The following is a 72089-nucleotide window of genomic DNA, read 5'->3' as shown; positions in this document are numbered from 1 at the left end:
CAGCCCTTAGCTATGAAAGAAAAAAAAAAAAAAAGTGAAATTTCTTTGCCAGTCTCCTTCTCCCAGGAGAAATGGCAGCTCATTCCCAGTCTGTAGATTTAAGTAGCAAGTCTCTAAGCTGCAGATTTGTTTGACCCACAAAGCTACCCTGCTGCGTAGTGAAGCGCAGTCAAATGCAACAGCAAAATCAGGATCAGTCCAAAAGAACTGGACTCCAAGATATTTTCAGGCAGGTATTTGGTGTGACTCTTCCCTTTGAAAAATCAACAAATATTCATTGATTTGAATATTTAAGACTTGCCTTTTTATAACATCAGAATGACCAAAGCTACTGACATTTTTTGCAGCCCACTATTTTTTCCTTTAAACATACCAAAGCACTCATATTTCTCTACCAAGTAGAAATGGCATAATTCCCCAAATGGGTAAAAATTCTGCACAGTTATTGCTAAAATTTCTTACATAAAAATGAAATTATGTTTCCAAGTGCCTGGGGATTGAACACAATTTTCCAGAGTCATTCAGACAGTCCCACTTCCCTCACTTCCATGCTTCTGGAATCAGCCACACAGCATGCTACGCGACAGTATCCTGGATCCAATTATTTTCCCATTTATCAGAAGGTGTGAAACAAACCTACAATCTCTTTCATTGCTCTTACACTTCTAATTATATCTCCAGCTTGTTATCAAAAACACAATTAGGTGAGGTGCAGCAGGTCACGGAGCTGGGTGGGTAATTGCGGCAGGCTGGCGATCCACCCGCACTCTGCTCCCGCTCGGAGCAGTTTTGGGAAATCCACCCTACCCAGGGATGGCTGCTGCTTCCACAGCAGTCTATCTATCCTTTGTTTGCTTTACTCCACATAATTTACCACTCCCCTTTGGGAGAGAATTCAGCGGATTTCAGTACTAGTTACCCCTGCTGTAGCCTCCACAGTTTATTAACTAAGAAAAGACCCCAAATCTCACTTTCTAACACATGGGGAGCTTTAGCAAGTTTGGAGTTAGCTAGTTGGATGACTTCTCTCTCTGGAATAGAGAAGTGGGCACGGTGTTTGGGTGGAAATTCAGGCACTTTTTAATTAGTTTCAACTCATTAATCACCTGCATGTATTGTGTGTGTGTTTTCTGGCCATGGGAGGAATACCAAAAGGGAAGTTAGGGAGCCGGTCTTATTCTCTGCACGCACGCTCTGCAGCAGTACTCCTGCTCAACCCACTGGGATTTCTGCCTGAACACTGGGTTTCACACCTAGATTCCTTTCCAGTTCACTTTGCAGCTGGAGCTTACCAACTCATGTCAGAAATCACCTGGCCTTTCCTTGAATTTTCGCTTTGAACTGAACTCAAAGGTGCCTTCAACCACACGTATTTTGGCTAATTCCAAACTTTCCAGTTGAGGACTCATATTTCATTAGTAAATTCAAAGCAATACGTACCTTTGATCAGCTCATGAGAGTGAGTAGAACAGAGAACCTCAAATGCAAACTAATTCAAGAGAGTTTTAACCAACTTAATAGACATTTTCTCTTTTAATACTGAAACCGAGATTGCTGATGGTCAGGCCAGAATTTAGAGCTACCTAAATTCAGACCCTTACATGGAAAATCCCGTCTTTCTCACAGGTGACACGGTCCTAATATGTCTGAACATCTTTAAACCACAGTGCAAATCTGGATTCAGCTCTGGAGATAAACATTACAGGTAGAGAACAACTCCATTTTAGGAGTGAGAGGTATTTCTCAGACCACTCTGTTCCTCTGAGGAAGGTTAATTAGGTTTACATTCATTACACTGGATGTTTATGCAACCTCATCTTCAAGACACTGAGTGACAAAAACTACATTTCTCCCCAGAGATTTCAGTGCTTCCAAAAGCTTTTCTTACTCTCTGCTCTGACTCATTCTTTCTCTAGCTTCATCCAATTATTTCTTGCCAGAGTGAATCAAACTAAAATCCTGGGACCTTCTGATTTGGTACCATGTGTTCAGAAGTCATTAAGTACTGATGACACTGTTGCAACTTCTTCATGTATAATTATCTATTGGTAATTGTGTCCAATATTTTTCTAGGAACTAGCCCTACCACCACTAAATTGTCCTCTGAACTTTTCTGTGAGAATTTTGCATTCTTAAATTATTGTGTGTAAACATAAGTATTGCAATTATGCTAGCAAATGGAAGTCCCTAAGTATTGGACTCATTATTATCATCATCATCATTATTGTTATTGTTTTATTAAAAACTCTTTTGTTTCTGCATAAAGCTGTGGTTCTAATATTGATCAATGAATATCCAAATGATGCTTTGCTATATTTACTCAAAATTACAACTTTCACCATAAAACATTGTTTCTGATCCCCAATTGGATTGATAGAATTTACTCCAGTCTTCTATGCAGAAGTTCAAGTTATGCAAGGCTTTTTAATTATTCGAATCATCTGAGTATACTCATGAAAAATGAGATTCAGAGTGGACTTCTAATAGATAATGCCGCCAGTGTGAAGACATTGTTTGTAAATTGCATTTCTCATCACAATATTTTTTGCATAACCTCAGCTGAAAATAACCTTGCTTACCCAAACGTGAACAGACAAATGAGCCACGAGAAAACATATTTTTATACAGAATATCATTATCTAGGCCAAGCTGCAAATCCAGCTGAGATGTGTCAGCCTCTTCTGAGTGTAGCAGGAACCTGCTGAAGATCACCGTACATTCCATAAAAGATGTCATGCTGCTAGGAAATTGCTTTGAAATACGTCCGGAGAGGCAGGGAAATTGATAAAAGAAAGGAAAGTGAGACCCTCTAAAAGGGAAGTGCAGAGGAATAGCTGAGATTCCATCAGTCCCCAGAGAGGTGACCCATCAGATGGCACTGAAATCCCGACTGAGGTCTTGCTTTTCCGAGCTCACAGCAAACAGAAAGCCATGCAGGGGGAAGTGCCTCCAAAGGATTTTCTTCCCATGCAAAGATAATTGTCTATCCTCAGTGAAATGCATGTCCCCTGGACATTTCTCTTTACATAGGGACTTCAAACAGCTTTAGACAGGTCCTAAAGGACTGGCTTGGCTGAGGGACCTGCCTTTCAAGGGGATGAAGATCCAGGGGAACAAATATCATTCTCAATGACAGACTATAAGGATGAAATAGCTGTGAGACAGGATATCTATCTGTCTTATCTATCCAAAAATACATATCCCTCTAAGTAAAGGGATTTTATTTTTATTTTATTTTTTAATGTAAAAGGCGTATTGGAAGCAGAGACCAGATTCCAGCCTTTTTCTCCTCCAGATGTGTGTGTGACTTCAGCCTTTGTTGCCCCATCATCTGCCCCACTATTTTCTTCTACCTCCAAGCTGAAGAATAAAGAATGTTCCTCACCTCACACTCTAAGCTGTGTCTGAGTGACTATGGTGGATATCTACAAAACATAAACTAATATATTTAATGCAGAATGTCCAGTGAAAAGAAAACAGATTTGCCTCAGAAAGCAGAAGCAATGAGCTCCTTTAATAGGAAAGTTTTTCCTGTATCATAAATACAGCAAAGCATCCTCAGAGGACCTTGAGATGAAATGAAAGGTCCCAGGTGTCCTCAAGACTTTTGAGAACACTGAGAAACTTGAAAGATTTCACACTGTAGACCCAACAAAGGGACAAAACTGTCCCTTTCTGCTCTCTAGCATCTGCCCACAAACACACCTAAGGGGATGGAAGATCCCGATGATGGGATTATTTGTAATATAATACTGGATTCAATAACTCACATTGCCTTTTCCAGCTGCAGGCTATTTTATCATGTGGTCCTCTGAAGCTGGAAAGGAAATTGGGCTATGGAAATAAATTAACCTAAAAAAGAATATGCCTTCCACTAGCAAGTAAGAAAATTATAAGACGAAATTGCCAAATTTCCTAATTAAAGTGTCCCTTAAGATTTGTTTGACGACATATCATGAGTTAAATTTTAAGGCCTGTATTTTTTTTCTTCTGTGGGAAGTTTATCTGAAAACAAAACACTAATAAATGTGGTGGGAAGTTCCTGAACTTCCAGAGCTGCAGCAGGAAATATTTGACCTTAAGGGCCCCCTAACTGTGATGTTTTCATCAGGGAGAAATATCACTAAGCAGTGTCTACAGTAAAACTGTCTTACAACAGCAGTGTGGAATTTTAAACAAAATATGTCAGAAGTAATTAAAATCAGAAGAATGATCAAGTGTCTGTTAGCGTTGCTACATAAACAGCCACTACCAAAACAAGAAGCAAAAAACCCCCAAAGATTATAGAGACAGCAAGCATCTTGTTTAAGAAAATGTACAAGTTTGGAGGTTTTGTGTGAATACATCCATCATTTATTCCACTTAAATTCAAGCTTGCCATGTTTTTGGTATCTTTCATGAAGTTTAATTACAATACAGTAAACAGACAGAGAATGAGAGCATTTCTGCTGTGCAATAAAATTCAGTTACTGACAGTTTTAAGAGGGATACTTAGACCTGTGGCAAGTTTGAAAGGGAATTTCCTTACACATTTTGCCAAAGGCAAAGAGTACCTCCACTCAAGCCACGGCACCACACAGAGGCTTTTCTAGAGACTGGTGATAAATAAACAACTAACAATAAATAAAGTAATCTCTTCCATGTTGAACTGCCTCACACCTTTCAAGATCACAGAACACCTTTGCTATGGGTCAAGCCACTCTCTGGAAGAAAACAGAAAAGTCCAGAATCATTTTGAAGAGGCAAAAAAAAGAATGCATGGGACTGTCTTGGAGAAACTGTGTGGCACAAAAAAGGCTGGGAACACCCAATCCATGTTACAGGTGCAGTTTTTTGCCCTTCTTTCTGTGGCTCCCCACACACTTGGGGCTGATGAGCAGCTCAGTGGAAATTTGGTTTGTTTCTCAGGCTTTCCTCCTGGATAGGCCAGAGCAGACACACAGGAGAGAGCAAAAAGCCATAGCACAAGGAAAAACAGGTTGAAACTGGCTGGGGAACTGGTGGTATTTTGTGTTTGGATTGAAGACCTGATATTCCATAAATCCAGGCAAACTCCAGGTCCTGATGCACTCCCATTGTAATACTGAGAGGTCTTTCAGACTTAGAAGGGCAACACATCTGAAGCACACAGAATTTCTTTTCATTTCTTCTACTTGCACAACAAGGTTAAGGATTCACAGGTTAAGGATTCCAGATAGGATGGTTGAAGATATGACAAAATTAAATGTTATGTGGATAGCAGAGGAGTCCTACATGCTGACTGTGTAAGTTGCTGTCTCTGAATAGTTTTAATATGGCTTTGCTTATTCCATACACAATTTCAGCTCAAAGAGTACCATTACAGCTTATTTTCTGATGGTTTTATGAGGATCTCATGCCTGACTTCCTAAATTAGGGTAGCTTCTTAAAAAAGACCTTTTAAACAAGCTCGTATCAGAACAAAGTTCCCCTGATGTTCAAGGTGATAAATCCTACAGTCCAACCTTTCCACTTGAAACCCTACAGGTCTTCTAAGGGAATAGCCATTTGCCACTTGCTTCTTTGGCAAAAATTCCATTTTTTTTACTGGCATGAGGAAGAACCTTCTGGAATCCATACAGTGCATGAACTCTGAAGTTCCTTGTAGTGACTCTTTGCAACATGGAGTATGCTGAAGGCAAATTCAAACCACATAAAGACTAATGTTGACTAGTACATTATCAAATTGTTGTTGATATCATTACTTTTCTCACTCCAAAGCATCAAAGGAAAAGTTATGGCTTTGTTTATTATTTTTAAAGGCAAGACTGACTAATGAGAAAAATAATCACAGCATAGGAAATATTGGTTTTTGTGTTCTACGGGACAAAAGCCTCTTTAGATGTTTTTTTTTTTCACAAGGTCAGGTTAAAGGCTTTACTTTGTAGGAAAGGGAGAAATAGCAGCCCAAGTCGTGCAGTCTCTGGTGCTTGAATTAAATCAAGATTCCACTGGAGATCTTCCCATCTTCTATCTGGAAAACGTGTAGCTTTAAGATCCTTTTCATTCTGTGTGTGTTTTGTTTTCCTTTGACTTGTGTTTGCTAATGGAGAACATCTTATTGCCATAAATTGCTTTATGAAATAATGATCTACGGATGTCATGAACTGGTGAATCAAACCAAGAATTATTTAAAACCTTATGTAGGTATAATGCTTTGCTAGGTCTCCTAGAAAAGAAGCAGGATTCAGAGCTGAATGTCATCATTTGCTCATCTGAATAGACCATAAGACATGATAAAAGAATTTGAGAGAGAAAATATCTAGATTGTGGGTGCAGATGGTTGATTAGTACAAAGACAAATGCATGCAGAAAGTCTATGGCAAATTCTGTTTTCTTTCAAGATGTTCCTAACACGAAACACTATCAATGGGACATCATCAGGAACACTTTCTGAAAAGGAGCCACAAAGATTTATAAATTAAAATATTTTGTGGTTTTGAAAGCACGAGTATTAAAGCTGGATCTCATAAAATTTTGGGACGCTGTTTCTGTAAACAGAGGCTGAGTTCTTTCATGCAGGGGAGATGATTCAGTGTTGTACAGGGGTAAGAGAGGGTGCGTATGTGATCAAAAAGAGCTTTAGAGGCTGGGTTGCTGTGCTGCACACTCACTGCTGCAGCAGTCCTGCTGCTCAACACTCTGCATTTCTTGGGGTTTTACACTTGAGTGAAAGCACCCTTTTAACCCTCCTGGCAATGTTTGTCCCCTCTGAAGTGGAGAAATGAAGAGCAGTTTTGGATTCATTGGAGGGGATCCAGAGCAGACCCTGAAGGTGATGGGGCCTGCAGCACCTCCTGTGTGAGGACAGGCTGGGAGAGATGGCAATGTTCACCTGGACAGGAGAAGGCTTTGAGGTGACCTTAGGACACCTTCCCATACCTGAAGGGGCTACAAGAGAGCAGGAAAGGGACTTCTTACCAGGACATGGATTGATAGGACTAGAGGGAATGGCCTTAAGATGAAGAGGGTAAGGTTAGTTTAGAGATTAGGGAGAAATTCTTCCCTGTGAGGGTGGTGAGGGCCTGGCACAGAGAAGCTGTGGCTGCCCCATTCCTGGAAGAGTTCAAGGCCAGGTTGGATGGGACTCTAAGCAACCTGGTCTAGTGCAAGGTGTCCCTGCCCATGGCAGGGGTTTGGAATGAGACGGGCTTTAGGGTGCCTTCCAACCCAAACCATGATTCTATAATCATGTCACATGGACTAAAAGGCACACAGGGGATGCTCAGTACTTAAGACTTTGAAAGCTGCCCTATTGCTTGCTGTAAATGGTGAAGCAGGGTGACAAGTGATCATTTGTCACTGACCTGGATTTTCTAGTAAGTGGAATGTCAAAACTGTGTATTCCTGCCATAACACTTTCAGTCATGGCTTGGCTTGTCCCCTGTTCCTCAGGAGGTGAACCAGTGGACACCAATTTCATTTGCTTTCTAGTGCACCCATGCCTGTTGTAAATCATTGTGTTTCAATAGATAGTAAAACTAGATGAGAAAATATGTAATTAGTGTCTCCCTCTGCATCCATCAGGGAGAAGTATTTTGGTTGTGTGACTCTAGGAAGAAAAAGCTGCCAAAAGAGCTTGGACTAGAAAGCGCTGAGGTTTGAAACAGGCTTTAATTCTTCTGTAAATGAACTTCCCGCTCTTTGGAGTACCTTCCAAGAGGACTGCAGCTTGAGATCAATGCCTTCAGCTGGCTGCAGTTCTGTTGAAATCCAGCAGGAAGTGGGAGGAATAGCCCATATTACCTCATTCCTCACATGTTTTGGATAGAATGACTGCACTTTGCCTTTGCCACCAGTCCTTACCCTGGAAGATCTTCCCTCCTGCCTGGTATGCCAGAACGCTGCTTCCAATTTGAATCCAAGGAAAGCAAATCAAAGGAATCTGGAAGCACAGAGTACACAGGAGGTGACTCCTGTGATGCAGGCACAGTTATGGAGCCAGCTGTGCCTCCCACCAGCACCCAGGCACCCAAAAGCTGCCCCTGCACCCAAAAAAACACCAAAAAACGCTGCAGGAACATAGGGGAGACCAGGGGAAGGGGGGAAACTGGGAGAGCAAGAAACGAGTGCTGAAATGCTTGAACACGGAGGACCTGCCAAACCAGCCTGTCTTCAGCTGATGGCACGGCTTCCTGCTGGGAATATTCCTGTCAGGAAAGAGGGGACTCGATGCTTTCAGGGAAGGGCTGACTCTCCTTTGAGCAGGAGGAGCTGCAGCAGCCCAAGGGCTCCTTGTCCTTCCCAGGACCTGGCAGGGCACACCGGGGGTTTTAGGACCCTTCAACCTTCCAAAGAAGGCTTTTGAAAAATTACTGTGACAATTCTTCATGAGGCTTTTGGGGATTTGGTTTTGGTTTTTGTTTTGTTTTGTTTTGTTTTTTTGAGGTACGTGAGGAAATTTTTTTAAATCAAAAGGTAGTAATTTCAGTGAGGAATATTCCTTGTGTTCTGATGACAGTAACTTTGCTACAGAGCAAATATTTGCTTAAAAAGAGCCTAATCATTGATATTTCAGCCAGGCAGTTCTGAAAATGGAAGAGCACAAAGTATCTGTTGGAACTCACAGAAACACCAGACCAAGCAGGTAATTAAAAAGTAAAGGAAATTTTACCAGTTGTACTCCAGATTCAGTCACATCTTTTAAATTCTATTTAATGTTTAGAAAATGTTAGATAACGTGAAAAACCCAATTCTTTTGAAATAAGTCAGTAATATACCTGCATCTGGTTTATATCATGTACAGGATACAACTTCTATGGATTAACCCTTCTAACCCTTCTAGGGATTATTTGAAAATGGATTGGGATTGTGATTTGTCAGGCAGTTTCTCAACAGGATGCAAAAATGCAAACAATTTAGCTCTTTCTGGATTTTTTCTCTTTTTTTGGCATGTTTTTGTGGGTTTGGGGGGGGGGATTTTGGGTTTTGTTTTTTTTGTTTTTTTTCCCTTGTACTGTTGTTTAAAAAGAAACATTCAAGTATCTTCACTGCACTTTTGATGTGCTCCTGCAGATTACCACAGCACAGCTTGAAACACTGCGTTACTCTTAATTTATTATTGACACCAAAATTTCAACTTGTAAAATAAGAACTTCTTTAAAATTCTGAGTTTAGAAATATGAACATTTTGTTTGGCATATTAACTGAACAAATGTGAGAAGTATATTGTAACAGATGTTTAATTTGGTCCTTTCACGTGAGCCATCCACACTGGTACATCTGAATTTTTGTTATATTAATTATTATTATATATGTGTCAGTGAAAAAACCAAACTTTTTTATTATTTTTGTTTTTCTTGTGACCCTTCAAATTCTTGTATTTAATATCCTTTTTCTCCATTTACTCTTAAGTTTGAGGTAGGGATAAGGCCTAATGACTCATTCTTACAACTGACTATAAAATACTTACTGCACTTTAATGGAACCACCTGTAGAATATAATGCAATTTATTGCCAGAAAGATTATTAAAAATCAAACTTTAAGTGCCTTAGTCATGTTCCAGACTTGTTTTTGTAGATAGAGAAGGAAATCCATTCTCTGGGGGGTTTTTTGAATCCCAAAACACTTTCCCTGAATTACTTTTCCAGTGGGCCTTCTAGTATGCCACAGGAAGTTATAAAAGCAGTCCAATACTGAAAATATCTAATTCTTAAAGCATATATCAGTGTGCAATAATAATTAATTTCTTGCATGTTCATATGTATTCTCAGAGATGCTTTTGAAAAATGAAACTTTATCTTGTTGCAGGGACAGACAGGACAATTGGAAAGGAAGAAGGGAATTTTCCATTATTCTCTGGGGATTCCTTTCATCCTGGAAAAGGGATTTGTACCATATAATAGCATTAAATCACCTGTCCCTGCACGTTAACTCATAAAACCCAGGCTGTTAGAAATGAAGGTTGTAGACATTAAAATAAATGGAAAGAAAAGGCGTTTAAAATTATACAGTTAAATGTAACAAAATTTCTGCAAAATACTCTTTTGTCCCATGTTACTTGAGGGTAAAGGCAGACAGGTGTAATTGTTTCTATGAATTCCTACTCACTTAGGGTTTTTCCTTAGGAAGAAAGGAGCTTTTCCTTGGCAGAAATTAGTCTTTACCCATCCTTTACACCTTAAAAACTGCTGGTTATGACCACACCAGTAAAGCCTGACATATTTATGGCAGCTGACATAGTTAAAATGATTTAGCAAGCTCATCTCACCACTGCATTTCACATAATGACACACTTCTTAGAATTAAAGTTTTGCAATTTTATTTGAAAAAATAAACAAAAACTGCCATGTCTAAAGATGAGTTTAGAAATATAATAGTTATAAGAGAGGCTTAATTCACATGCTGCACCATAGCAAGGGGATTCAGTTCCTCTGGAGGAGAAAAGTAATCAGAAGATTTAAGTATGGTCTTCAGATCATGGAAAGGTCAAGATCTAAGGATATTTATCTTAGGAACCCCTGATAAGGCAGTAAGTCACATTAACACATTATTTCATAGTAGATGGGTTATCGTGCATTTTCATTTCCAAATGGAGAAAACTAAGCAATTCCTGAACTAATGCTCTTTTAAATATTTCTGTTGGTCTTCTATGGATGATGGTTTGATATTCCAGAATTCTGTGTCTTTAGTTTTAGCTTCAGTTACTTTATTTACAGTGAAACTGGGAAGTATGTTTTGCTTTTTATTTGCATTGGGACTGGAGACTGTCCATGTTTGCTACTTGTCTTGAAAAGAACTGTGTTTAGAAAAGTATTTAAACTCCACATTTGCTAAAGACAAGTAGGTCTGTGCTTCTTCAGAGCAACCAAACACATCCCAGCTACAGCTCAAAGCCAGAGGTGGTGTCTTTGCGTTCCAGCTCTGTTCCCTACAGTGAAAACAGGTTTGAAAGAGAATACTTCATCCAAGAGAATGGAAAATGTTTGTGGCAGAGAATATCTGTGCCATCAGATGAGTAGAAATGCAGACCTGGCAGATCTGTCATTGTAACTGAGATGTGATGTTATCTGGGGCTGTCCCCAGTCGTGGGGGATTCCTCAGCGTGGGCTCCTCTCACTGCTGGGACAGACCAAAGCAACTGGGACAAATTAAATGCACGGGGTTTTGATGACTGCAAGAGGGAAACTCATCCTGAGGTTTTGTTTTTCCCCCCTGCCTTCCATCCTGAACACACATTTTGCTTCAAAGCTGCAGGAATGTTGTCAGTGATTTGTTTCCAGATGTTTGACTCAAGGTCTTTTCCCTCAGTAAAAAGACTTTAGCGTGTCCTAGAAGTAGCTGACTGGTTTCCCAAATACTTTTTTCCTCCATTAAATGGGTTGTAGAATGCTTTGTTGGAAAATGTGGAGTCTTCCAAACCTAGATCTATGTCCAGTCAAATAATTCCTTCTTTCCAAAAATGAAATAAGCACATCAACACTGAGCAGCCAAGCAGACACACGAGTCACCAAAGGAATTGTGAGCAAATATTGCCATACAACTATCCCATGTCAGATGGTACATAGAAAACCCTAAATATAGAAGATACCTTCTTACCTATGGATAAAAAGGTAATTTTTCTCTTTTTTTTCTGGGACACAGCTACTTGCATGGGATGGGACTCATGTCAGTGAGAAACAAAAGGCTCATTTTACTACAAACAGATCAATTTTTTTAAGAATGTGTCTGAGCACTTTACGCGCTTAGAGTACTTCATGTTCACAAATTACCATAAATTTGCACAGAGCTGGCAAGATTTTAAATGGACACATTTTTGTAACCTTTCCTGACTGAAATGTGGGTGTAGATAAATAAGTTTTGTTCCTCTGATTTCCTCTGATCTGTTCAGAAAGCAGCAGTCAACTTTAATGCTAGAGGGACAGAGAGAACTGTCTGAGAGAACTCATGCTGCAAGTGTTCACAGGTGGAGCTGTTCCTTCACAAGACCTAGAAGGAGGTACAAAGATTGTGTTCCTGTCACAGTGGATTTGAAATCTTGCATGTTTTTGGCCTACTTCTGTTGGATTCACTGAAGGTCAGTGTCATTCTCATTTCTACAGCCTCTCACAAATCCTAAATCTAAGAGCTGTGTGGTTATCTCACAGGATCTGTCCAGTCTCCTGCTGTCATCAGCAGAACTATTTTGTCATGTCTCAGTCTCATCTGCCTCCCCACCCAAAGCCTGTTCCTGTCACGGTTGGTGTCCTCAAGTTCCAGGCCACTGGCTATGTCTGATTGTGGTGTTGTCACATTATGCTAGGACAAGGTTCACGCAAGCACTGACTGGAAATGTAACTCCAAAAGACAGGGAGATGCAAAAGCCTTGACTGGCAAGTAAAAAGCCTTCATGGTGCTCCCCTTCCCACCATTTAAATGACAGGCATTTACAGATGTCATGGCCGAGAACCTGCTGTCTCAGAGTTTAAAAATAAAAATAAATGCTTGCTGTCAGCTCGCTTGCAAAGCCCCGGTGCTGGTTGATCACCAGGAACTCTGCTCAGACATGATTCTTGCATAAGGATGGTGAGCAGGCTTTCTCATCCTCTGGCAGATTGGTGTTCCAGACCACTTCCTCTAAAGGCACTGGACTAAGATCCTCGCCTGAAGTCCAGGAAGCATGTTCCTGCTCAGGTTTATGGATGTTGGCATGGTTGAACGGTATCAAGAGCTGGACCAGTGTTTTAATTGTGGTTAAGTGCTGTGCAAGATGACCAAGAGAATCAGTCTTTGAGGAATTCAGAACGGTTTCCTTTCCATGAAAAGTGATGTCTTCAATTTTACCTGAATCAGACTTATCAGTCTGTTTTCTTTCCAATACCTCCAAACCTGGGGCAAAAATAAACTCCAAGCCTTACACATCAAGATTTCTTTTACACTTTCCTCAGATGCCATGAAGTAATTTTAATTTTTTTGTTGCCTTTGGGTTCAGCATAAGGAGAAGTAGTCCCACTCGGCATCTGTCAGAGCATTTTCCTCTGAGAAATCTGCAGGGCTGTTACCCAAAATTCTCTTCACACGTTTACACTGCTCTGCACTTGTCCTTACCTCCAAGAAATAATGATTGATTTAGAGGGCCAGCTCTGTGCTTTGTGTTTAATTAAAGCCTACACTGCCCTCCTTTTTGTTATACTGTCTTCCACCTCCTAGAACTCTACAGAGCGTACAGTTGGCATTGTAATTAAATTCTTCCATTCTGGGACTTGGTTTTTTACTACTAACCACTGGGTTTTCACCTTTAGAACAAAGTTTTCCTATTCTGCTCACGTCCCAGAGCATAGACTTCACCTTTCCCTATCAAGGCTTCCTAACTTTTCTCCCCTGACAATTTTCTGACTCTGAAGAGCCTCAATACATCTGTAGCCTTGGTACACTGCTCTCGGCTGGACATGTGTGACATGCTTGTGGTTTTATGGCCATAAACCCCATCTTTCCAGATGTTCCTGTGCCTCTGGGTCTCTGTAGCTCCTCAAAATGCTTCTCTAGACCCTCAACAGCAGTCACAGCATTTCTAGTCTCGTGTTTCTTGCAGAAGTCCTTGTTTTTAACGCTGCACTGCCGTGTCCTGCCTTGCTGCAGGGCATACCCATAGCATTTTCCACAGGTAAATGCATTTATCAGCACCTGTTTAACAAAGGTGTGCTGCTGAGTGCTGCTGCAGAAATGTTTCTCAGTTTCAAAAAGCTGATGTGGGTACATTGAGGGGTGCTCATTCTTATCCAAAGATTTGCTGGTTAGTAATCTTTTTTTCTTTACCAAGCAGTTTTTAAAGTTCGCCTATTTGTGTTATAAATAGACCATGACAAAACAAATTTGATATTAAGTGATGCTTTAAAGAGCTCTACATTTCAATGAAGACTTAAAGTGGGTTTTCCACATGAATATATTTATTATGTGTAAATCTGAATGGTTGCACGCACTGAATACCTAAAGGAAAGCAATTCAGCTTTAAGGATCAAATTTTTAATAGGTGTCCAAGTAATCCATGATATTCTTCCTTGAATAACTTGGATTCTCAGAGGCAGACAGACCCCTGTGGGGTAGATAAGCATGTGCTAAATGTCTGTATTTACATGCCTTCCTCTGGCACAAAGTTACATCTAAAATACATCAGTGGAAGTTTGAAACTTAGGTGAAGGTTACCTCAGGCTAATGCTGCTGTTCTTCCAAGCCACCTCCATAAAGAGGTCTGAAAAAAAACAATTTTAATATGAAACCTTTATTAAAAAATAGCATTTATGGCATTTATATATTACCAGGTTCCCTCACTGAGCACAATATGTGTAGTTTAATCCATTTTTCATCCACTTTTATCTTTGTCCTCTGTAATTGGCTCATTTCTTCAGTGTGGGGAAAAATACAGGGAGTCAGTCTGCTTCACCTTCTCCTCTAAATATAGAATCTGTTAAATGCAGCAAAAAGAGCAAAGCCAATAATGGATGCAAATATTGACACATTTGAAATGCATCAGAAATCCTTCCTCTCAAAGTATCCCATAATTTTGAAAAACTAACTCTAAAAAATTATACTATGTGGAAGACTATTTGGATTTTTCTCCCTTGACTTGCTAAATGGGACTTTTCCTAATTGCAATGAGCACAGTTCAAATAATCTGAGAAAAAACACTTGATTAAAACAAAAAATTGGTTTCATTTCACTAATTTAAATGAAATATTTGAAGTACCAAAAGCCTAAATAGGAGAACGCAGATTTAAATTAGCATAGATTCTATTAGTAATAGAATATAAATTTGCAAATCACTGACAATGAGGATCATGCCTAATTATTATCTCAGCAGGATTTAGTCCAAAGTTGAACAACATTATCTGATGTGTGTGCTCAACACACTGACAACTTCAAGGTGTGATCTGAACAAACTGAACAGTCATAACATTTTTTAAAAGAAATTGTGTTTATAATTCTATTTTTTTAAGGCTGGCAGAAGAATCTTCAGTGACTCCTTCAGTTTTTCTATATTAATGATGACTGTTTCTCAGCAGAAATGACTGAATCTTTTTTTTTTTTTTTTTCTTCCTGAATAAAGTAATCCAAAAATACCTGGCAACTGTGAAGAATGATATGACTGAGATCCCACTTTCCCTGGGATTTTGCTTCTGTAGTGACAGTAATTAATAATTATGAAGTCATTAGGATTAAATGGAAATGTCACATTGATGTTATTATTAATGAAGTAGGTTTTCCTAGAGGTGACAATGTGCCTTGCTTACAAACCAGCGTGATGACAGCCACTACATATTTTTGTGGCAACTGGTGTGGTCCAAATTTTCTGTGCTCCCAGGAACAGCAGCAACACGTGTTGGAGTCATCTGGCTCCATAATCAGAACATGAATGTAATTATATACACACACACACTGCTCTGACTCCGTACCCACGAGGGCTGCTGCCGCTGCGCTCTCCCTGCGGTGCCTGGAGCCAGCTCCCACTTCATGCCGCTTCCTGGACAGGGAATGAGCTCATACTGGGGTTTTGTCCCATCCTGGAGCTGGAAACACTTCCTGTTCAGCCATAAGCTAAGGAAAAGTCTGGGTTTCTGAAACACTTGTGTTGCATTTTCCTAACACTGCTTGTGCTCGTCATCCCTGCTGCCGCCCAAAAGCTGTGTATAAAAGCAGGCATTGGATTCTGAGTATTTAGGAATCTGATTTCCTGAGTTGATTGTAATTCTAATAGATAATAATTAATTAATAATGTTCCTCACAAAGCCAAATTACCCAAGTAATTATTATACATTTATAGTGAGATAACATTGAAGCTGTCAGTCAGCAGCCAGTGGTGTGTATTTACTAAAAATGAACACTGTTTCTGCACTTCTCTGCTTGGCTTAAAGTGGTGGCTGGTTTAGTTTTGTTTTAACTCCACAGCTTCTACTAATCTACTTCTCATTAACAGCACCAAGGCAAATCCTTTCTTTCTGCTTTGGCTGACAGTTTCAGAACTGTCTGTACATATAGCGCAAACAAATTTTGCCTTATTAATACCAACCGCCTACCTCCCGCGCATCTGATTAATCCGCCTAATCTATAGCGCTCAAGAAATACCTATTGCCGTGGCATAATTAAATTTCCAGATTAAATATAATTTGATTTCACTGGGAGGGGATTAGCTTTCGTGGCGTAGGTGGATCTCGAGGAAGGTTTGGAAGAACCATGCAAGCTCCTTAACGAGCTGCTCGGGGATTTAGTGGTGGCAACCTCTGCTGGGAAGGCAAAACACTGATGAACATAACCAGCCCAGGCTCAAACAAGGAGAAAATGCAAGTGTGAAACTAGTGAAAGAAAATATTGATGGGAGGATGGAGCCTTGCTTGGACAACTTCCATCCCTGTGTACTGCTCACATCTGACTTTGTTTTATGTCAATAGGATTATAAAGCTGTTGATACACATGAATGCTATTACCTCCAGTAATAAGATGCTGAATTAGTAGTAAAATACTTAATCCTCTTCCACTGAATTTAATGCTGTGAATACAGTGCAAGAGAAAACACAGACAACTCTAAAATTCCTTGGAAACACACATTTAGCTATTGACTCTCCTAAAAGGCATCTACTTAACTTTCAGGGATTTCTGAGATCTGGAACACTTGTCAAAGGAGGGAAATTATTATTTTCCTATTATGGCAGTGGCATCAATGAGTGTCTTAACGTGGATAGTTAATACAGTGGCTTCATATACGGCCATAATTTATCATTCTTAATTAGGAAATCATTGAGTTTATTTTCCATTTTTCTGACAAAACCTGATGGAACTTCTGATAAACCTGACTTGAATCAGTTTGGTTTGATTTACTGTAAGAGTAATAGTGATTAGAGGTGAAAGGGGAAGAGAATAAATAGCTGCTAAAAGCTGCAGAAAAACACAGCAGATATGATAGCGGAGTCCCAGGCACCAAATGGATTCTTACCCCTTGAGAAACACAGATTAATCTGGAAACAGAGGCAAAAGTATTTTAAAATGAGGCTCTCTGCAATAAGATTGAAAAGCTGTTGATGTCATGGATACACACTGATTTCTAGTGCATGTCTATCTGCTGTACAGGCAGCTTCCTCAGTTATTTTCAGACTACTTTCAATCCTCTCCTTTATAGTGAGATTGTCTTTTCCATGGTGACTAATGACTTTTTCCTACGTTTGTCAAGGTTGATTTTTGTGCTGCCCTTCTGTCTCACTTCACTGAGTCTCTAGTGAGACACTAAAGGTTCCTTCTCACACTGAGAATTATTCCCCAGGCCTTGGATAATATAAGACACAGCTTCAAGCATTTCCACCACTGACTGTGTCACCTGAAGGGAAACTTAACCTGCACTAGCAAATAAAAAATCCCTTTAGTCCCTGCACTTCTCCAGCAATTCACACCTGACTCCCACCCAGATAATTTAATCTGTGGAGGCTTCAGAACTTCATTTATCATCTCTGCCTCTTCTCATTTACAAGACAGCTAAAGTTATCTCCACCTCCTTCTGCCTGGGTTCCATTACCCCCTTAATCCATTTAAATCCTTCCATTTTTTTTTTTTTTTCCCCCTCTGCTAAATCCTCAGCTTCAAGGTCCTGTGTGCCATGCCTTAATGTTTCCAAGCATATTCAGCACTAAAATACTGGAGTGATTTTTGCCAAGACTGAGTAGAGCCTTGCTGACAATTTATCTTTGGCTTTTTTTCTGCTGCTTATGACTATGCAGCAAAATGGACTTTGGGCTTTTTTTCCAGTCTTCTTGCAGGTTCAGGATCTCACGTATAAGGAAGTAAATAATGATTGGACTCAATGATCTTAAAGGCCTTTTCCAACCTAAATGAATAAATCTGTGAATGGGTCTAACTGGTAAATTTGTTTAGCTGAATACAGCATTTCAACAATAGATTGATTTTTCTTTTTCCAGAGGAACAGTATCATCAAATTCATGATTTGTACTCTTTTAACCTCAACTCCATTTGTATTTTTTAGACCTTTTTTATGACACTTGTTTCCAAGTGAAAGCTAAAATAAGAAGATGTGTGTTGCTCTATATCTAAATATCTTTTAATCCTTTTGGGCAGTGTACTCCATAAAACAATCTCATAAACTCACTGCTGCCTCAGCCAGGTCTTTACCTCCTCTCCCAGGTTCCATTTCAATTCTCTGCGTCATAAGAGCGTTAACAGGATTTTATGAAGATGACACACACATGGAAACAGCCAGTACCCAAACCCTTTGATCTTGTGTCCTAGATTTTGGCTTCAGTTTGGATTTCCAGAGTGTGCTAACGCCATACAGAAAAGGCAGAGAAGGGTGCTGGGTAATGCAAGTTGAGTGGTAGAAGATCAGGAATGCACCATCACACTCAGTGCTGATGAAGAGCTCTTTCAAAGCAATCATCATGTTTGTTTTCCAGGTGAAAATGACTGGGCCAAACTAAATGCTACTGAAATCCAAACTCCTTTGGAAAAGTCTGCATCTGTCAATTCAGGGCAACTTTTGGTCAATTACTGAAAAACAGGAACTTTGTGGAAGCTCTTGCTGTTCTTGGTATTGCTACGACTATTTTGAGTTGTAGTGGCTTATGACATTTCACAGGAACAGCCAACAAATATCCAAACTTTGTATCTGCCCTGAATCAGTTTTATGTACTTTCTGAATCTTTCTTGAGCTACCTTTACCTTCTGAAGTGTCAGTAAATCACACGGATTATGTGTTTAGTAAGTGTAGAAATAACTGGTTTTCCTATTATGGCACACCAACTTCAATTTTACTCCATAAACCTCTGATTTTTATTTTTCTTTTTCATGTGGGAAAATAGCAAGTGGAAAAGGTAGTTGCATTGGTGCAAGTATGTGTCTAAAGTTTTGAGTTATATTGCTGTGTTGCATGAGGAAACATAATTTGATTCTTTCCTTTTCAATCCCTTTAAAAGGAATTTTTTTTTTGATTCCTAAAATCCATTAGAACAAACAGTCTGGATGATGAAAAACAGAGCAAGTTTCTTATTTAGGGGAAGGGAATGAAATTCTGCTTATCAAACGACACTAATGACCAAACTAAATTCTCTTCCACACAAAATGCACATGCTGTTTTTCAATCAACATTAATTTGTCTTTTGCATTCTATTTTCAAAGTCTAATGGGACATTTCTAAGGATATATTTTAGCTGCCTCTTCTAGATTCAGAAGATCTGCAATTAATCTAAGAAAACTTATCCAAAATATGCTCCAAAAATTCCTCATCTCACTATGTCTCATCTGTGTTTAGAAATGTGTTAGAAGGGGACTAATCAAGTGGTTTCATAGATGCAGTGAAACAGATTAAAAAATCTTTTATATTTACCCCTGTTGATTACAATTTGTCATGAATAATTTTATTTTCTGAGTGTCTACAAGAGTTTAGTGGCCTCAGCCTAGAAAAAAAAATATATATTGCAAATTTATTTTTAGGACTATGCTGATTACTTGTATTTACTAACTTTGTGAGCACAAAAATAATTCTGCAGGCAATGGGTATAACTATTCAACTAGACCTTGGCGGAGCAGTGGAAGATGATGAAACAGTTTTGAAGGGGCAAAGGCCAGAGCTGTTCCCTGAGGAATTTTGCCAGCAAGGGACACCAGGACAGCTCTGAACCTGCTCTTTCTGCTCCTGGCTCCTCCAGTGCTCCCACTGAGCAAATGCAGGTGCTCTATGTTCCTTAAGTCTCTTTGTAAGAAAGGAGGATGTATATTTGCTATTTTGAGCACGCCTTATGCTAAGGAACAAAGATGGGCATGATTGCATTCCATATTATTTTCCAAAGTGCTGATAAGTCTGGAAGCTGAGCTTATAGATAACCCCAAATTTGCATTTGACAGATGTAGCACCCTTACAGGTAAAGTGATGGAAGGTAGAACGCTGCCCTGGCTTCACAGGAAACAGGCTGTGTGGGTGAAGTTTGTTTAAAAGGACGGGCGAAATCAAATCCTGCTGTTTTCTCACTTCTGAAGAGATGATTTGCAGAGCCCCCACAAACTGCGAGGAAGGACAGCAGCCAGTGCTAACCCACCTGGGCAGCCTGCCTGCCAAAGGATTGCAGTGTAATGTTTAAAACGCACAAATTCACAAATAACGTGGAACTCTTGAGCCAGGGTAAACTAGATGGAGAGAAAATGCCTTAAAATGACTCATTATAGCATCACAGTGTGCCTTCTCACATAAGAGCTTTTGAGCTACTACAGGCTTAGGGCAGAAGTTTGTAAGAGCTTATACAGCAAAAAGTATTTTGGTTATTTATTACTTCTGGTTTAGCCTGAAGAGTTTATGCTGATTCAATAACACATCAGTCAGCCTTAGCTGGTTGGAGCAAGTTTATGCCTTTCTTGTGTTACTGAAGTGGTACAAAATATTTTGGCAAACCTTACTTTAGCTTGCCATCTGACCAGGCATAAGAAAGGAGATAGGAAAGATTTACTATTTTTATTGTACTGATGGAGAAATAGAAGCAGGTAAGGTGACATGAGTTGCTCAAGATCACAGAGCAGGTCAGGACAAGTGTTCAGACACTGCCTGCAACACAGACTGACGAAAACACTGTGATTATGTGAGAAATACATATATATATAAATGTATTTACTTATGTTATTTGTACACAAATTTTCCCAAAGTTCACAGCTTATTCATGTGTCGCATAAAGCAAATATTTTGTTAGGTTTCTCTAGGTTTATACAGAATCTTGTGCCAGCATAACATCTTTCATTATTGTAGTTGTTTTGAATATTCACATAAGAATCACATGCCTAAGAATGTAACCATTTCATGCCTGGTCTGAGAATGTTACTGAATATACTTCTGGAACAATTCACGTAAAAAGTCACTTTCATGATTTAGTTTTCTCTTTTGACTTACTGCTATGGAATTTTTTCTTTCTACTCCACAAACATTTTCATGCCAGCACTTAACAGCATCTAAATTCTTCCTTTCCCAAGGAACAGACAATTATATTTTCATCCAACAGGACAACTTATCAACTGCAGCACCTGTTTTCAAGAATATCATTGCTTTAGTGTTAATTTTGGCTGGCCTTGTGCATTGTCAACTGTTATTAAATGGAATGGTGATGTTATACCACAATTCATATTGCACAAATATTGGGTAACATGTTACTTCAAGGTAGGAGGAAGCTGAAGCAGATTCATATTCCTGTACACACAGAAATATTTGAAATTAGAATGACACAGGCTGGACAGACCGCAGTTCTCCAGAGCACTACCCCAACGTGCATTTCTTGGATACTAAAAGAAGTTGCTTGGGATTTTTTGGGGTTTTTGTAGCTGGCTAAAAGTTGTGATGCATTTTGCAGACACCCAACTAAACCCTTGCCCAGTAAGTATCAGAGGCTGAGCATCAACTATTAATCAGAAGATTCCTATCTTCCAAGTTCTGTGAAGATGCATATTTGTGTGTGTATAAATATTACACATATATATATATATATATATATATATAAAAAAGACGCTGCATCAAATCTTTAAAGCCAATGCCTGGGTTTTGCTCGAGGCATAAAAAGTGCCTCCAAGCCTATCGATTAAATTTAGTGTGCAATCCCAGCACTACATTGGGAGGACAGTGCTCTCACATCAGCACTGAGCAACAAAAAAAGCTGCTCCTGAAAGAATTCAGAGCGTTTAGCCTGATCCTCTATTTTAAACAGTCATCTAACAGAGTGTTTTCCTTGACACCGTAGCAGCGAGGAGCAATTGTACAAATAGGATGATAGTAACACACAGTAGTAGATACAAGCACAGTTAAAATGACATGTGATACAAATTATATTTTCCAGGCATGAACAGCAGGTCTTTTGGGTGTATCTTAATTCTGTTATTAAGCTGCAAAACTAACATCCACCGCTGCTGGGTATTCACACATGTATTTGTACAGACGATGAGGGTATGTGGATGCAAACCTCCTGCTTCCTCTTTTCTGTGGCTACAGGACAGACCCTGGCCCTTGTGTATCAAGGAACAGAGAATTGCCTTTTCTAACCCAAAGCACAATAGCCATTTCTCTACCAAAATGCAACTAGATTATGTTGTGGTGGCAGTTCTGTAATGACCTAGAAATGAATGCTATCAGACTGGAAGTGGGAACTATTTCCCTTTCAGGGAGAATGGGAATAGAGCTCCCTCCTCTCCTGGCCAAGTGTTCCAGCCACCACATGATCCTATCCCAGATCTTTTGTTTAATTTTGCTTCAACTTAATCATTCTTGCATCCTTTGTTCACAGAGCTCCAGTTTCAATAGATGGGATAGATAGTACTCCTACCCAAATTACCTGGTAATGAGGAAGGGCGAGGAAAGAACAGAAAGGAGCTATTATGCTTCCTGGCTATATTCTTATGTAAAAGAACACTATTGCCTGCATCTATTGAAAATCGAAATTGTGAGTGCAAGTCCCTGATAAGCAGGGAAAAAAGAAAAAAAAAAAATAACAAAACCAACCTGCATTATGTTCCTCTTTAAAAAATACAAGAAGGAACAAGATGGTTAGCCTCGACTCAGTTCCTGAGGAGCTCAGGAAGCACATCCTCTTGGAGTCCATTCCCAAGTACAGTGACTAAGTGACCAGCTGACTGTGAAGGATCTAATAATTGTGAATAAGAACTAACCAGCCTTTTCTGAGGCTTTTGACATCCATCCCCTGTAGCATCATTTAGGAGCTGAGGGATTCTGACCTGGGGCAATGGATGATCAGAGTGGATCAGGGACTGGCTGTGGGTCCTAGGCCGGACACTGGCCACTCACAAACAGGACTTCCAGGTTGATTTTGTGGAGGCATCTTATATGATACTGAGAGTCCCAAGATTAAGGTGCATCTCATCCTAGACAGATTTTAGGAGTAAGACCTGAAACATCAGTATCAGAGGAATGTTTCTGCCTGAATGCTTCATGTGATAAGATTTCCACTACTCACTTGGGAAATTGTAATTTTTTCTTAATGTTTATATTCTTATGTTATCCTAAGTCTGCACTATCTTTATTTACCATCAGCCTCAATAATTTTACCTGTCAGAGAATGAAAGTATCTGAATTAGAAGACAATGATGCATGAAAATCAGTAACTCCAAAGTTACAAAAGTTGTTAAAATGACTACTCCGTGTTTAAGTAGATAATCACGCCTCAGGCCCACCCTTGCAAAACATTTATTTCTGGATGTGAATCACTGCCTGCCCATGTCTCTACCCAAGACATGACGAGCTCGCAAGGATTTGCAGCCCCGCTCCCTGTGAGGCTCCGAGCTGGCTGGGACGTGCGTGCACCCCAACCACGGACCCGCGAGGGCTGAGTCATGCACCAAGCACCCCAGAGGCAAAGTGGAAACAGCAGCTCCCTCCAAACCACACACAAAGCAAACCCAAGTTTGTGTACATACAGGATGGCTCAGATTTTGATGACTTCAAGGATCTGCCTCACGCTGCCTTTCTCATTGAGATCCATTATGTTCTCTCTCGTCCGTCAGGGCTGCCTGCTTTCACATCCAAATAGCATCATACTGAAACTGTTGAAATAATTGAAAAGTACATAGCAGTCTTTCCTAATACTCGCTAAAAGATGTGGCAAATCATTTGGAAAGCATAAAATATTTCTGCTTAACCCTCCCCCCAGGTTTTTCCAGTGTTACTGCAGACTTCTGAATGTTACAACTTTTTGTGCAGTCTTTTCACTAGAAGTTTCTTCGTTCTTTAGCTTTAACTGGCTAAATACAAAACCCTACCTAAAATCATGCACAATACAAATATTCTATCATTTAAAATCAGGTGCCTTGGCGTGGCTCAGATTAACTAGGAAGGTTCCCACAGCTTCAGACCATTGAAACAAAAAAGTATAGAGCCTTTTTGAGGTGGGGTTTTTTTCAGAGAGGAAATTTTGCTCCATTTCATCTTCTTTTAGGCGTTATCTGTCAACCTTGTAGCCTGCAAGGTTGCAGCCAATTAAACCATGGCTTGTTTGCTATCTGTGTCAAACTGAGTTATACAAAACCACAAAAATAAGGTTTGGTTCTTATCCTGATACTGTCTCATTAACTACAACATTGCACAATTGTATCAGAAATATCTGACCCTTAGCTATAATAATTCACTAGGATGATGTCATCTGAGCTGTCACGTTCGCTATAGGGAGGTACTATGCAAATAATCTTGATAACAAAATGCCTCCCTTGCTTTTGAAGGTTGACTTTAGGGTCTTAGCTTCTTGTGTACAGATGAAAGATTGCAGCTGCGCCTCTTCATGACAACCTTGGGTTTTTAACCCTTTAAACTTATTTTTAGGATTTTTTTCTTTTTTCCAAAAAAAAAAGGATTTACCATTGAAAGTTTTTATATGCCGTTGCTTCCTAGAAATAATTTGAGGGGGAGGTCAGTGCATGGCCATTCACCTTTAGCTTAAAAAGTTTTTGAAAGGTCATGCTTTGGACCTCGCAAGATTTTGCCTAATTATACTTTAGGCCTGCCTGCCACATTTTTTTCTAACTCCTGTTCCCCTCTCCTTCTTCCCTTTGTAATTCCAGCAAGTATTTCATACTCCTGGTGTCAGCTGTAGGAGTGATATCCTGAAGGGAAACTTAGCTCAGATGCAGTTCCCACCAGGTAGTTTCAGGGGACTAATAATTTTATGTCAAATTATTGTCATCTGGTTTAGGATTTATGCATTAGCATGGAAAGGTTAACTATTTTCACAGTTATTATCTCTAACTCCATCATGAATACACTTAAATACCTGATTTTAGCAAACCATGCTGTTATTCCACCTGCTTCACTATATTCACACTGGATGTTGTGAAATCTGACAGCACCTTTTAATCAAAACTGGGTTTTCACTTGTGTCTTGGTCATCAGAAAAGCAGAAATTGAACTTTCCCCTGCATCTCATCATTGTCCAATTTCACTTTTTTCCCCCCGCCTTGGGTCACCTACCAGTCTAATGCTTGTGCCAAGATCTGCTTCTTAAGGTGTTAAATCTACAATTATTTCTTGTGGGTTTTTTAACTTATTTTTCTTTCTGCCAACTTCTGTTTTTCCTCTAGCCTGTACAACAGATTAGAGCTGCAATCCCATCACTCCAACCATTGTCTGTCTCTATTCCTTTATTGTTAAAAGGAAAAAAAAAAAAAAAGAAAAAAAAGAAAATATTTTACAGTTCAAAGTCTCTTGAACTTGTATTAGCATTAGTTTTGGAAGTCTTGAGTTTCCACAACATTTCGAAATGGAAGGGTGGTGCAGCTGGGAAATAAAAAAAAAAAAAACAAAAACAACAAACCTAAGAGAAGATTACTTGCCTAAAGTGTAGGGTTAAAAAAACCCAACCAAGTCAGAAAGCTTAAAAACACCCAAAACAAAACAACCACGCAATATTTTTTTACTACTAATCTTATTTCTGTTTCTCCCCCACTCCCAATTGCTCTGTGAATTTGTAATTCACTGCTTCCAAAGGTTCTTCAAACTTGTTCTACTGGTTTTCTGAAGCAGACAGACTTGTTTTTCTAAGCTCCTCAGTACACCAACCGAATTTATTTAATTTTTCATTTTGCTCCTGCAGAGAACCCTGGGACGCTCCTTGAAGGGCCCTAAATCACTCTGCTGTATCCTATGGATATATTCAGTGTGTACACCGCAATGCTGTAATTACCTGGTTTACAAAACCATACAGAGCCGCGCTAAAATGAAGGAATTATTTAGCAGCCATAAAGACCTTGATCCTTGGTGGAAAAGTGCCTTATCATAACTAATGCAGCCAACTGCAAGGGGAGCAAATTTCAATGAAAATCCTTCCCTTGCTCTGTCACAGACAAAATAAAGGAGGAGAGAGGCTGTTGTGTCGTCATGGGTGGAAGGGACTTGACAAGGCCCTCGTAAAGGTGTCCTAGAGCAAGATCCACCTTGTTTTCTTCCATATCCAAGTTTTCCTGGAGGAAGTTTCACCCTCGCTTCTTCCATATTCCAAGGGTTTGTAGGCAGCCACAAACTGTAAAGCTCAAGGGTCACTTTAACGTGGTCTAAGGGAGGGATGTGGGACGCCCCTTGGAGCTCTCACAGTGCTGCGAACATTATTTTCGGATCTGCGTATCCCCAGTAAGCAAGGTGGGGAAGGTGGAAAAGGGGCAGAATTTGGGCTACGTTCTGGGGAGGCTGTCGGGGCAGTCAGCAGCAGTTCTGTCTGAAACGGGCCAGTTCGGGGCACAAGGACAAAAGGCAATGAAAAAATCAAGCTCGGAGCCCTGTGCTTGGTTCAGAAAGACGACTCAAGTAAGGTGTTAAGGCGAGGGCCCGTGTCAGCGCCGCGGGAGAAAGGGCTCCCCTCCAGCCAGGACCTTTCCCCCTCAAGTTTGGCAGCCGCGGAGCGGGGCCGGGACGGCGCCTCAGGCCCGCGGCGGGAGGCGCGGCCGCCCCCTGCAGGGCCGCGCCGGGAGGCGCCGCGGGAGCGGGCGGGACGGAGGGCGGCCCCGGGGCCGGGACAAAGCCCGGGGCGGCGGCGAGGGGCACCGCCCGTCTCCCTCCGCCCCGCACTACTTCGCCCCAGATGTCCCCGCCGCCGGAGGGGAAGGGGGGCGGGCCGAGGCGGGGCCGGGGCGGGCGGAGCGGGGAGCGAGGGAGGCGCCGAGCAGGGAGAGCACCGGGCGGGCTGAGGCAGCCGCGGAGCGGGGTGGCCGCGGCCCTGGCACGGCGGCGCCCGGGGGCGGGAGCCCAGGGGCCGGGCGGAGGAAGAGGAGGGGCGCGGGCAGCGGCGAGAGGAGCCGTCTGGAGCAGCCGCCGCGCCGAGGCGGCGACGGAGGTGAGCGAGCGGCGGGAGGAGGCCCCTGCCCGGGCGGGGCTGACACCGGCCCCGGGGCTGGAGCGTCCCCGCCGGGCGCGGAGCGGGTGCCCGGGTCCCCGTGCGGAGCCGGCTGTGTGCGCGGCGGCGGGCACGGGGCGTGTGGCGCCGCGCCGGGGGGCCAGAGGCAGAGGGAAGGGCTGGGGCGCTCCCCAGCTGCTCGGGGCTTTTCCCGGAGGGAGGTGGTCGCGCTGCCGAGCCGCTCCCGAGCCGTGCCTGCGCGGCGCTGCCCGGGCTGGCGGGGCGCGGGGCTGGAGCCCAGGCGGTGGCTCGGGGGTGCCGCGGAGGGCACGGGGCGGGGGCGCGGGGTGTCACGCCGTGACCCCGGGGCTGCCGGGCGCCGCTGCCGCGAACAAAGAAGCGTGCGGGGAGCAGCGCTGCCCTGCCACACAAACTCCCGAAAACGCCCGCAGCCGGCAGGAGGAAAATGGGGTGAGGAGAGGGTTCGGTGATGAAGCCTCGCTAGGAGGAATGTTTCTGGGATGAAAGGATGTATTCAGTTCTCCTCGGGAGAAAATGCAAGACTTGCTGTGGTTTTGAAGCCGCTGTCATATCTGCTCATTGTTTATTGTTGGGTTTTTTGCGTGTGGCTGATCGCACCTCGTAACGGCAAATTTCCTTTAAAACGACTCTCTTGATTAATTTAACAGTGTTAGCAAAAATGAGGAATACAAGCCCTTGACTTTGGTCTTTGTTGTCTGCGTTTGCAGCTGACTGAATTATGACTTGCATGTAGGGTTAAAAGTGCTGTCTCCTTTATTTCAGAGCTCTAGGGGAAGATGTTGTCTCTTCTGACATCTTGCGATTGAGATACCTGAGAACAGGTTCAGTAAGATGCAAGTCCCTGAAGAAGACACTACGAATGTATTGAAATAAGAACCCGTAAACATTTTTTTTTTCACCCCCATCGCCTGCATAAGAAACCGTAATGTGAAGCACTTCTCGGACGCTCTCCCAGATGTATGAAGTCTGCAAAACTCACTGTCCAGACTGGCTGCTTTAGTCGGTGGTACTTGCCACGTTTGTGGTGTGTGTATATAGTACTCTGAAGAGAAATCACTTTTTTAATGAAATTCCCAGAAGGAACATTTTATTATGGACAGCTTTTTCTGTATGTATATCCAGAGAGATTAATGCCTAGAGTTGAAAGGCATTCAGTATACACTGCAAAGTTGGCTTTCCCTCAGCTTTTCCAGATGTATTGTCTCCCCTGTACACTGGGAGCACACACAGCTGCCTGAACCACAGATGCAGCCATGGAGCTGCATGAACTTGTGAGCCACACCAGAGGTCTTGCTGAGGGCTGGTCCCAGCCACCGCTGCACGATGTCAGCTGAGCTGTGATTGTGCCATGCTGGTCCCAGCACAGCGCCCAGATGGAGTGACACCCTTCCTGCAGGGGAGGAGAGGCTGCTGAGTTTTACGAGGAAGAGTGACTGGTTGCTGTCGCCTCTTGTCAAGTTTTGCGCACAAGATCGTCCTGTGCCGGATGAACGCGCATCTCCCTGCTCCTGGGATGTCGAAGATGTGCCGCAGCTTATGACACATCCGAGAGAAGAAGCTTTATAAAATGGCTCAAACCAGCTTGCTGCAGGGAAAGCAGTTTTACTGTAGGGAGTGGGTTTTCCACAAGCTTCAGCACTGCCTCCAGGAGAAAGCAAGCTGCAGCGGCAGTGCTGCCAACAAACCATCTCTTGTAGCGAATCCTGGGAATAACACCGGTGGTGTCTCTGGGAAAGGAGCTGCCTGGGGTGTATTGTTGGTAGGAGGGCCCGGTAGTGGGAAGACAGCCCTCTGCACTGAGTTACTGTGGCCAAGCTCACCTGCAAACCTACAAAGAGGCTTACATCGGCAGGCCCTGGCCTTCCATTTCTGCAGGGCCCAGGACTCTGACACGCTCTGTGTTGGAGGCTTTATTAGAGGTTTAGTCACACAGATATGCCGCAGTGGACTGATCCAGGGATATGAGGACAAACTAAGAGATCCTGCTATTCAAAGTCTCTTGCAGCCCGGGGAATGTGAGAGGAACCCTGCTGAAGCGTTTAAAAGGTAAAAACAAATTAAAAAAAACCCAACCCTATTGAAAACAAACCCAAAATAAAACAAACAAGAAAAAAATCTGCCGTTTAGGTCTTCCTTCCAGTGAGCCTAAGATGCAGATAGTTTCAAACATGTTTGTTTAATGGCTTGTTGTCTCTGTCAGAGCGTGCAGACTTACCATGGAAAAATCTAACTTTGTCGTTATAGCTGACATAAATAAATATTTACTTTTAAAACAAAGTTCATTATTAATAGTGAATTTATTTACATTTGTATATTAGTACCCTCAGATGTAACTGAGTATTTTGGAAAGACTTGAAAGTAATTGATTTCAGAGTGGAAAATATCTAGTCCATGGTCTCCCATGTGCCATAAAGGTAGGGCAGTTGTGCTTCACAGACCCAAAACAGACCTTACAGGACCCTTGGAAAAGCTTCCAATAACATGCTCTAAGAGGAAACTGGGCTAATGGACCTCTGGGTCTGATCCAGCACATCAGTTTTATGTTTGTCTGAAAATATGTGGTAGGAAAATGTCAATTAACTCCTTATGTTACTTCTCACAGTATGCACAGATTGTGTCAAATCTTTATTGCTACTTCTTCTGTAAGTATTTCGAAGTGTTGAGGGGATCAGAAATTGATCAAGAACGCTCACCCTGCCCCTTAAGAGCTATCTAAGCTGAATGGAAAACAAATAGATTTTTTTTATTGGTGTTCTCTAACAAACCACAGTCTCCTGAGTATGTCACTGATAATTCTGTTTCCGTGAGGATAAGGATATTTGAAAGGATATATTAAATGTATATGGCAGTGTATATCCATGGATATACTTAGAACAATGTACAGTCTTGAGCACAGCCAGTGTCAGTGTATGTCTATTGGTCTTTATTCCTTTGGGTCACAATGAAGGAAAATTCATTAGGGGTAAGGCTTCATCAAGAGAGCTTTAATGTGTTGCCAGTATAAAACTTCTCTGGAATATTGGTTAAGCTGAACGTTTTTGGTACTTTGTAACAGTGTAACTTTTTGTGGTACTTGAGGGTTTATTGCCTCTTTTCAGTATAAAATGAGTCTCCTCTATTTTATTTCTTTCTTTCCTGATTACTAAGATTGTGGAGACAAGTACTGAGGTTGAACCGTAGTGCTTGCTCTCATTGTCATGGTGGTGTAAAAGAGCCTTCTAGTTCTGATGGCTTTATGTCCTTGCCTGCTGAATAAACAGGATGCCTGTCTACATTGTTCTCGGTGTAGTGTCTTAAAACAAACAGTCTAAACCGAGACTGGCTCTGGATTTTTTTGTTTGCTGCTAAGGGAATATGCAACTTCTAACAGCTATTAGGGTCCTAATTTCAGAGGTATTAAGCCCTCTTAAATTCTAATGAATAAAAACTGGGTGCAATTAAGTGTCTATAAACGGAATAGCAGACTGGCCATCTAGCTTCAGGCAGTCTTTTAAAATCATGAAAGTGGATTAATCTGGTAAGAGCTTGTTTATGTTTAAAAGTCTATTACAGGGAAATCTTACTAATTTAGTACAGGCAAGTTGTCAGTAAGAGCTGGAATCCTTCCTCTGTTCTAAAAGTGAGTGTCTTACTGCACAGAACAGGAAATAGGTAAATGTCTTTGGACAACAATGCAACCTAGAAATATAAAATGTAAGAGATAATTTGTTTAGACTGATTTTTATGAACATAGGGTTTAATGATGGGCTGTTTTGCGTAGGTCAGTATACAGGTTCTTGGTTTTGTACTGGAAAAATAAAATAGGCACAACATTCAGCAATAGTATTTTCCTTCTCAAATTTTGCAGCAGTGATTGTGAACTCCTAATATTACACTAAAAATACTTAAGGGGTGGTGCAACAGCTTCAGTCAAGATTTTTCTTTTTGCCCTTCATGTATTCCCTTGCTCCTGCTTATGCTGATCTCCTGCTCTCAAAAGCGGCTGTGGTGGATGGTCTTCATTCTCCTGTTTCAGATTTAAGGGAGATGAGGTGCCAGAGACAAGGTGCTGTGCTGGGAATATAAGTTTTCAGCACTGTGGCAGGGGACCAGGAGGTGGCTGTTGACAGCGGCACCACGAGCTTGTTCTGCTGAGTGATACAATCTCTGTCCACAAACAAGAGGCACTTGGCAACCCCCTGCCCACCATCAGACACCTCAATCATTTGTTTGTTTAATTGAACCTTTGCTAGTGTGTAAACCGCGCAAGGAATGTTTTAGCAAAATTATAATTTAGGATGTTCCGTGGTTTCGAAGACTTGCCACTGAGCACTTCAGTCCTCTGCTCCGGTGTGTTTATGGTTTATGTCAAGTGAAAGTTGTTGTAATGTGAAATGAGTTCTAGGAAGACTTACCAGTCAGATGATTGCATCTCTCATTGTGTAAAGGCACTGAAGAAGCACAAAGTGCTTGTCTCAGTGCTCCATCGATTTTTGCCTTATTTTAGTTTATTCACTAGGAGAAAGATTTTTCTTTAAAGGCATTGTCAAATTTTTGCTCTGCTTTTCACAGCTGCTCCAGACCCAGCCATGTATTCATGGCCTAAAATGGAAAGACTTCTCTTCATAAGTGTTAAACAAGATGATATCATCCTATTTTTGTGCTAATTGTCCTGGAAATACTGAGAAAGAAAATCTTCCTAAAGTGTTGTAACATGCCAGTTTATAAACAATATAAAGTTTGTTAGTTAAAATAGTGACATGTTTTCCTGAAGGATGTTTCTTAAATAGATTTCCAGCAGTCCTGATGGTCATAGTGATACATATGCAAGTAATGGCCCCCAGAGTTAAGACATTTCTCTTGCTTTTTAATGTCTCATCTTCAGAACTTCTTACGCATTTATAACCTTTAAATGCCCTAAAAATTCTTTCAGTGTCAGATCTTGCAGTTTTGAAGAACCGGAAGGGCTGAATTATACAAATCTATTTAGCATTTAGCATTTGTTGGTGTACTGACAGCTGAGAGAAAGAACAGCTACTTACAGCACTTTTCTTATCGGGCACTCAGTGCTGGAGCAGAAAGCAGCTTAAAATGTGAGGGAGAGTGCGGATCCCTTGCACTCAAATTTTCAGTGAAAGTAAAGCAGAAGGGAAGGAAAAGATGTTACAGACACCAGAAGTTAGGAAATGATGTGATAAACAAAGAACTTAATTCAAAATGTCCATTAGGCTCTTCCTCCCTATTGATACAGAAAAGTTAAGTGCTCAATAACCCAAATTTTTCAGTGCTATCTCTAGGGTTTTTTTTGTTTTGTTTTGCTGCAACAAGTTTATGTTTCCAGTGATTTAATAGAAATACAGGCAGATACCACTTATCCAAGGCCATGAGGGCATAGAGGAGCTCTGACATAAACTGTGGATAATGCTGAAATTTGTGTAAACTAGGCTGTAGAAAGGCATTTCCCTTATGTTCCTGGTTTATGTTTTTCAGACAGAGGAGATGACATTAAACACCTTCCGACAGTAGGGAAAGGCATGTAATTCCCATGTGTTGTGCTGCAGTTGGGATTTCTGGTGGGAGGCAGAGCTTGTTTCATTCACAGCCCAGAAAATGTCTGTCACTAGAAGTGTGGGCATAGTTTACCCTGCAGAGTTGATTTGTTTTGCAGCAGTTGCTCTTGAGTTTGAAAGATACTCAAGGCCAAAGCTTCTGGGACAGAGAATTCAGAGGTGGAACATGTCAAATAACACCATGTTTTTAAACTTCTACCAAACTCACCTTTAATGTGTGTTGGTCTGGTGCAAATTTAAACCAAATTTTGAATTTTGCTTGGGTGTGTTGCTGCAATTAATAAATCACCAAAAAATGGTGAATTTCCACGTCTCCCAGCAGGCTGGTGCAGGTGGAGCTGCTTCGCCCTCACTCAGAGGAGGATTTTATTTCCAACTTCTGAGTATCTTTGCAGGGAACTTCAAATCTTGTGAGACTTTTCGCATCCTTATTTCTCACATACTGAATTTGGGTCAATGATGTCCAAGTGTTTTTTCCTTGTGAAGTATCCTAACATTTTATTACTAAAGTATTTCTCATACAATTACTTTGATGTAAGAAGATCTAAGTGAGTTTTATCAGGAAAATGAAGGAAGCTGTGATTTCAGATTTCCACTTAGTGCACTGCTAAAGTTGCATTCCCATGTAAGTAGATGTCACTTATCAGTAGAGACCCAAAACCCTCAGAAATTTAAAAGAAATAAAGCCACAAAACTAAACCAGAAAGAGCTGCTGAACAAATCTATTACTCTTTGAGTTTTCTCAAGCTGATGTTACATCCTCTACCAAAAATGAATAGGGAAGCTGTACCCCAGAGCTTAAGTATTTTTTTTTATTTTTTTTTCAGAAAGAGCACCAGATTCTATGCATTCTGTGCATTAGCTGGTGCTAAATTCAGTGGTTCCTTTTGCTGATTCCCTGACTATCACAACCTTTCTTCTGTTTCTAACTCCTGATCTCTGCATGCTCAACACATTTGCCATGTAATTCAACGTGACCAACAATGCTGAGTGATGGAAAAAGCCAAACAGTTTTATAGTTCTCTAGAATATGCAAATACCTGTAGACTTGAGTTTAAGAGGTGTGGAGGTCATGTAAGGTTCTCTGCTGACTGCAAGTTTGAAGCAGGGGTTTATGTTGATTAAATTTGAAGTCCTTGTATGAGTTGTGTGAGTCACACCCTTGGACAGCGTTAAAGTGCAGCAGGTTGTGCCAATTGCTGTTATCTATGTAAAGTTCCTTCTGCCTGCTTGGAGAACTCCAGAGGATTGAGCCTCTGGTGTTTTGTCTTTGGCAATGTAATGGAAACCTCATAAAGGGCAGAATTTGGAGGAAAAACCTCTGAGTGTCAGCCAGTACTAACAAGCATTTCCTTCCCCCAGCCTTTCACCTGTATTGCCTTTCTATGTTCCTAAGTTATTTACCTTTTTCTTCCCTCAAGAATTGTGTATCATCAGAAAGTTGGAAATTGTAGGTCATGGAGTTTTTACTCCTAACTAAATGATGCAGGGCAATAAGTTTTATTTCAAGTTCTGGCTTCTTTGTCTGACAGTGTAGAAAAACAGTGGTTCGTTCAGCAAACTTTCTGTGACGTTTGTCCAGGGACTTTCAGTCTGCAGTACTGAAATGCATTTTCCCTGCTTAGATGAAGGAAAAGATTTAGACATTGAGTTGTAAACGATAACAGATGAAGTGTGAAGCTGTTCATTTTTAGAACTCCTTGTACCATCTTTGAAGTCAGTAATACAATTAAAATTATAATGGAATGTATAGGCTTTATTGAGCAATTAGCTAGTGAGCTTTTTGCTGGCTTGGTGTAGCTTATTCTTAATTGCAAAAATTTGAGTTCATTTTGGTGTGAATTTGAGATGAATTAGGAGTATCCTGACTATAATGGATTTTGATATTGCACCCTACAAACTTGGGAGTTTTCCTCGCTAGTGAATTAACCACAGTATGTGTTTCTACTGCAGCTTGCAGCACCCAAGTTCTGAGACTGCTGTGAAAAGCTGAGAGGCAGCACACTGGAGACAATTAAAATACCTGAGCGTGGGCTACTGGAAACCCAAAAGCTGCAGGCATTTGTATCAATTTTCTCCAGAAGACATTAGTAATTCAGTATTAATCTTTTATAGGTGATGAATGACTCGGGTTTTCTCACCCAGGTCTCAGACTGTCTGGGAGTGACCTACCTCTTTTTCTCTAATCTACTTTGTTCTGGAAAGGGCTGCTACAGAGCCTTTCCCTCTGCTGCCAGAGCTTCAGTACAATCTTGGGAGCTGTAGCTCTCCAGTGGTTGCAAGAAGGGTGTGAATATATAGATTTTGTCCGACTCTCTTAATTTCATAGAGCTATAAATGGTAGAAACAAAGGCAAGGATTAACTGTTTCCTTTTTCATGCAAAGAAGAATCTGAATGCATAATAAATTAATTTACGAGACCTTTTAAAGAGGAAAGTTGTTAAATCTTCAGTATGTTTGCTACACATTTACCACATGCAGGTTCAAATGTGCAGTTGACTGATTTGAGCCTTGAGAAGGTTGGAAGGGGAGCTCAGAAAAATCAAGTCCAGCATCTCCTTCACCAGACAGAAGTAATTGAAGATGCTGGCTTCATCTGCTCTTATGCTTCACAGTTCTTCCAGAAAAAAAAAAGCCATATGTTACCCTGAGTTGGTTTTTTTCCTTGCTATCTAAGTTTTTTACTACTTAGGGTGTTCTCCAGAGACATGGAGAAAAAATTCTCTTTTTCCTTTTTGGGACAGCCTTTTATGTCTTTGAATACAGCTTTATTCTCTTTCATCTCAACCTGAAATTAAATAATTCATTTTGTTAGTATGTCCTCACAGGTCACACCTTAGAATGTGGCATTAAAAAATCCCTTACCTAAATAAAAGGGTTCAGTTTCTAAAGGGAATTTTTCTTACCAATGTTGTAGATATGTAAATAGGCAACATTCTGCTTTGTACTGTCCCAGATTTTTGTCCATTCCTACATCTTTCACTTATGCTTGACTAGAATCCTGAAGCTAGTTGGACACTAGCCCAGAAGAGCTTGATCTGATAAAAGATTAAATTCTCCTTTTAGTAGAAGTTTTCAGCTAAAAACGATCTCATTAGAGTTAAAATCAAGTTGTTTTGTTTATCTGTGATTTATTTAATACTCAAAAATGATGGAGCCAAGATACCAGCTGAAAATCATACCAATTTATGAGTGAGATGAGAAACGATTTCTGTAAGAGCATGCCACAAGAGGTTAAAAAGAATCTGCCAACTCAGCCTGTTGCAGAGTTGCAGAGGGTAAATTTGCTTGTGTGAGAGCATCTTGAATTTGCTCTTGTGAGAGCATCTTGACTGTGCTGGAGCTTCTCAGTATTTATATGTAACTGGGCCTTTGGAGTTTTAACTGATGCTGAGTTTCATAAGAAACTCTGTGTTCTGCTGTTCTCCAGACCATTAGAAGTGTTGAGCATTGCCTGAAGCTTAAGTACTTTGTGGCATGTTTCTCTTTAGGCTTTTCCCTTAAATCTGTGGAGTTAACGGGTCACATAGCAGCAGTCAGTGTTTCTGCAAGAGCAAGCTGTATGTTCCTCTTTCATTGTATGGAAGCACAGCCTACAGACTGAACATAATACCGTTTAAGGTTTTAACCTTTTCAGATTAAATTACCATAAGAAAGTTTCCTCGAGGCATTTTAATAATGACAACTTACATAGACCTTTTTGTCTTCTACTTCTATAGGCATTAACATTTTGGCTTTAATCAATGTGGCTCAGACTTAAACCTTACAGGTTTTCCTATAAGCTGGTTAGTTAGATGGACCTTCATAGCAATTCTTACTTGTTAATTATTTCCCTTCCCTTCAGTTTTCTGTGCACATGTTCATAGCTTGTGCCAGGGTTTAGGTTTCTTTTCCTTTCTTCTTTTTCTTCAATGAAAAAATGAAAAGGATTTGGTGGATTGTGAAGTAGAAGGGATGTAGTGTGTTGTATATACTGGGAGAAGATAGTTTTGAAATATTGCCTTCTGAAAGCAATGACTTGAAGAGGTTTCAGCTACTTGCATGTGGTATATACAATACACTGGGAATGGTGAGAAATCTTCTGTCTTTGTCCAGGAGCTGCAGTGTTTTCAATGGTTAATGCAAAGACACTTTGTGATTGAAGAATGACTGCTGAAAAATAAATAATCAGGTAAAAAAGGCAAGAAAATAATTACATTAACCCAAGGGTGGAGTTGTACAGAGGTGTTCAAAGGTACTGCAGAGGAGGTGCCAGAAGGAATGGAGGTGGGTAGGTTCCTGGTCTGCTTATTGACATCAAAATGTGATAAGATGAAAAAAGAACTGAAAATGAAATCACGAAAAGAAGGCAATTCATTTAATGGGGAAATTTATATAAGTAAAAGGGACAAACAAATTCCTTCTCTCTGTCACATGTTTGCAGACACCTTCACACAAAGTGAGGACCATGCAGGTAGAAGGCCATCAGACTTTTAGGCTCAGCTGTGGATGCTGCTGTTTGAATTGATGGGAGTGAAAGGAAGGATGGAATAGAGGATCATATGTGAGTGGACTTTGAATCCACAGACCACCAGCAGTGTCTTTTCCGTGGTTTTTTTTCTTTGTCAGGTCCTAATAAGAGCTGGTAGTGCTTATGTGAAGGAGAGGTGGACACCTGGCTGTGCAAGATGCAAGTTGTGTGCTACAGATCTGTGGTGTCTTAGAACATGAGAGGTGGAAGGGGCCCTGGCAGCACCTTATTTAAGGTTATTTGAAGCATGATGGAGTTGTCCTGGAAGAGAGAAGAGCACTGTTCAGAAGTTCTAGGTTGGTTAAGGAAAGTACCAGCAGTGTAGAGATGACAGTAACAGGCAGGTAGGAATGAACCTCAGAAGGAAAAACTGTTAAAAATGGGATTACAGCATGATCTCTGTCTTACAGCAGTTAATTAACAAGTCTTGGTTTAACTACATCAGCTCTCCTGCATGATACAGTAAGCTGTCCGTCCTTTTGCCACACTTTCCTGGAGCAGAGTTCATTAGGACATTAGAAAAAAAGCTCTTGTTTGTAGGTAAAGTGAGACTGATCCATGAAAAGAGAAGTTCTGTCCTATAGGTCTTTGGATTACCCTAAATGTTCAAAGTCTAAATGATGGCAACTTCAGCAGCCGACAGCACAACACCAAATCATTCTGTTTCTATAATTTTTTTTGTTAGTACTTTCTTTTATTTTAAATTGTGGTTTTCATCCACAGTAAACAATTTGTGTACAAATGATTGGAGGGGAGGAAGATGTAGTTTATGTCACTTGTTCTGTTGTAACTAAGGCTGATAAATATGAGGCTACGAAATCAATTCCAAAGCTAAATGCATCAGTGCTGTAAGATTATAGATTCAGGCCAACGTGGTGCTAACCTGAAAGTGTTTTTTGAGACTTGTTTTTGAGAAATGTTACTCCAAATCATGCTCTATACAGAGGCAACATCTTTGGGTAACCTAAATCTCAACATTTTGAGAGTTAATTATGGCAACAATACGGAAAGCATCAATTGGAGCTTTACAGGCAAAACAGAGAAACTGTATCTGCTTGGGGCTGGGGATGAAAAAACCCAAACCACAAGGTAACTGATAAGGCCCCAAAGTGATACATGAGGAACATATGCTGTGAATTGTACCTTGGGGAGTAGAGGAGGGTAATTTTGAATGGGACACATGAAAGCTGTTCCATCTGTTGCCTCTTCAGCTGAGACACTGCAGTAAACATTAGGATAGTCCATTTTACTAAGATGGAAAATAAGATGGATAAAGGTATGTGGTAACACAAACAGAGTAGCAAAGTGGTCTTGAGTGTGCTTGACTAGGAAGGTAAATTCTCAACAGCTTTTCATCTGGTGTTTGTACAGAGGATTTTCACAAAATGAGGTTGGACAAATAATCCTGCAATCAGTTCAGTAGTGGAAGTGTGGAGTGCTTTATGACAGTGTGCAAGACATGACATAGGCAAGTGTGGAACAACGTGATGAAGGAATGATCAAGATTTTAAAATGTCTGTTGTTGTTTAGCCTGGTTCTTCCAGGCTGGCACAGTTCAAGATCCCCCTGTTCTGAAGGTGCAGCTTACTGCTGAAACATCCACTGCAGCTCTTCTTCCTACTTTCCAATCAGTAATGTTGGTTTTTTCCCCTTTGGAATGCGTAGGAAAAATCTAATTAATTTGGGGATTGTCAGACTGAACTGCAGTAAGGTTAGTGGCTCTTCTATTGTATGTATTAATCTACTGAATTCTGTTTTATGGTCATGGAATAATAGAGCATAGTAAACTAGCATATACCTGATGACAGCCACACAATTGAATTTATTCAGTGCAGTTTTCTACCTGTCTCATCTGGGAGTTTTTAGGTTTCTTTTTGTGCTTAGCATTTCTCTCATGCCAGCAAATACAATCATATAGCTGGAAAGAAGTATCTGTTCCTTCAGTTGTGTTTATACACTGCATAAATAGAAACAGAAAAAAGAAAGGGACTTTTGTCTATCTCCAAAATGTAGAATAGTACCTACAAATTCAAATGCATGTAAAGCTACAAGAATTTCAACTCTGTTGTGCACTAATGGGTTCAGATAGCACAGCTTATAGAAGTTACATTTTTGTTTAACAAAGAAATGTTAGTTCTGCTATGACTAGGGAATCAGGTAGTTAACAAGGAAAGCTGAAAATAATATATGTGTGTGTATGTATATTTCACTTCCTGTACCTTTGATTTCATAAATGATTTAAAAATAACCTTGTGATTTTAATACATTCTGTTGCATATATAAACTTGTTCATTTTCTTATTTTGGTGTCCCGCTCTTACAAGTTGCATTCCAGCCACAGGCTTTTGAATATTTGCAAAGTAAGGTATTATCCTGACTTTACATATATGGAAAATAAGGTCCAGTATAGGCAATTTTCTAATTTCTGCTAATGATAGTTTTCAGTGAGTCTGATTTGATGCTTTCATCTCATGCATTTGATGTCAAGGGTATGTTCTTTGACACCTACTATATTTTAAAAAAGAGAGAGATGGATTTGCAGAAAAAAATACCATTGAGAACTTAACTGATGCTTCATAGAAAGAAAAACATGGATTTTTGACCCTAAGAGCTTTAAAGCAAAACCTGGTAGATGACAAATTCCAGGAATAAATCTAAATAGCAGCAACTTAGACAACAGCTCAAAAACTGGGGATAGAGGAGGAGGGGAAATAGCCTTAGTCATGTAGGTCATGGGACAGACAAGTAGATAAGTCAGGGAGTAATCAAATGCCTTAGGTGTCTTTATACTAATGGAAAAAGGTAAGGGGTGAACAAGCAAAACTGGAAATTTTAGTGTACAGTCAAGATTGATTTCAGTGCTCTAAAAGATCTGTCAGGATAACTTGTATAACAGGTATGTGTTTTAAAAAAAGCAGCTTGTTTCGTACATAATGTGCTTGCTTGTAGTTCTAGAATGAAGTAAGGAAATTTAAGCCACTGGAAAATCTGAATAAAATGCATACATCATGTGTGGTGATAGCCCAACATGTGAGATTTCTATTTCAAGGTTTGTTGGTAAGCCTGATCTTTTATGGACTGTAAATCAAACTACCTGCCAAGTACCTATCAGCCCATCTTGTGTGTCTGAGTGTACCTGCTTTGTCCAAGTAGAGTTCTTGGTAACTAAGAAACCTCAAAACTATGTCTTTTGTAAAATTACAAGTGCTTTTCCCTACCAAAGCAGCAAGCTAAAGTAAGCAAAGCTTCTTTAAGATAACAAGTGGCATTATCCATGGCATAGAACTTGGATGATAATGTCTGCACGGTTAAAAATTTGAATAACAAATGGGAGATAAACATCAGCTGGGAGGCATGATACAAGCAGGAGTCTGCTTCTACTACTGCCAATCTACTTCTGATGTCAAAGAGGACAGAATAGCTAGTGGGGAGACATAAATTAGCTTCAGTCACATTGGAAAAAATCAGCTGAGGAAATGAAAGAAATCTTTTGGATATAGTGATTATGAAGTGATCTTAAATGCATGTGGTGGGTTAATGGTTAGACTCAAAGGTCTCTTCCACCCTGAATGATTCTATGATTCTTTGCTCAGAAGGGGAGGAGGAAGAAAGACAGACTAAAAGATGGGAATGTTCACCATCTCAGAGGATTTGCGAGTAAGATCTGATGAAGACAAGTATAATGAAAGACAGGAATTGGCTGGGAAGAGTACTGAGGTCTCAGAGCACTGTATTAAATGTCTAGTTCAGTGAAACTGAGCTCCTTGTTGCTCACGTGTTAAACTCTAGCAGGAAGGTGGCAGAAAGAAAGTAGAGCAGCACTAAATGTGAAAGTGAAAGAGTAATGTAAAATTGAGAGCAAGACTGCAAGTTCAAGGTGCGTTGATCATGTTTCTTGAGGTGTATTTTACAGCTCCACATACGTTAGCAGAAAAAAGACAATATCCACCAAGTGTTGGTCTGCTATTCCTTGGGATGAAAAAACTCATAGCAGTAGGAAAGCTAAAATTTCAGTGCTCATGTATATTGCCCACTTTTTAAGAAACAGTCATTTTGTAGTCAGCTAGCACAATTAAAAGTAGCAAGAAATAGGTAAGATCAAAAAAAAAAAAAGCATAGCTCAGGCCAAAAACCTCAAAGAGATACCAAACATAGAGTACAACTGCTACTGATTGTCTTCAAAGGACAAGTTATCTTTATCAGGATTGCTGAAAATTCAGAGCTGAAAGAAAAATTGTGTATTTAGTGCCTTGATTTAAGAAGGGATATAAAAGGCATGGGGAATTAGAAATGTGTCAGTCGAGAAGAAAAGTGCCAGAAGAAATAGTCAGACAAACTATTTGCAAGCATCTGGGAGATAACAAAGAGGTGAGAAGCAACTTACATGGTATGACATGGTTTGGTTTTGATAAATTTAATCTAATGTCTGTTTGGAAGAGTCACAGGACATGTGGATAAGGGATAACCGTAAATGCCATCTTGACTGCAGGAAGGGATTTCTTGCATGAGACTGGTGCAAACAGGCCATGTGCAAGGTAGAACTATATTTGGCTACATGGAATAAGAGTTTAGTAACTGTACTTAATTATCAGTACTCCACTTTCAAACTGAGACAGCACAACATGTTTTTTTCATAGGGGCCTGTCCTGTGGGGTTTTTTCTTTTCAGCCTGTTCCTTAATTCTGTCAGCTGACTGAAGAAAAATGGTTATAAATTTGGGGTACTACTGGCTTCCTTATAATGACCCTAGTGTTATCTGTGGGGCAGAAATTATAGGAGTTTCTATTTTTTCACTAGGGAATAGGAGGTTTGAATTGCAGGAAAGCAGGTAAAGACAGGTTAGACACATGAAGGGAAGGAAAAAACTTCCCAGTTTCAAGAACATGGAAGCACTGGAATGGATTGCTTAGGGAGACAGTACTGATTGGTGGAAATCTTCAGGAATGCCTAGGGTTGTATCTCAGGGATGACAGATACAGAGTTAATCCTGCTGTAGGTAGGAAAGTGGACTGGGTGACCTCTCCATGACTATAAAACAGAACTGTGAGAGTTTGAGTAGAATACGTTGCCTTTGTTTTTATGTTACATGTTTGGGGAAAATCTTTTCATTGTCTTGTGTACCCTCTTTGCCTTTGGGGATGCAGATTTTTTTATATACATATAAACACCTTTATTTTATATGTTAGCATATACGGCAAGTATATTCCATTTAAAATACAGCCAGCCAGCTCCTGGCAGCAGTTGTGAATGGTTTCCAGCCACAGTTGTCTGTCCTTTATAGTAGCCAAGTTGTTTGCAAACTGTTCTGGGCAGTCCACTACTACACCAAAATATTTGCTCTTAAGGCTTCTGTTTTCCGAGGTTTCAAGTAAATCCACAAGTAGATCCACTGGGGGTGCTTTGTAGCCAAAAATCACCTCTGTATTTGTGTGAGACGGTAGGAGGGCTCTAATCAATACTCAGGGTCCAGCATGGCCTGTTTCTGTGGGACCAGTGGTGCTGGTTCCACCATAAACTCTGCTTTTGTCTGGCCTGATGCCCTAGAGCTGGCTTTTGTGCTCTCCTGGTGGGGCTGCAAGTCTGCCTTACAATTGCAGATAAAATCCAGGTTGCTACAAGACATTGCAAAATCAGGTATTGAGTTGCACAAGACTTGCCTGCTGTTTCTAATTCACCACTTCTGAAAAGGCCAGACCCTTGATTTACATCTGTGTACTTCACCTAGAGCTTTCCCAATAGGTAATTCTGAGGGTGGGTTTTGTTTTGTTTTGTTTTTTTCTCTTCTGTTTTCTGCCCCATCTTTCATAAGATTAACCATGGTTGGGTAGAATTGTTAGAGCCACTTTGTCTTCCTGTGCAGCCTGCAAATAAATAATTTACTAGAAACAATAATCTGTATTATACTGTAGCCCAGGAGTGTGCCTTAATTCCAGTATAACTTAGTCAGAAAGACATAATCAGCTGCAGTGCACTTTTATCTTGTTGAGAAAGTACAGAACAAGTACCTCGATAACCAGATCTGATCCATCAGTGTGTACACAGGTGTGCACACATCCAACTGGGTCACTTCACTTTTGCCTTATAGGTTATATTTTACAGCTTTTTTCAAGTGTGGAATCGTTCTGTGCTTCACAGCCCTCGTATTTCATAAATATTCTCAGTTAGTTAAGGCTCCCGTGTGTCTGTTTTTCTGGATGTTATTACCAGTATGAGCAGCTGGGCAATTAGTAAGAAGGAAAGGCCTGTTATTCCACATTTATATAGTGCTGAGAATTGGAGTGGTAATATACAGAAAGCAGCTATTGATTTGATCATTAATTTCCCTTTTAAACATTAGCCAGAATGCATTATAAGGCAGGTAAATAAACTGTTTACTGTAAGTCATCCATAAGATGTAAATGCCTTGTCACAGGACAAAATAAAATTCACTCCTCTACAAACAGTGCTACAAGCAATTTGTTAAGATGCTCTGGTTTTTCTTTCTGCGTGAATACAGCTGCTAAAAGTTCTTGGAAAGAGGGTAATATTTCATCAGCTGAACAGCAGGAATTGTCAATTTTAATGGAAGTTAAATTCACCTATTCTTTTTTTATTGCGACCTGTGCCCCAAATGCAGTTTGGAAAACAAAAGAGAAAAATGCAGCTATTGGTGTAAGTGTGTCTTTGCCGAAGCTTGTAACAGTCTTTAACAGCTTTATCTTCACTGGCTCCATGCTTTTAAATGCAAATTGAGAACTGGGGGTGGTGGGGACAGACAGCTTTAATGGATTATGCTCCCGACTAACCAACCCCTGCATTATTACAATATACAAATGAACATGTGTCTGTAAGCATATGAGAAGCAAGCTCTGGTGTTTGCTGTCACTTGTGAGAATTTTTCAAGAAGAGATGATTAAAAAATACCTGAAGTTTAGCATTTTGCTTTCTGTTCTTAAGCGTGTAGAAGCTCTTGATGTTTACTCCATGAGCAGTGGAAGCAGTGAAAACCCTATTGTATAGATTTATTCCCTTTATATGGTACCTCTGTCCTGCAGTGGCCTGAGCTCCCCTCTGTAGTTTCTGTCCAACATAATTTATTCCTCTTTCCCTGGCATTCAGCTCTTCCAGCCCTTAACTGTCCCACAGAGCCTTCTCCTTCTCTGCATGTTCCCCAGCAGTGGGCTGGGGACAGCAGAGCTTCTGCTACATCTGATTCAGAGCTGCAAGAGGCAGCAGCATCAGGTTTCCCCCTTAGTGGTTAGGATTTTTGTTAGGTCTCAGCATGTGATTTTTAGGCAAAAATCCCGCTGCTTCTTATGTTGCTGGCAAAAATTACTACAACATTATGTAAATATAGTTGGCTTCTTTACAGTCTCACTGTGCACTTCATTTTCTGTATTTGCCAATGCAACATAAATGGAAATAAGTGTCTTAAAAATTACATTGTAAGGGGCTGTGATATGTCATGTTGTAAACCACTTACAAGAAGGAAGATGCTTGCTTGCTTTTCTGAAGATTGAGATGAGTGCTTTGAGAATTACTTTGTTGCACACTAGGTATTGTTAAACTCTTTATATATAAATACATATACACAAAGACACCAATCCAGTATATATACAGGTGTATTCCTGATCAATATGCAGGGTTTAGGAATATGACAAATAGCTGGTGAACATCCTCAAGGAATCTGGTGTAGAAACGTGGGAAAAAGCAGGAGGAGGCATTATGTGGAATAGGGACTTTGTCAGCTTTTTTCTAACTTTATTTGGAAAGAACAGGGTTTGTAAATTCCTGATGCAGATCTCTGGGATGGTGCTTGTCGGGAATACAAATTGGAAATACTGAGATATAATCTCAGCAGTTTGTTAAAGCATTGTTACACAGTGTAGATGAAGAAAGGTAAGAGCTCAGTAGTAGTAGTAGTGCAGCAGATTTCCAAATATGCCATTTCCATCATGAAATTTGAAGTGTGTGATGCTTTGCTAAAAGCAGCAGCACTTGGAGTCTGACAAATCAGGGGTAGTGGTTGTGTTTTCCTTTGGGTTTGTTTTTTTTTTTTTCCCTGCTGCTTCTGGCTGCTTAGGAGATGATTTTTATACTCTTGTTCTGTGTGTTTGTCAGTAGTGAATGCTGGCAGCTGGGTAGAGAAATGGGAGCCCTTTTAGGACACTACACTCCCCAGTTTAAGTGTGACATAGCTGAATTTTTTATACACCAGAGACAGTCAAATATGAGGAACACATTATGATTTCTTTTGCCCCTAATTAATTGCTATTTGGCAATGTGTTTGCTTTATTCCTTTTTTTTCCTTTTTTAAATAAGTATGTGCACTCCACTGTGACTCTTTCCAGCCTTTGTGGACAATGCTGCCGTCTTTCTACTCTGTTCTGTTGTGCCCTTGTGTTTTTGAGGATCTGATCTAAAAATCTCAAGGCCAGCCATAAGCAGAACTTCAGCATAGCCTGTATGTATTCCTTCCATGTGTGGAAAATCATGTTTGCATGGGTTCAGTCAACTCAGTAGCAATCCTGAAGAATTCTGTGGGATGGCTCATTGTTCTGAGGAATTCCTATTTGCTGCAGAGCATGTAAAACATCTTTGCTCTGCGTAAGTAAGTCATTAGATTGCCATTAAAATGAATTCCATCATTTAAAATACCTAATTGTGCTGTTTTCTCTAGAGATTTTGAATTTTTACTGACTAGTTAACTTGGTTGTTGTTAATGATAAGCACTTTTATATCTGTATTAAATATAAAAGTTGTAAAGATAAAGCTGTTACCCTTTCAGAAGGTAAAGAGAATCAATTTCCAATCTTTTGAGAGGCACTCTGCAATTAAGCAATCTGTTACAACAATCTGTAGATGAATCACCCTTGAGGGAAGTGCTTTAAAAGACATTGTTAATTCTGTGTTGATTTATGTTATTTTCCTGTGTAATCAAGAAATGGTAGGGGAGTGGAATTGCTAAGTCATGTTATGGAGGCAAACACAGACTCACTGAATGGTGTAGGTTGGAAAAGACCTTCGAGATCATCAACCCAGCGCTGCCAAGTCCACCACTAAACCATGTCTTGGGAGAAGAGACTGACTTAGTGAGGATTCCCTCGGTGCCCCCGTTCAGATCAGCGACAAAGATACAAAACAGAGCCAGCCCCAATACTGAGCCCAGGCAATACAGTTTGTGACCTGCCCCCAGCTGGGTTTAAATCCCTTCCCCACCTCTCTTCAGACTCCACCATCCAGCCAGTTTGGCCAGGAGAGTGATGTGGGAGACGCTGGCAGAGGCTTTACTGAAGTCTAGGTAAACAACATCCACAGCCTTCCCCTCATTCCCTGATGAGGTCACCCTGTGATAGAAGGAGATCAGGTTGGTCAGGCAGGACCTGCCTTTCATAACCTGTCTGGGGCTGATCCCCTGGCCGTCACATAATGTGACTTCTGGCAAATTAGCTCAGCACTTCCTGAAAAGTTTCACTATTATGTTCCTTGGCATTGGCTCTGAACTCGTGATGTAAAGTGTCTCGGAAGAACAGAATTTTATCAAACAGTTTCAAAGGGCACTTAAAGAGAAAGCATGATCAATATCTTGTTAATGCCGCACTTTCATTAATATTGTTGGAGGCTGGGAGAAGTCATTGTGCCTCATTTCTTATGTGCATATATTTTTCCTAGTGGAATTTAAATTATGTTAATATTCAGAAATACAAGTATTGTGAAGTGGAAAGAAGCAGAGCACAGGGAGACAAGGGGCTGTGGAACAGCATTTTGTGAAGCAGCTTCAATATGCTAGGACTAGTCTGCCTGGGAAAAAATAGCTCAGAGAGGCTGTGGTACAAATGGCATAGATAGTGGGAATTTGACATTACCACTTGCTGCCCCTTGCAGTCAGAAGTTGAAGGATATCATATGGAACAAGGACATTTTGGTTTTTAAACTACAAAAGGCAGGGTTATTTCATGCAGTGTGTAGCTCAGCTGCAGACAGCCTTGCTGTTGTGGATGCCAGAGCATTCACGTGGTTTAACCGGCTCATACAAGACTTGGACAAACCTGTGGAAATGTGGTCAGTTAAGGGATGCTAACTGCAAAGACTGAATCTCAGAAAATCCCTGGAAGCTGTGACTGCTGAGAATACTGGTAAAATTTGGTCTTCTAGTGCTTGGCCAGTGCTTACATTATTCCTTAGCCATCTGCTTCCAGCCCTGTTTGGAGGCAGAGTGATTTGGGAATCATTCCCAGACATGACTGCTCGTTTTTCTTGGTGGTGTTCCCAACAGGTAAAAACTGACACAAGAATGCTTCTGGATGCTCCTGAAGTATTTTGTTAGGGTCACATAGATTATAAGTGAGATTTTTAATTTGAGATAACCGTTACCATTTCTTCATATCTCATAGTAACATTCATTCTCAAAAAGTAATTTCATACAGAGAACTATGTGAGAAGAAAATTAGTTTTGATAGGGTAAGAAATGTTGCAGGAAAAATGCCTTGACACAAATAGTTGAGGGGGCAAGGCAGCATTGTGGTGGGGGAAGGGATGGAAAATGTGGTCATTTCCAACTGCCTCCTTTCATTGTGGGATTGGCATCACTTGGGAAAGTAATTTTAACCTCATGGCTACTTTAATTTCCTGTTCTGTAAATTGGTAGCTGCTTAACTTCCCAGCTTAGTGAGCAGTGATTCCAGTTGTACGTCAGGCATCCTCTGAAGGAGTACCTAGCTAAGGAACTGCCAAAGAGTTCCAGTAGTCTTGTGCTTCTGGAAAAAAGAGGGTGAAGGCCATGTCATACTGAATACTTTCAGGTCACAAGTATTCTGTACTTCCTTTTTATACCTCTGAAGAAATTTCCCCCTAGTCTGTTCTGCTAAGTTCTGCTATTACTGTCAGACATGAAAAGTACACCACTTATTCCATTTTGCTTTTTTTCTCACTCAAAAAACCAAAAAATAACAAACCTCCCCCTAACAAGGCTTATGAATAATTTCTGAAGGGGGTTAAATTCTTGCATTAACAGGCACGATTTTCCTGTATTCCCATTTGAATGCTTGGTAGGTGATAATGTGTTGACCAAAGTCTTCTGAAGGTAAATTTGTTCACTAAAATAAATGAAAAAAGGTTATTATGGTCTTGAGTAAAACAAAAAATAATTACAATGGGCATGCCTTCTGGACCTGTGCAAACAGCAAATTTACAAGAGAGTAAACTGTCAGATATGTATTTTTCTTACCTCGTTTCATTTTCCTGTAAAGTCAAAGTTTACTTGCCAAGTGTACTTAAAGATAATTTAGTCAGTGAAACTTAGAGGCCTAAATCACTATGAAGTTTCCCAAAAAATAGTAGTGTAATGTAGAAATACTGAATAGATGCATGATGGTTCTGTGGTGCTATTTAAAGATGCATGTAAATGCAGTTAGGTATATTTTTAAGAACCACCTGCTAAAGAGAGCAAGAATAGATGCAAGTTTGAAATTTTTAGCCACACAATCAGATGTGTTGTTAGAGCTGCATCCCAAGGATGCAGATGATCCTTTCCCAGTAACAGGAGCTTGGCAGCTTCAATATAAATAAAAGCTAATACATCAAAGTCACTACCGAATGCCTCAGTCTGCTACTAATTTGCATTTTATTTGTGAAGGTATGGCAGAAATTCTGTTCTTTGTAATAGTGTTATTTATTCAGACTTGAACTCTTTGAGCTTTGATATTTCATGTGTCTTTTAGATTCTTGTTTCACCACCAGCTGTTGTTTGCTATTAGTTTCTGATAAGCGATAGCAACAGCTTTGGCAGGGACAACAGTAGTGAAGTCCTTAAACTTTAGGCCAAGTAGTTTCTTAGTGGAGCAACATTTTTCCAAGTCTTCTAATTAGCCTTGAACACTATTACATAATTTAAATTGTTATAAATTAGAAGTTTATGAAAAAGTAATGGTGCCTAAACAGGAACTACATCACTACCTGCTCAAAGTGTTTCTTTTAAATTTAGTCTACTTCAATATTTTCCATGGTAACTATTTTTAAAAAGTAACTTTGTATTTTAAGTTGATCCTAGCTTCATCCTATGACAGTCAGTGTATTGTTGAATGCATTTAAAATACTGATTTTGTGTCATGTTCCTTCCCAGGTGCATTCTGCTCCCTCTCTTGGGAATGAAGCCTCCTCAGCAGAGCCTCTTCATGCTGGTGGATTCGGTGGATGAGGGCTGTAATGTTTCCGAGGGTGAACAGACTTCCACGAGTTTATCTGGGACGATAGCAGAGATTTTAGCCAGCCACTTCGAGTTCTTCCCTCCCTGGCTGCTCCTGCTGTGTTCTGCCCGCAAGCAGAGTAAAGCTGTTACAAAAATGTTTACAGGTGAGCACAGAGTACGGGAACTGTATGGGACCTGTACCTGGGATGTTGTATGTGCCAGGCCCTGGGGATGGTGGAAAGCACTCCTGCATGCGTAGTTCTAAAAAATGACAATAGCAAAAATAGTAATTCTAAAAAACACCCTGTTTCCCAAGGACTATGGAAAGCTTAAATCAGCCAAGCATTTTAGGGTTAAATTTTATCTTTGCAAAGCATCCCTGTTCTCTTCAGTGTTTTCAGTTTTCCTCTTGCTTTGCTCATTTTATAAAGCTTCAAACAGCGTAGGTGATGTGTAAGTGCAGAAGTATTTCAGCTGCATACACCCATTCCTTACAACCTCAGAAGGCTTTCCTTTCATCTCCCAATAAAATCTCTCCCCATGTTTGCAGAAAGTGGGTAATAATCTCTGAAGGTGAAATTGGAGAGAGGAACAATGTAGATGTGGATTCTTGGACTCTGCTTTTGGCAAAGTTTGCGCAGTAAAAAAAATTTTTGCAGCTTCTTCATCCAGGCTTTACTGTGTCATGAGAACATTTCTTCACTGTAATGACATTGTTACTGGAAGTTCTCTGAAATTCAATGAAAGGGAATATCTGGACTGGATTCCAGGCCTGTGTATAAAGCCTGTGTGTATTAAGGACACAATTAGGACAAAAATGTGATTATAGAACTTAGACCCATAGGCTTGCTCGTTTCCACAGTGGCAGAAGGTCAATGGGATAATTGCATTTTGGAATGAAGCACTGTATTAATCAGTGGCAGACATGAAGACTGGTATTTGAGAGTATGTGGCAACTAAAAGAAACTTCAGGGTAGCTTCACTAAAAGAAACTTTGTAGGTTCCTTCAGGCATTCATATGGGAATAGTTTTGTCAAAATTTGGCTGATTAGATATGTTATTATTGCCAAAAAAAAAGACAAGAATTTCTCACAACAGTCCTATTTCCTTTCCATTGAATCATACAGTGTTTCAGACTAGCCTTAAAAAATTGCTGTTGTCTTCTAAGTATATTTCCAGATGGGATTCCTGACAGGAAAAATCAGCAGAAGTAATGGATATGCCTTTAAAATAAATTTAATTCCAGGGAGTTAATTTTTCATTTCCACAAAGTATGACTTGATGAATAGCATAAGGGAAATTGATGTGTGATATTATGATCCCATCTTTACTGTGGAAAAGGTAGAGCAAAGAAAGAATTGGATACAAATTGAGAGGAAATTTTAGGGTCTATTCGGAGGAAGTTGTGGTTTAGCCACTATGAAAGGAAAATGTGACATTACAGCCAATGTGATGGCTGCCCATTTAATACAGTGGTGGAGGATGTTCCTGTTACCAGCCAATATTCAGGGTTGCAGAAGGTGTAGTGAGGATTCGAAGAGCATGGCTGAAGCTTCTGTTAACTTCAGAAACTATGCAACTTGGTGTTGTAAAACTGCAAATAATATGGATTTCTTTTCGGGTTCTGGCCTGCAAAAGGACTGACTGACAGTAAGTCTTCTACTGGGGCAAACTATTCTCCTCTTTTGTGGTATTTGAATGTTTACTTTGAGCTGAGTCAATTTTTTTTTTTTTTAATTTAGTTGGTGGGCAGGCAGAATTTAAGATCAAGTATTTGGGCCAAATAAAAATCAGTTGCACTGTAACTGCATAAGAGAGATTGGGATTAGTTTAGGATTGATTAAGAAAATGTATCCCATCTGTAGTTTTTTCTGGTTAAAAAGTTTTGGAGTATGGTATGAAATACACATTAACCAATATTAATTTGTTTGCAGTAATTTTGTATCTGTTTTCACTTAAAATTTTCGTGCAGTGAAAACTTCCTCCAGATCTGTCTGACAAATAGGTTTAGCTCTTATTTCAGCAGAGTGTACCAAATGACTGGAAGCAGGCTTGCTGCATTGGCCTTGTCCTGATGATGCTCTTTTTTGGGTCTGCAGTACAGATGGGAGTGGTGCAAGCAGCTCCTGAGCCAAAAATAGTGATGACATGGAAGAGAGAGTCCAGTCTTTCTCACCCACTGTCACCCTCATGCTGCCAGTGGTGAATAATCATCCCTAGCATTCTTAAGAATGAGAAAAGGAGGAGGGGTGTTTGTTCTGATCCTCTTTGTTCTTTCACTTCTGGTGTCAACTTATTTATGAAAACTGAATAGCTGTGCCTGCATCTGCTGCAGCTTGTGCTCTGGGCCCTTCTGTATTCCCAGATCCTGTAGTAGCACAATGTGCTACAGATTTTTTCCCCTTACTGAGATTCTCAGCTTTCATTAATTTAAAAAAAAGAAAAAGAAAAAAAAAAAGTTTTGCCTCTTGTGGCTACAGAGACAACCTCAAAAATATGAACCAAATGTGAGATGATGCCTGGCTGAGTCTGCGGTCACCCTCCACAGTGAGCAAATGCCAAATGAGTTATAAAAGGAGAGGGACAGATAACTGCCTTCTCTTCATGTGCTCTCTCACCAACTGCCACATTGCTGCCTGCTTGCTTTTCCTCATCCTCTTCCCCTAAATTTAACAGTTCTCTCTTGCACCCATGGTTATCCACGTTGTCTCCCATATCATCATTTGTTATAATTTGGCTCCAAATATGGGCACTCAAGCAGCTACATCAACACGGCCTTTCCAGCATGAAAGTGGCACAGAACATAGTTTTATTTTTTTTTTCACTTTTAGCTAATGGGCTAATTCTAATGCTTCTTCTAAAATGAGACTAAATCTTGAAAGCACAAGAGTCATGCTTACAAAACTAATTCCCTGTCTTGAAAAATCCCTCATATTATTTGGAAAACTTGAGGTATTTTAAAATCAGGCAATTTTACATAGATAAATTGGAGTGAGCAGCAGCTAATTTCTTATTAGCAGCATAAAGGTAAATAGGCAAAAGTGCATATCTACAAATGATTTTGAAAGGCTTTTTTTAATAGGCATTTACCTAATTTCTTCTTCTTTTGCTAGACACGTAAATCGAGTATCTGTGGCATCTGGCTTGATTATACCCCTCAGTAAAACACTGACATTTTTCTGAGGAATTCCTTCTCAAGCATGAGTGCAGCAGTGCAGCACAACCTGTGCAGATGTCACATCTCAGGGAGCCAGAGTTCTCATGAGGTTAATGGCAAATACCAGAAAAATACTGCAAAATTCAATGAAACATCAAAAGTGGAGGTGAAAGGGTTCAGTTCAGCCTCAGAGGCAGCTCAAGTTCCATTCACCCACTTGAATGTGACAATGTCATCCATTTCTCACATATCCTTTTATTTGTCATTCAGTCCCAGACAAACAGGAACTCTTAGGAGTTGATATTTATGGAAATTTGTTCTTGATTGGAAATCTCGGGAACATGTCTTTCTCATGTTTCTGCTGTTTACTGGTCTGAATAGATGTGGAGGGTTGTTTACCTTACAGCTTTTCCAAAAAAATTAAAAAATAAGCAAAAATGCAAAAATTTTAGAGGAAGGAGTACAGTAAAAAGTCACAATGCAGCTTCTCTCAGAAGCCTCAGTTTGTTGGTTGGAGCTACCCAAGTAGTTCTATTGCTGAATCCCCAGATGAAATCAGTTACCAGATTTGGAGCTGAACCTTTCTGCCATTCCAGAAAATAAATTACATGAGACTACTTCAGGAGTGATTGCTTCCAAAATTAAAAATAAAAGTTGCCCTCTGGTTTTTCATTGTAGGTTTGAATTTATTTGGGTAATTTCATGTTTCTTTGAAGTCTTCTTGGGAGTTAGATTCTTACTATAAAAGATAAACTCTGTATTTATGTGGTTGTAAAATTTACTTTTATAATATTGAAGATTTGAAAAAGCGTATTTCTTGCTTAGGCTTGGGGTTTGGAAAGAAAAATTATTTAGAATGCTTGGGAAATATATAGAGAGCTCTTAATTACTGTGTCCTTTCTTTTCATTACCACTTTGAAAGCATTGCACTAGGGAATTTCATATTTCCTTGTAAAAAGTTGTGTGTGAATTTGGAATTTAATTGCCTTGTAATTAAAGAGGAAAGACTAAATTGTTTTAAATGGATTATTACCTGTAGATGTAATTAAATCAACTTCTGTGCAGTGACACGGACCAGCGAGAGCAGCCTCAGTGTCTCGTAGCACCTGCAGAAGAGGCGGATAAATTTGTAATGCACAATATACTGCAAATGCACTAAAAGCTAAGTGTGCCGCCTGGGTCTCCAGGTGCCCTTTACTCTGCTGGATAAGTTATTCTTTTTGAGCAGGTGTGCATAAATGCCCACAGAAGTGCCTAATTCAATACATGTTTAGATCAGCAGCATAAATTAATAATGCCAAATTACTGCCATCTTTGTAATGATTTGGATTACTCTAAACCTAACAATTCAGTTAAATACATTAAAATGTACTTGAAATTTCTGTTATGTGCTTATGTAAATCCATTTAAAGATATAAAAGTGGAAGGGTATTTTTAAGTATTGAAACTTGCTAGTTAATAGCTTTTTTACTATTAAAAGTATGAAAAAGTTGACATGCTATAAAAGTATTTATAACCAAGATACTTTTTTTTCCCCTTTTGAATGACCCGAGGTCTTGCCAAGGAATACATTTGGAACAGATTTGTTTACAGAACTGCCAGAGTGTAATAAATTAGAACAATCCATATTGGAGCTCCCATTGGGTTGGAAGTGATGTGTTGTAAGAAAAATTTTAACAATGCAAGAAGCAGGGTCGTGGGACTGCAAGTTCTGTCTACTGTAACTTCTGTTTTGCTGAGCTTAAGTAGTTCATGGGAATACATCTGAAACAAAATGAGCTTTCTCTTAGTATTTTGGTGCTTCTTGTCCATGAAAGTGACTTATTGTATGGGGCAGGGTTGAAAAACAAGTTTGCAGGAGCTTTGTTTGGAAATGTAAAATTACTTCATTTAAGCAGATATTTGGAGGAAAAAAAACATAGCTTTGTTTTCCTTCTTAAAACTAGCAACAAAAAATTCAGACTTTAAAAAAATTCAGTTCTATCAGGCTTCTTTTGAATTATTTGCTTATTATAGTATGGCTTCATGCAGTGGTTAAAATTAACATCCTGGTTATGTCCAAAATTCTGTTACAATGGCAGTTTGTTAATCCCAGCCCTTAAAGGACATTTCATCCCTGGGACGTGTGAAGGTCTGTATGAATGTTGTGTTCTTCTTGCTACTCAAGCTTATTTTCAGATACAATATATAGGATCTCATTAAAAAGGAATGTATGGAAATACTGAAAAAAAGGAAAAAAAAAAGCAATTTTTGGCTTCCATAAACATGCAGCCAATCAAATGGTTTAAAACTGCTCTGAAGCCCTCTCAAATTTACTTACTTTTCTGAAGAGCTTAGATATTTGGTGTATCTCAGGTAAGAGCAGATCAGGGTAATATTTTTAGCTCTAGTATGGAACAACATAATCAGAGCATCTTAGTATGTTTTGTGTTGGAAGAGAGCTTAAATACCATCTAATTCCAACCCCCTGCCATGGGCAGGGACAGCTTCTACTGTCCCAGGTTACTCAAAGTCCCATCCAACCTGGCCTTGAACACTTCCAGGAACAGAGCATCCACAGCTTCTCTGGGCACTGATTCCTCATTTAAACAGGGGAAAAAAAAAAAAGCCTAACACACAAACCCTTCCTTTTTTACTTTTTTATTTGGAGTGCTTAGGGTTTGAAGTTTTTTGTTATCACATCCAAAATGATCATGTTCACTTTCCCACCCATTTAGAGAAGCAAAAATGAAAATGGTTTTTCAAAGAACTCTTGCAAGACAAGCCAGAGTTTTCTGTTTTTGAAGCCCCGAGACTGAGACAGAGGCGCTTAAACAGCTATCACTGCAAGTTTTCCTGTGAAGGCTGGGAGTCAGGGGAGGTGAAGTGTAATCATTAGTCAGGCAACACTGAGCATCAGCTGAAATCTCAGGATTGGTGTTGTGCCAGTCCATTGGGGGTTTTCTCGTGGCAGGGAAATTAAATCCACTGCTGAAAAAACACTTGAGCGATGTAAAAATAAAAATAGCTTACATTTGCAGGTATATATCGGAAGGAAGGATGTGGGATTAATGGGAGAGGTTGGGGATTTTATGAGCAGGGTCATTTAGGTCTAAAGATGTAGAGAATGAGTTTGCAGAGCTCCCTGCCTGTTCTCGTTCAGCCAAGGGACGGGGACAGATCGCTGTGAGGCGAAGCAGGGCAGTTCAAAGGAAGGTGAGTGAACAGAACAGTGTGGTTGTATTTGCTCCAGACTGAGCAAAGCAGAGCTGTTCCCTCTGCAGACATGAGCCAGGCAAAGGGAAACTTGTCTCTAATTACAGCTCCTTGTATGCACGTGACTGTGGGTCCATGCACCAAGCAGTGCCCTGGCTTTGCTGTTATTTTTTCATTTCTGTATCTTCTGAAGGATCCTGACCTAGAAACAGCTTTTCACTTCAAGTGGGAGCTTGGGATCTGCAGAATCACAGGGCATTGTCTGCTCTTACTCAGCAAAGTTTTTTATTTGGGTTATATGCAAGAATTAAGGGCTTCACAGAGTTACATACAGAATATTTTAATAAAGTACATAGTAAAGCAATAAGTTATGCCATCCAACAGGTCAGGTTAGGACATTACTTGAATTTATGGCACATTATGGTGGATAAAGCTGTTCATGTGTCTCTTTTTACAGGAAAAAAAAAAAGCCTCTGGAATGGAGAAAGATTATTTTCTTCCTCCTGGCCTTCTCTGTCAAAAATCTTCAAGTAGTAGTCAGTCTTGCTTGTGTAGTCTTATCCTCTGAACTGACTGTGCAAAAGTGTCCTCTCCCATGATCTCATTTTGTGGAGAAGCATGATTTTGTTTTAGGTGTTCTATTGATTCAGTCCCGTTTGTAGTGCTTCCATAACTACTAAGGAAAGCAAAGTATTTTCGTAACACTTCCAAAGTTGGCCTCTCTGTTCTCATCTGTCCTGTTTGAATAGTGTTCATGTAGACTAAACAATTAACTGAATGACTTAATGGGACATTCAGAACCTCTGCTGAAGCCACTGGGGAGCAAAAACCACAGCTCTGTTACCAGCCTGAATTTGCTGTCAGAACAACCTCACAGACTGAGCAGTTTGATCCACAGAGTATTGTTTAAATACAATAAAAACACAGATCTAGAAGCAACATCCTTCAGAGGCTCATTTAAAATGATTTTTTTTTTTTCCATGGAGATGGGGCCAGAATTGAATTGAACACGTTGATCCATGGTTGTTTTTCCTTCAGTGTAATTTAGAGTTTTGTTACTTAGCCTTGGTTTGAAGAGCAGACTAGCTGAACTGGCTATAAGGAAGGGATCACAACCTGTCCCTGGAGAGGTGAGGTGCAGTTCTGGCCTGAAACAGTCACTGAAGCTGCTGCCTCCGTGACCTCTGTGGCTTTCCTGTAACTTCCGCAAGAGCAGCGTTCAAACAATGCAATGTGAGTCATTAATCAGAGAGGGTAGGTCCTCATCAAGTGCTTACCTTGGCCCTACCAGAGCAAATGTTTGAAATGGCAGAGGCAGCTGTGTATCCACACGGCTGTGCCATGGTTCAGCCCCATTCCTGAGAATCTTACGGCCGCTAAGGCTGCGCAGGGAACTTCCTCGCACGTGCTGCTGGGAACGGTGTCCCTTTCCTTGAGTGGGGAGGGGATGGACACAGTCTGCGTGTATGAAATAATGTCCCTTTTTCCTCTGAAGAGTAAACAAGCTGGAAAAACAGTGAGATCATATGAGAGAACTTAAGTCTTTATACAGTGAGTCACCTACCAGAGAACCAGGGTGGTGTTAAGCTAGAACGCAGTCCTCATTTGCAAAAAGTAGGTAATTTTCGATGAGCAGAGGTCTAAAGATGTTTAAAACTATTTTTGAGTGTCTCTGCTGTATCATAAAAGCTTTTGGAAGAAACTGTGGTTGTCAAGTTGGTGATTTATATACATTTAATCATGCATATGCAGCAGGTACGAATACACTCTTCTTTAATTAAATAAACATAATAATTGTCTTAATCTAAGTAGCTGAAAATTACTTAGAGTTCCATTGTTAACCACATTGGAGAAGAGATTATTCCTTTAATAATATAATAATACTTAATAATCTTATTTTGGTTGCATTTTGATGGTTTTGCTTAGGTGTTTAGTATGGTCCAAGGCAGATGCACAATGTCTAATTCATAATTTTTGTTAATAGCACATATTTTTTCTTATAGTAGATGATGGTAACAGTGCATCTAATTATCAGAGGTTTCTGCTATTATAATTAATTTATATTTACTGTGTTTACAGGGCAAAATATTTTATTGTAGGTGTTCCCCACCCAAAAATGTCTTGGTTTTTATTGACTCTTCTTTCAACATTGAGTTAAGCAGAACTGGATCAGAAGTAATTACAAATTTCTCCCCTCTCAACAGGTTTTCGAAAAATAAGTCTGGACGACCTCCGAAAGGCTTACATTGTGAAAGATGTGCAGCAATATATTCTGCATCGTTTGGACCAGGAAGAAGCCCTGAGACAACACCTCACAAAAGAAACGGCAGAAATGCTGAATCAGCTTCACATCAAAAGCAGCGGTTGCTTTTTGTATCTGGAACGTGTCCTAGATGGAGTTGTGGAGAATTTCATCATGTTACGGGAGATCCGTGATATTCCAGGAACATTAAATGGCCTCTACCTTTGGCTCTGTCAGAGACTTTTTGTGAGAAAACAGTTTGCAAAGGTCCAGCCCATCCTTAATGTAATTCTTGCAGCCTGCAGGCCCTTGACCACCACAGAATTGTATCACGCGGTGTGGACCAAAAACATGACGCTGTCGATGGAAGACTTCCAACGCAAATTGGATGTCCTGTCCAAAGTCCTTATCGATGGCCTTGGAAATACAAAAATCTTGTTTCATTACAGTTTTGCAGAGTGGCTGCTGGATGTAAAGCACTGTACACAGAAATACTTGTGTAACGCCGCAGAGGGACACAGAATGCTGGCCATGAGTTACACCTGCCGGGCAAAGGATTTAACGCCGTTAGAAGCTCAAGAGTTTGCATTGCATCTCATTAATTCTAATTTACAGTTGGAGACTTCAGAGCTGGCTTTGTGGATGATATGGAACGGCACACCTGTCAAAGACTCCCTGTCCACCTTAATTCCTAAAGAGCAAGAGGTGTTACAGCTGCTGGTAAAGGCCGGTGCTCACGTCAACAGCGAAGATGACCGCACGTCTTGCATCGTCCGGCAGGCCCTGGAGAGGGAGGACTCCATCCGCACCTTGTTGGACAACGGGGCGTCCGTAAACCAGTGCGATTCCAACGGGAGAACGCTCCTGGCCAACGCAGCGTACAGCGGCAACCTCGACGTGGTCAACCTGCTGGTGTCGAGGGGGGCGGATCTGGAGATCGAAGACACCCACGGGCAAACAGCGCTGACCTTGGCTTCTCGGCAGGGGCACACCAAGGTGGTCAACTGCCTCATCGGCTGCGGGGCCAACGTCAACCACACGGACCACGACGGCTGGACGGCGCTGCGGTCGGCGGCGTGGGGGGGGCACACGGAGGTGGTGTCCGCGCTCCTGTACGCCGGCGTCAAAGTGGACTGCGCAGATGCTGACAGCCGGACGGCGCTGAGAGCGGCGGCGTGGGGAGGGCATGAAGATATTGTGCTGAATCTGCTCCAGCACGGGGCTGAAGTTAATAAAGCTGACAACGAGGGCAGGACGGCTCTGATCGCGGCTGCGTACATGGGTCACAAAGAGATCGTGGAGCACCTGCTGGACCACGGTGCAGAGGTGAACCACGAGGACGTGGACGGGAGGACGGCGCTGTCCGTGGCTGCGCTCTGTGTGCCGGCCAGTAAGGGACACGCCTCGGTGGTCAGCCTCCTGATCGACCGCGGTGCTGAAGTCGACCACTGTGACAAAGATGGCATGACTCCACTGCTGGTAGCCGCCTATGAAGGACACGTGGACGTGGTTGATCTGCTTCTGGAAGGGGGAGCTGATGTTGACCACACGGACAACAACGGCCGGACGCCGCTTCTGGCAGCAGCCTCCATGGGCCATGCCTCAGTCGTGAATACTCTCTTGTTTTGGGGTGCAGCTGTTGACAGCATCGACAGCGAAGGTAGAACAGTCCTGAGCATTGCATCTGCACAGGGCAACGTTGAAGTAGTACGGACTCTGCTGGACAGGGGGCTAGATGAAAATCACAGAGATGATGCAGGCTGGACACCTTTGCACATGGCAGCTTTTGAAGGTCACAGGTTGATCTGTGAAGCTCTTATAGAACAAGGTGCTAGAACGAATGAAATCGATAACGATGGACGGATACCTTTCATATTAGCTGCGCAGGAAGGTCACTATGATTGTGTGCAGATGTTACTGGAAAATAAATCCAACATTGATCAGAGAGGCTACGATGGGAGAAATGCTCTCCGGGTTGCTGCCTTAGAAGGTCACAGAGATATAGTTGAGCTACTGCTCAGCCATGGAGCAGATGTGAACTACAAAGACGCTGATGGGCGGCCGACGCTTTACATCCTAGCATTAGAAAACCAGCTTACAATGGCTGAGTATTTTTTAGAAAACGGTGCAAACGTCGAAGCAAGCGATGCTGAAGGAAGAACAGCACTCCATGTTTCCTGCTGGCAGGGCCATTTGGAGATGGTGCAGGTGCTGATAACGTACCACGCTGATGTGAACGCTGCAGATAACGAGAAGAGATCCGCTTTGCAGTCTGCTGCATGGCAAGGCCACGTGAAGGTCGTGCAGCTTCTTATCGAGCATGGCGCTCTGGTTGACCACACTTGTAATCAAGGTGCTACTGGACTCTGCATTGCAGCCCAAGAGGGGCACATTGACGTTGTCCAGATATTACTGGAGCATGGTGCTGATCCAAATCACGCTGACCAATTTGGGCGCACTGCTATGCGGGTTGCAGCCAAAAATGGACACTCCCAGATTATTAAATTACTGGAAAAATACGGTGCATCGACTCTGAATGGTTGCACTCCGTCTCCAGTCCACACAATGGAGCAGAAACCCTTACAATCAGTCTCCTCTAAAATGCAGTCCTTAACCATGAAGTCCAATAGTTCAGGGAGTACTGGAGGAGACATGCAGCCTGGAATGCGGGGATTATCCAATGGGCCTGCACACGCCTTCAGTTCTCCTTCGGAGTCTCCGGATTCCACGGTTGACCGTCAAAAGTCATCTTTATCAAATAATTCCCTGAAAAGCTCCAAAAATTCCTCTCTCCGCACCACGTCCTCGACGGCCACCGCTCAGACAGTGCCCATTGATAGTTTCCACAGCCTGTCGTTCACGGAGCAAATCCAGCAGCATTCCCTGCCACGCAGCAGAAGCAGGCAGTCCATTGTTTCCCCTTCTTCCACAACTCATTCCCTAAGTCAAAATCATAATTCACCAAGTAGCGAGTTTGAATGGAGCCAAGTAAAACCTAGTTTGAAATCAACGAAAGCGAACAAAGGGGGCAAAACAGACAACTCCAGCAAGTCTGGGTCAGCTGGGAAAAAAATAAAGCAGAGTAGTTCCTCCCAACCCAAAGTGCTAGAGTATGAAATGACTCAGTTTGATAAACGAGTACCCATTGCCAAATCTGGCACGAGCATGCCACTGAAATCAATGCCACCAGAGCCACAGTGCAAAATTTTGGTCCCTCCAGCTCAGCAAGAAGTTGGTCGATCTCAGCAGCAGTTCCTGATTCACCAACAGAGTGGGGAGCAGAAGAAGAGAAATGGCATTATGACAAATCCAAATTACCATCTTCAGAGCAATCAGGTTTTTCTCGGCAGGGTTTCTGTCCCACGTACAGTGCAGGACAGAGGGCATCAGGATGTGTTGGAAGGCTATCCCCCCGCAGAGACGGAACTCAGCCTTAAGCAAGCCTTAAAACTTCAGATTGAAGGTAGCGACCCAAGCTTCAACTACAAGAAGGAAACACCATTGTAAAAGGTAACTTACCCAGTCACAAAGCAACCAAATGCCTGCATTTCATTTAAAATGTGCTAAAATTACATTTTATTATCGCTTACCATCATAATTGCTTATGTGATGAATGTTAGTCTTAACCTGGCAAGTATTTCCTTTGCTGTCAGCTCAAAGCACCGGCCTTAGAGAAGCTGGATTACTGTCGTGTTGTCTGTTGAATTCAGCTGCTCAAATTGTGCCCCACTGTCTTTGATCAATTAGTTTCACGTAGCACTGATGTGGAATTTAATTTTCAAACGTAAGGACAGATGAGAATTTCTGTTCATGGCATTTTCAGATACAGTCTGTATTTCATTATTTACAAAGATGCTCCTCAGAAAGTTTCTGAAGGTTCTTATAAGTTATAGGCAACCACTTTTCTGAATGTGGATTTCAAGGGTGAAGCATAAGTATAAAATACTATTCTAAAGCTTCAATTTTATATTTTTGTTGCTGTAGAGGTGATCCTCCTATAAAAGAGGTGGCTTTTCTCAGTGCAAGATTATAATCTATTTAGTGGTACCAACTTTCTGACCATTCTGTTGTTCTTAATCAGTGGAGGTCATTTAATTATATCACCTCCTCTTCAATACTGAATTTTAAGCTGGAAAAGTAATTACAAGTCTCTTTCTCAGACATGAATTTTCAGTGAGTCAGCTAAAATAGTTCTATTTTTCTCCCTCTTCCTGTTGAGGTGTGTGATTTTTAGGGTATTTGGAATGTGGTAGTATGTTTCCTATTGGAATTTCAGAGAAGCATCATCTTTATGAAAAGTGTGCCCACCTCTTACTGCTTGCTCGCTTATTTTTGAAAACATTTTTTTGTGCATGAATGCGGCATTTCGGAGAGCTCAGGCTGCTGCTCCTTAGAACAAGAATGTTCTTGCCAGTTCTGACTCAGTTCTGCTGCAGGTCATCAAAGACAGAGTGTTTCTAGGACAGTTGCAGGTGGTGCAGAATCCACACATGGAAGGTTTTCAGCTGTCAGAAACACATAAACATTTCCCAAAGTGTCTTGGAAATTGGTTTTAACGGAATACATCTGTAGATGTAGCTGATGTCTCTGGAGAATTGCAGAGCGATAGAATATTGTGCAGCACCCTGTTAGGTTGGCATTTTGGTTAAATTAAAATGTTTGAAACAATAAAGTGTTTCAAAAATATCTGCACTAGATCCTGCACATTTGTAAAATGCAAATTTTACCGAAGGGTCAGATGAGTTGTGGGGCAGGACAGCAGGAACAGGCATAGAGAGGAATGTCAGCTGGGAGTGAAAAGTCCTTAAATGTTCGTAAAATGTTACAAGGACTTCAGATTCCCACAGTAGTGCATCATGCCCAAACAGGATTAGAATTTATTTGTAATTTTTTCCTGCTTCCATAAAACTTTAAAACGTATAATTAAAGATTGTATTTCCTAACTCTTATGTGCCTGCACCTGATGTTCATCACTTTGCTTTCATGTTATACTTTATTACAAATCCATTGCATGGTTCTGACGTAGCATGTGTTCATTTGACCTGACCTGTCATCAAAAGACTGGGTTTGGTGAATTTTTCCATCTTCCTTGATTTTAAAACAGCATATACAGAAATCTGAACATTCCACATCTAATACTAAATTTTGGCTTTTCTAAATCTGGAACAAATGGTGTGTTACTGAAAATTCAGGATTTCTCTCAGTGAAGTTCTTGGTTTTGCAAATGGCTAAAAAAATGAGGTGTGGGTAACCAAATGGTTCCTTCTGCTTTCCTCTTAACACTTCCAGAGCGTCACTTTAAAGATGGGAGTTTAGAACAGTTCTGTGTGGATTATGAATTGCTTGGCACAGGCTGTAATTTACCTCCTCTTTTGCTAAATCTCAAGCAGAAAAAATGGTAATTTCCCTGACTGGTGGATAAATGAGTCACCTGTGGGGAATCACATCAGAAATACTCCATGGGAGCACCACAGGAATGGCTTTCCTTCCTGGCTGCTGCTTCCCAGCCTGTCCAGGAAGCTCTCCTGTTGAGGGGACCTTGTAGCTGCTTGGGATGGCAGAGAGCACAGGGAATCAATCACAGGACTGGGCTTAGCCAGGAACACTTTTCCTCATCATGTTGTTGTTGTTGTTGTGTGCTTTTGACTTTGATTAGGGATGATACAGCTCCATTTCTGACAGTCCTGTTTGTGTTACAGACTATTTCAAAGCTTAATGTTTTTATTTTATACTTCCAGGCCAATTCCATGATGCTGTGAACTGAAGCGCTTCTGCTCCCGATGATTTATCAGCTGGCTGGGATGAAAGCAATGCTTGTTTAGTCCACCTAGAAATTCAAGAATGTGATTCCTACAGTACAGTTACCTTAATTACTGTAACGTGCCTACATTTTCAGGCTGCCTTCTCAGTATAACCCTCTGTGCTTCAAAATTTTATTTTGTGTACTTTGTATTTAATACACAGAATGAGCACTTTTTTTAATTGCAGAAGGATACATGCTGTATTTCCCTGACCACAGCTGAAAATGGTAAGAACCAGGAATTCTGATTTCCTATTCCAGATCGCTTGGTAGAGGTGCATGTGCCACAGTGAACTGTGTTATGGAAAAGGCAGTGCTTTTTGTATTTATTTTTCTGTGGCTAAAGAAACTAAGCAACGAGTTTGTCACATTTGCATTGTTGTCATGTATTGTCAGTTCCCCGTGTACTTCAAAAGGTTCCCTCCAGATTTACGAGTCTTGTATAACAGTATTTTATAAATACTGTACTTGTCTGTTCTGTCTGTGTAATTGCTGTTCAGTGGTGGCAAAGAAGTCGGACTGCAATCACCTGCAGTGTCTTTTGGATTTTTAAGAGGCAGAAATGTACTCTCTGGTACTACAGCACCAAATCTGGATGTCAGACTGGGACCACTGAAAGCAATAGGCAAATTTTGGACACTTGGTCTTCAATAGCCTCTGTTACTGCTACGGTAATGAGGTAACTAATATGGGTATGTCTGAGGTGCTAAAAGGTCTCATCCTGCTTTCTTGTGTATCTCTATACATTAGAAACAGCTCTTTCTCTTTTCCAAGGTAAAGGACTATGTTTGGGAATGTCAGTAGAGCAAACCATGGAAAATACAGACCCTTTGTGAGCGAGGCTGAGAGAATATGCAGCGAGAATGCAGTGGAAAAGCACAGCGACAGCGTTGCCTGGGGAGTACAGAGATTACTGAGTTAGTCCTGTCCTGAGACAATAACTCCTTAAAGCACAAACTTGTATGAATGTGGTTACTGCTTCACGGGGATTAGGTAGAGCCAGCGTGTCTCTGTACCTGGAGCACGGTTAATCAGCAGTCGGGAGAGTGGATAATGGAAAGCTGGCTTCCCGCTCTTACAGCAGAAATATTTTACTTGTGTGAAAGAGAGCAAAGTCAAGGTCATTGTTGTGAAAGTGAGCAGTGTGAGTTTTTCCTTTGAATGTGCACATCTTACTTGCACAGTTCTGCAAGTGAAAAAATGAAACAAGTGGGTTCATTTTCTCCTACAAATGCAAGCTATATTCTGCTATTCACCATTATACAGCCTTGCTCTTTAGAAAATAAGCCTATTTTTGTATGCAAGTATTTCTTCTAAAGGCTTGGATTTCATCTTTTTCATACTCTAATTCTGATCATTCCAGAAATAAGATGATAGAGAGCTGAGGTTATTTTTCATAGATGATTAAGTAGATCCTTAAACTTTGATGAATGGCCCCTGGATGTAGATGTAGTTCATATTCTGAGGCACTGAAGGGCTCCATGTCTGGTTATTATGATCAACTGTCATCAGAATACTTTTTTTTTTTTTTTTTTTTTGGGAAATCTTGCACCTCCGTTCTTATTTGCTTTTTCCTAAATGTAAAAAAAAGAATCTTTTCTAGTCAGGCATTCAGCATATAGTAAAATTAGATGTTAGAAGCTGACACACGGCAGTATGGATTATTCTGGATGTTTCATGTATTGAATTTCTTGTCCCCGTGGGACAATTATAAAATAAACATAACAGGAGTCTGGCAGAATGGGCTTAAGAGGGTTAGTGGTTTAGAAAAGAGAAAGTACCAAAATGTTCTCAGCAAACTTGTTCCAAACCTCAAGTATAGTACATTTGCAATACTGTGCAAGAATATGGCTTTTCTTAGTTATTAGGTGTATGTTTTGTTCTGTGGAAAGGGATCCCTGAATGCCAACATTTTTTCTACTGACCTTGACTGTCATTGGGATTATATTTATTTAACTTTATTGTGTTGTTATTAATTGCACCTTGTGGACAGAGGACGTAAAAATATGGCCAATTTCACAAGGGGCCGCAACTTGCAGATAGTCTGGTGGATTTTGTGTGAATAATATTTACATTTGAAACAGTGACTGGGGAAACCCTCTCTCCAAATCAGCAGACAGTAGACCTGTAAGAAATGTTTTCAGAATGACAGTTCTGAAACTTCTGAATATTTTGAATATCCCTTTGGAATAGGGCATGAATTGCTTTAAATCATCTATTTTCTCAGAAGGTCTGTGTAATTCCAACACTGCTGTTGCGTGTGATTTTTAGCATCACCATTTGTGAGGGGTTTTTGTGCCAAGCAAAGTTGCTGTTCCCCGGTTGTTCCCTCTGCTCTGCCCTTTCCCATCTGTAAATGGAGTGGTGCGAGCAGAGGGGTGTAGCTGTGACTCAGCACAGCTCCTTCTGCCAGGGCAGCAGTTCTCACCACCCAAAAAGCCCAAATAAAACAGGAATCCTGTTTCTCTTCATCCCATTTTGCTGGTCCTTCCAAGGTCATCTCCACAAGACATCCAAAATTCTTGGTGGGAGAGCTGGGGAAAAAGACTGTTTTGTGGACACGGATATCAATACTGTGTGCATGTGGAAAAACTCATCTGGAGAGAAATGCATTAGGAGATACCGAGGCACAATTGATGCATTTTTGTCTTCTCTGTGATCAGTATTGAAAACATTACCGTTTCTTTAAAACTAAAAAGGTGTTTTCCCTCCTCAGTTACTCTGCTATGCAAATGTCTGTTATGCTTAATATTCCCCATCTGAACTCCTCAGTTAACTTGGTTTGCAGATAGACTGCTTTTTCCTGGAGTGGGTTGTAAATAGCCTTTAATGTACATTGAATGAATTTCACATTGTAAAATTTTTATTTTATTCCTTGTATTATATTAAGCAAAAATCCCTGTGTATATTAAAGTGCATAATAAATATATTTGCTTTTCAGCAGACATCTAACTGTTTTAATTTTTCTACCTCATTTCCTGGGACATTTCAGGAAAAGGTTATTAAACTTGATTAACTTTCATGTAGTGCTAAATGAAGCGTTATGTGTGTTCCCAGTAAGCAGCCCAGTCTAGCAAACCTCAGACCCTGGCATTGGTTCCTGTGGCTTTGAGCATTTGCAGGATAAGATTTGCTGCATGTCCTTCTGTTTAAAATGACCATTATATACTGTAAATACCATGAGGACAAATAAATTCACTATTTCAGTTGCTGTAAGTTCTTTACAAGTTCAAATGGATTTTGTTAATTACTGCCTTGATGAGTGTTTCTCTGTAGTATTTTCACCTTGAGCAAAAGCTCTCTAATGATGGTGGCTACTCATTTTTCTTGAATGTGTTATTAGGAAAGGTAGGGGAGAAAAGTTTTCTTGCAATAATACCCTTTTGCCCTGTGATCTTGTCTCACTCCTTCAGATCATAGAGCCACCATCATTTCCCTGCAGAGGGTTTTTGAGTGTGAAGGAGGAGTTTGGCTGTGCCTTCTGCAAATGATGCTTCAGGTATTCTGGTCCACACAGATTCCAGCAGCTGGCACACACGGCTCGACTGGTTCCTAAAATTAGGTTAATGGCAAAATTGTCATTATCTGCTGACTTGTTTTCTGTGGATTTCTGTTGTCTCTCACAGCAACTATTGACCCTCTTTTGTTAAGTTCTCCGTCTGAAATGACAAAGTATGAGATGCGTTAATTCAGTGGCTATTTTTCATTGAAGCAAAGAATTTTCACTGAATTCATCTTTGAATAAGTTCTATTACGTTCCAGAGACGGACATTTTCTTCAGATAAGCACTGTAATAAAATCTAAATAAAATTATACAACACCCGTTTTAAATCTCTCATTCTATGGAATATACACAATGACATTAAATAATGCTTCACATCTTCTGTGAGATGTGAGATCTCTGCAACAATTTGGCTTGTGCATTAGATGTATTTTCCAAAAGAAAGCTGAGATGGGTTGGCACAGTAAACTAAAGCCTTTTGGTTGGAGGCCCTTGGAGAGACAGCAGTGAGAGTTTGGCCTTGATCTAAATCCTAATCCTTTTGTGCCACAAAGAGTCACAGAAACAGGGTATGGGACTTAGAAATCTAGTTGGCATTTTGATAAAGAAGTCTCCAAATGTATATGTAGATAATATAAACAGATTGACCTTTAGAATTAAAATGTAATTTGCTGGTTGCAGGGACAGAATAAGGCACTGGGGTCTGGTTGTTGATTTTGGTTTTTTACTTCCCTCAAAATCTTTTTTGATGTAACAACTTTTAAGCCTGCATCTCCTAGGGAAAAAAGTTGTTTTGAAATATTAAGATAAGTAATAAAGTTTTCTTCTCTTAAGAGTTAAGTCTGTGAGCAGAGCTATTGTGTTCTTGTTGTGTCGTGGTGAACATTAGGCAATCTCATAGAGACACTTTAAAACTATCCATAAATGACAAGAGTGGACCTTTATTATGATTTATTCTGTCATTTTCCATGATGCTGGCTATCCAGTTCACCATTGTGTTTTCCCCAAGAACAAAACATTCCAATCTTGCTCCAGCTTTAACAATATTGTGATGGTTCTGTTGCTGTTTTTTCATGCTGCTCTCACGAAAGGTGTTACTATTTACCAGTAAATCCCAAAGCACTTCACAGAAAACTCAGGAGAAATACAGGAGATGAAGATACATTTGCTCTGTCAGTTGCTGAACGGGCTCAAAACAACATCAGGAAAAGCCCCTGGGCCTCTCCCAGCACTAGGCAATTCTGCCTCCTTGAATAACCTGTTGTCTGCCATTAACTCATCTCCTGTTATTTTTTTCTGTTTTTTCAGTTGCTTTTTTTAGTTGCTTTTTGTGCATTTTCAGTGCAGCTCTCTGGGGGCTGTCCATGCAGCTGGGAGCTGCCAGCTCCAGCTCCTGGCTGGCTGCTGGAGCTGTGGGAGAGGAGTCAGCTCCACTCTGGAGGCTGCTCTGCCAGCAGATTCCTGCAGAGTTGGGCCAGGGACCATCTCATGGCATGGGGGAGAGCTTGCCAAGCTCTCTCTGGAATTATGCTAATTTTTCCTCCTGCAATCAGAGCCTTCAAAAAAAAAAAAAAAAAAAAATAGAAAAAGCCCAGGCTTATCCAGGAGCCTCGTTGACAGGTGAGAGCTTTGTGAGAGGCAGTACTGAGCATGCATCCAAGCCTTTGTGTCCCAGTGCCAGTTTTCTGCTAATGTAACGCTCTGGACTGAACGGGAGATAAAGCAATCTGAATGTTTGTGTCTCTGCTAACATCTCACGTCTCCCCTGTGCCTTGGTTAGCTGTCAGCCTGCTGACAAATTAATGGGGATGCCTGTTTCTGAAGGCTGTCATTTGAGGGTATTCGTGGAGAGATCAGATCCTTTTACAGGCACAGTGCTCAAAGCAGAGAAGTGTTTCAGAAGCTGGATAGGACCAAGTTGCATGCTTTCCCTTCCAGATGCCCTTCTCCAAACAGGAGCAAAAAAGCACCTGGACCGGTGATGTACGAGGTTTAGCCACATGAAAAGAAAGCAGGGAGGAAAGGTTTATGTCATCTCTGAAGTCTTCAAAATGCAGCTGACTCTTTGCCACATCTAAAAACTTTACTGCTAAAGCGAATCTTGAGATGATTAGAGGGTGCATAATTAAGAGTCCTCATTTGGCTGCCGGAGCTGTTCACTGCAGACCGGGAATGAGGCATAAGCACATTCGCTCCGACTCTGTTGCAATGTTGGCCCGGGTAACACCGTGGTTAATTCACTCTACTTGTGCTCTGCTGAGATTTCCCACAAGAGCACTGGATGGAGTTGGTTTTGAAATGCTTCTGCTAATTACTTTTTTTAACATGTGAAATTAATGAACAGAATTATTCAGGGACATTGTCATTTACATGGGGTCGTGACTTCAGCATTTGCATTCCACTTCCACAGTAGTATTTGAAGAGTGTGGTTCCCTTCACCTGAGGAGAGGTAGCAAAATCTGTGCCTAAATTGATACTAAAATGCTTTTTGGCTCACACTGCTGGCTCATTTACATGCAGCCTATTTTCTAAAAAGGGTAAGTCTTTCCTCTTTGCCAGGATGGGATGATGGATTTAAGAACAGCCATTTCAGGACACACCAGAAATTCATCCAGGCCTGCAATCTGTCATTAGCAATGACCAATATCAGATAGGAATAGAAAAGTACAACAGCAGGGTAAATTTTCAGTGATTTTTCCCCAAAATGTTCTCTACCTGTTTGTGGTTCAGGGATTTCCAAACCCAGAGTATTTATCATTAATATTTTCTGTGTCAGTCAGTGTTAGCTAAGCCAGGAACAAGTGGCTGAGATAGAAAAAGTGCACTGTACTTTATAAATAATATTTGTTCTTTAAGGGTAAGACCACTGGACAATCAGCTACTGAACAGAAGTTTAAAGCTGTGAGTGGATTTATACCACTAAATGTCCAAAAGAATTTGGTCTGGAATAAATGTGGAGCAGTTCATATGATCATTATACAATGCAGAAAGTGAAGATACTATTTGAAACATAAGGATTTCCTCGCATCTGCTGAAAACCTGTTTTGCAACAAACTAGAAGGAGCATTTCTGTGCCCTAGAACCATGTGGGGAAGTTGATTGACCTTTTTTGCATAGAGACAAGACAGTCCCAGGAACATCAGAGTTATTCTTCCCTTATTAGCAGCACGAACAAACTTGAATATTGATTCACTGCCTCTCCAGCTCTTAGCCAAAGCCAAAGATGCTGGTAATAGGGAATGCATGCTCTCAAAGACGAGTGTTTTCCAGATTAACAGCAGGCACAAAGGGGAGCACAGGTGCAGGAGCGTATTTCCATGGTGCTGCTCGGCAGTGCCGCTGTGCAGCACGGTAGGAACCAGGTGAGAAGGAAAATTACTCTAGCAGATGTACTCCCTCCAGTATTTCCTAAGCTCCCAGTTTGCCAAGCCGTATCCCCAGGATAAAGCACTTTCCCTGCAGAAATAATGACTGTGTTTGCCTTTTCAATCTGTTTGCATTTAACTCTGGGATTTTCACAGATCACATGGACAGTGACTAGAAGTTGCCAAGTAGCGTCAGTTGCTTTAAACTTGATATTCCCCACACTCCTAATCTGCTTCTTCAGAAACAAAACAGGTTTCCACAACTAAGGTAACAGCATGGTTGAAATATTCCTTGGCTCCTCCAGTTTTCCCACTCTGGCAGGACCGCTAGGTTTGTGGGCACGGTGCCTCACATGGAAAAACCAGGCTCAATTAAATCTGCTCTGTCCTCATTTAGGACAATTATTAGGGGGTGGGGTGGTGCTGAGCGTGGAGATGGACAGACAGAGGATGGATGTGGAAAAGAGGCTTGGTCTGTACACGTATGTTTGTTACATCCCAGGGGGAAGAGTGGAATGCCTTGTTTGAGCCCCCAGCTCCACGGTGAGCAGCACGGGCTATCCGGAGAGCTGCCCCTCAGTAACAAATGAGAGACTGGGAATCGAAGCCTTCAGAAACACACCGGGGGCTCATTTTTTGGCTGTCAGTGCAGAGCACGGGGGCATGGCAAGAGCCACACCAGCAAGGCTGTGCTCGGGGTGGATATAGCATGGGATGTGAGGTATGGGAGCTCATCTGCCCAAGAGTTGCTGAGAATGACAGAGGGGGCCCTGAAAAGTTAGGTGTGATCCGAAGACCGAGTTAGCGACAAAATGTCTTCATCCTCCTCCTAATGTAGTCTGGGCTGTCCCCTGCTTGGGAACAGCTGGTGGGAGGACTCTGTTTGGATATCAGGGCGCTGCCGTAGCCTCGGGGTAGAAAGCAGGCTAGCGCAGCGTGACCCCTCCCTTCGGAGGAGGACTTTAATCCGTGCATTCATCAGCCTGAAATTACATAAGGTTATTTAAGTGTGTTTCTTCCATTCCGGGGGCGTTTGCCTAAGTGTGTTGTGCAATTAAGACCAGCGATAGCTGGCTGTGTGCAGCCCTGCTGGGGCTGCGGTGTGGTCGCCGCATCCAGGGCTGGAGCACGGCAGCTTCCATGGGGATAAATTCCAGCCACCACCCGGGCTGACGGCTGCCAGCAGGCTTGGCTCCCCCGGGAACAAACCGAGGGCTATTCAGAGAGCTTCAATCCTTCTCTAAACATGAAATGCAGCCAGTTTATGACACAGTTCACCCTCTGTTAGCTGAGATTAATCAGGGAGTCTCCAGGTACACTCCCTCAAACGCTAGCGCTGCGGGATGTGCGTGGGAACATCCACACAGCAGGTTTGCTGGCCCCAAGGCAGAGCTGGCTTTTCCTGACCCGTGCCTGCTCCTGCGGGGTGCATTGAGCACTGAGCAGGCAGGAGAAGGTACTTAAAGCCAGCACAGCATCCCCAGAGACAGGAGCCAGAGGAGAGACCCTGCCTGTCTCAGCCCAGACAGATCAGCAAGGTGCCCATCTCCGCTTCCTTCCCTTCTTGGCTGGGTTTCCCCGCCAGCACCGGGTTCAGAACAACGTCTCTGCTCGTTTTCCACAACCACTTTAATCCCCAAATAACCATTCAGACTGAAGTTTGCTGTACAGTGAGAATTGCTTGAGTTTAAGGTAATCCAAACGGAGCATGATGGAATAAATGCTGCTTCACTCGCTGTTACTATTTCATCTGGCAGTGGGCGAAGGATCTTTAG

General features: G+C 41.0%; 1 protein-coding gene across 2 annotated transcripts; it reads left to right on the top strand.

The window, feature by feature from the left end:
* Positions 1-26590: 26590 nt before the first annotated feature.
* Positions 26591-67724, top strand: ANKRD50 (ankyrin repeat domain containing 50). Of its 2 annotated transcripts, none has more exons than XM_058837939.1 (5): positions 26591-26787; positions 27592-28875; positions 48988-49217; positions 57610-61157; positions 63386-67724. In XM_058837939.1, exons 2-4 carry the CDS (start codon positions 28397-28399, stop codon positions 61152-61154), a joined length of 4254 nt encoding a protein of 1417 aa, XP_058693922.1. In that variant the 5' UTR covers positions 26591-26787; positions 27592-28396; the 3' UTR covers positions 61155-61157; positions 63386-67724. The 2 variants fall into 2 exon arrangements, with proteins under 2 accessions (XP_058693922.1, XP_058693923.1); XM_058837940.1 differs by lacking the exon at positions 26591-26787 and adding an exon at positions 26796-27258.
* The last annotated feature ends 4365 nt before the right edge of the window (positions 67725-72089 follow it).

This window comes from Poecile atricapillus, chromosome 4 (assembly GCF_030490865.1).
Source record: "Poecile atricapillus isolate bPoeAtr1 chromosome 4, bPoeAtr1.hap1, whole genome shotgun sequence".
NCBI lineage: Eukaryota > Metazoa > Chordata > Aves > Passeriformes > Paridae > Poecile > Poecile atricapillus.
This window is presented reverse-complemented; position numbering and strand designations above follow the sequence as displayed.

Excerpts from the sequence above, each read along its gene's own strand:
- ANKRD50 (XM_058837939.1), top strand. The coding sequence starts at position 28,397 with ATGGCTCAAACCAGCTTGCTGCAGGGAAAGCAGTTTTACTGTAGGGAG. Across the intron at positions 28,876-48,987 it reads CCTGCTGAAGCGTTTAAAAG|GTGCATTCTGCTCCCTCTCT; the intron begins GTAAAAACAAAT and ends GTTCCTTCCCAG. Across the intron at positions 49,218-57,609 it reads TGTTACAAAAATGTTTACAG|GTTTTCGAAAAATAAGTCTG; the intron begins GTGAGCACAGAG and ends CCCTCTCAACAG.